Below are 72089 nucleotides of genomic sequence, written 5' to 3' on the forward strand. Positions count from 1 at the left end.
GGAAAAGTGAATGCATTGCCTAGTGGCTGCTCACTAAGTCAAAGAGTCTTGTGTCATGGCAAAGGGCGTCTTGTGTCATGGCAAAGGGCGCATTGTGTGTTGTGCGATATTACAAATGATAATCACAAGTATTGTGTGTTGTGGTTGTTATGGTTAATGTGTTAGTGGAGCGGTAAAAAGGCATTTTCATATGACGCATTGCCCTTTCCCATAGTATGCTGTGTGGGCCATGAAAGCCACTTTAAACATAGGACTGTGCAAAGCTGCGGGATGCCACATTCGTACGACTGAAGTTCATGCACAACTTTGCAATCTTCACAAAGTTGCTACGTTTTTCACAGGAGTCAATAACTACCTGAAAAATATGTGTTGCAGTTATGTAGTGCACATTTGCTTAATTAGCACAATAAGAGCCCGATTCATGGAACTATTTGCGCAAAAATTAGGGAACTTGCACGCCAAACTGCGTGCGTAATCCCATTTGTCGATTCATGGAATCGACTGCACAGGACTTTGCCAGGACTTGTGTGGAGTTTGAGCATATCGGTATGGCTCTGCAAGCAGCCGAGTGCCTTGCGCAAGACTCCAAGCATGCGGTGGGCATTGCCAGAGTAGGGGGCGGAGCATGGTTAATGAGGAAGAAAAAGCCAGAAAGTGGGCGTTACGAGGGATGAACCACAGGCAGTCCATAACACATCCACAAATGGGCACGACAAAGCGTATTAATGGATTTGACCACGCAAATTCTCACCTGCGAATTGCCCAAACTGTGTCTTTGAAATATCTGCCACCCAAAAGCAGGCGTACGGACGGACTTGCACCGAGGAATGTGGAGGTGAGTTTGCATGTCAGATTTAGGGGTGCATGCACACAGATGGGGTTCTGATCGTACTCAGGGGTGCGTGAATGCAGTGTAGCAGGATGCAGGGATGGTTTACGGGGTTTGCATGCAGTTTGACATGAAAAATGTATTTGTTACTAAAAATGTACACATGTTCTCGGGGTGCTGGTTACAGTTATGGGGTCCCCTTGCAGTGTTGCTGAGGTGCAGGCTTAGTTAGGGGGGACCGCATGCACTGTTCACGGGATGCGCGTGTTTGCACTCTGGGATTCTACAAGTGTAAGTGAATGTGGCAGATTTGGCTTTGGGTGGGGGGCGTGTTGGGGCGTTCCGGCTGTGACTTGCGTATAGGCTTACTTTGCAGGGAAAATTCCATGAATACGCTGGACACGCATTTCTTATGCACGCAGGCTCACACAGAGTCATTCTCGGCAAGTGGGCTTTGAGGGATCTATACATGGATTTCAATGTATCGGGCCCTAAGTTCTCCTCTAGAGGTGCTGCATTTTCCCCCTCAGAAAAGAGATGTAGCTGAGGATTGAATTCTGCTATCATAAATACATTATTTCTCACAAACCAATACTTCCAGGTAAAATGAATGTTAAGAGAACAGCATGTCATGTTCTGAAGGCAACGACCAGGCTAGACTGCATACTATGATATGATTTGATATGATATTTTATTTATATCGCACTCATACACAGGTGTTTCAGAGCGCGACCAGGCAAAGGGAGGGGAACAGTGGAGAGAGCAAACACAACAATCTTACTAGGCCCAGTGACATTGAGAATCTACTACTTAGACTTCCTTCCTTTTTTTTCTCTTCCAAATGCCCTGTAACTGATGCTTCACTACATTCTCTTTACTGGAATAATCTTCTTAATTATTTGGTCTGCTGTATGATCCTTCTGTAGAGGAGCAGCCAAATGTCTTTACAGGACGTCTCGGAACTATTCTGCTTATATGTGGGAAACCGAAAATTGCGACATGTGCAATGCCAGTAATGATACCTACACCGCAAAGAGTCTTTGAGATGAGGTATCCATTAAGAAAATCCTATGTGAAGTATCTCCGAAAGACTGATGATCTCTTGCGAAAAGCACCTGAAGAAGTGTGAAGATGTGAAAAGGAGAAGCTGCTGACGTCATGAAGAACGAGAATGACGAACTGAAATGGATGAACAGAAAGAGAATACATAGGTGATGTAGAATCTGATGGCGAAGTAAAGAATTGAGAAGATTTTGTGTGGAATGAAGAATGCATGAATGTGAAGAACACTGAAGAAAATGCAAGCCGTTCAATAACTGTACAGACGTTGTAACGCAAGTAGTCTAAGTATTCATAAGGCTGGCTACACATAGTATATAGACTGCAGGCGGTGCCGCCAACATATATGTGTATAGAGTTCTGGACATTCAATGACATTTAGTAAGCAAGTTTCCATGAGGAAAGATGGATTTGAAGCAACGATCAGAGAGGCTGTCTGGCTTGATGTCAAAGACTGGAAGCAGCCAAGAAGTGGTTATCAGCGTGTGAAGAACAGTACACATGAGAAGCCAAGGCATCCCTCGTTAAAGTTGCAAAGAAGAACACCATGGGTGCCAGGTTTCTTCACGGTTTTAACGCCATTTTTCAGACGGTGTTTCCATGTCCGCGCTAGTTGTGATGCTCGCGGTGTTTAGTATAGCTGGTAATAGAGGGGTTTCCGTGCAGGCGGAGTTTACGGGAGCCTAAACTCTGCAGTGGCGGTTGGAGGTGGTGCTATTTACAGGTCCGCAGGTCATGATTGGGCGGACGGGGAAACGGTCCTGGTATGGTTATACCGGCGGCGTTAAGTCTGGACCGATGTACTTGTAATGAGGCCCTCTGTTATTATGTAACAGAGATAGCATTCACTGCCTACAGTGTAAGTCAATAGCTAATGCTACATATTGGATATGTCAAAAGCATGTGCATGGGCATGGGCAGTGCAGTTGTCTACACCAAAGGTCAATTAAATAGCTTAATGTCTTCTTTTACACAAAACGTAAAAGGCAAGTTGTTAGACCATATATGGAATAAAGGCACAATAACTAAATGACACGCCAGTCGTGAGGTTTGAATTCCAAACAAGCCTGGTTTATTCATAAAGTATCTCAGTCGGCCGACTGGGTCTCAACGCCTCACGACGTGTGTTCCCAGACACCCTGAGATGAGAGAGAACGAGCAGCGCCAAAGCAGTCATATAGATACATAATACATCATCCTTTACAATAGCATTCATCCCACCCTTATACATGAGCTAAGGGTCAGACAGTTCTGAGACAGAGTAAATAGTATCCTTTGTGAAGGAGCACCGTTAGTTGCATATAATTCACATTTAACTGCCTTTTAGAACAGCGCTTGCAAGACAAACCGGCACCTGGGCTACTGATTAGGCGCGGCTCTTGCACAGCTTCAAGGCCTCAGTAAGAGGAAAACAATGTATTTCTGCACGACTCTACATTCCTGTATACGTTAGCATTCGGAGTTCAAGCTGTGGCCTCAAACCGTGTGTGGATCTGAAGCATAGAATATATTTGCAAAGCGTTACAAAAAGAAAATGGCCAGCATCTACAAAATGGACTCCCAATGGTCACATTCAGATTTCACGGTTTGCAATGTTTGTCACATGATGCGATTTGCTTCTGGCCAACATACTATTCATCTCATTTGGGCTATGCGATTTCATTTACGGTATAACAAAGTCTCCAAAAACACATATAGCATTAAATGAGAAGAAACCTCCAAGTGCATCAATGATTACAATCTTATCATTGCACTCTTGTGGAATGCTAACATAGACCTTCAATACACCGCAGACAATTTAAATGCAGTTGCAAGATATGTCACATCCTATCTCACAAAAGCTGAGAAAACTGCGCTAAAAGTACTCTTGGTTGTAATATCGTCTGAAAAAAAATCTTTCCCAAAAAGTGTGCAACTCCGGTATCAAAATAATGTTACATAGAGAATGCGGATCATACAAAGCTGGAGATCATTTTACAGATAGAGCCTTGTACAGGAAATCTGAAAATATTCTATGGTTAAACCTTGGGACAGTTTCATCATGAAAGAAAATACTAACATCGTATCAATAAAGTGAACCTATAGCTACAAAAAATCTGAACAGCCAAGACATCTAAAATGAAATCTCATTGACACAGACAATCCAAATATAAATCCTGCTTTTAAAAGCATGTGCTCATAAGAAGAAGCACAAAGCTACACACACACAAATAATGCCATTCCAAATGATGCAGCTGCGAAATATTTAATATTAAGTTGTGAGGGGGCAAACCTAGTAATATTTTCTAAACCCATTCTAGTTAAGCATGTAAACCTGTCTTTTTATCTCCTAACCACAGTTAATGTTATTACATGGTTTACTACAACTATTCAAACCTTGGAGAAAAGAAGAATTGTTGGGTGACCATGACATATTTGAAGCCACATTTGAAAAAATTGAAAGCAGCATTACAAATGACTAATTTAAACAATACAAAGACATGTTAGATGAGAAATTCATTAAGAAAACTCCCAAAGGGAGTTAATCATCTTTTGCAAGTAGCCAAAAACCACTTATTCAATAGTAAGCAGAAATAGCAAAACCGAAGTAGAAAACACCATAAATCAAGCAAGCAATCTGAACAAGATTTGTCAGTGCTCACATCACAGTTAAATGATGAACAATTCAGCATTTACCTAGAAGTGCATGAAGAAATTGAACATGGATTAAACCATGAAATAACATGCATTTATAATAGTCACAAAACACTGCTCTTGTATAGAAGTGGTGAAGCTAGTTCTGGCAAAACGTTTCTAAATAAAACAATTTGAGCATTTTTCCGAAGAAAAAACAAACAACAACTTTCAGCTTTCCACAGCTTTCCACAAGTCCAGCTGCTTACAACATATGGGGTGTTACTTTACAACCACTATTACTCCTCCCAGTTGAGCACCAAAACAAATTAGAATATCACACATTGTCAGCAGAAGCTGCATTTGAAGTATGCGGAATTCTACAACAAATGAAAGTCCTTCAAATAGATGAAGTAAGCGTGGTTCCCTACCTCATGCTTGCTTTAACTCACCTAAGAATGCAAATAGTCCTTATGACCAAGTATGAAGAACTGTTTGGAGGAAAACATGTCATTGCCGTTGGCGGTCTCCTACAGTTAACACCAGTCAAATGCCAACCTATATTCAAAACATTAGGTTATAAAGAATGCTGTAACACCTTCAGATATCAGCAAAACAGAAGGGACATTCTTAGATGTATGCATTTATGATAATTATGTTTTAAAAAATGTTACTTTGCCTAGCAAAACAATGATAAGAATTCTAAACTTCCAGTGAACAAATGGTCATCTCTTGCTTTTAAGGAAAACATACCATTTGGTCGCTACCTGAGTGCAAGGCGAAAGAATTTTACATTCAAGCCGAAATTATTACAAAAAGGTTGAAAAAAGAGGATACTGAATAACCTATTAATGAAAACATAGAAGCTAGCCCACTTATCCGATAGTCAATATTAAGCAGACATAGAGATACAATTATCACTAATAGTGTGCGCAACTACCATTTATGTCAGTTGTGACAGGGCCTGCTTTCATGCCCTGTCAGAGGGGGGGCCCTAACCCAACACCCTGACCAGTGCCAGAGTGAAGGCAGAGCCACTCCCATGCCTGCTTACCTGAAGGATTTTGGCGGTGGGGCCTGGGGGACCCCACCATAACCGTAGCAGCACTGCCACAGAGGGATGTACAGATGAGGGAGTGGTAGATGGGAGAAGAGATAGTGGTAGGGGACGAAGCGGAGTAGCGAGCGAGAGAGATGTAGTAAGTAGTAGTGGTTGTAAAGGCTGTGAAGAATAAGACTAGATGCAAGACAGCTACTAGAGTGATAATGTAAATAACGGATTAGGAATAGTAGCAGATGAAGAGCAGTAGCAGTGACAGGGAGTGGGAGAATAGGAATCCTGGTAGGAGCAGAGATAGACAGAAATAATAACATAATAGCAGCAAAAGGAAAGGAAGTAGAGTGGGAGGAAGGAGACAAGAGAATATAAAGGCAGGGGCAAACGGAGAGGTAGTTAGAAATAAGATTCACAGTAAAACCAGGAGTAAGAATAAACATAACATCAATGGGCAGCGGTAGAAAGGAAGAGTGAGAAATCGAAGCAATAGTGACATGGTGGGAGGAGAACATCTTGGGGCATAGTTTAGTGTAGGGTCAGGTGAGAAAGGGTGTGAACAACGAGTCAGTGGAACAGCATGGAAGGAGGCCTCATCCCTAACATCCCTAGAACATTTTTTTTTTTTTTTTTTTTTTTTTTTGTTTTTAATTGTATCACAATTTTTACAAAATATAGGATGAGTAGTCTTCATATATCCAGTGTCCGGATTCTTTTTAGAAGTGTCTTTATTTAATAGGCTTAGGCTTAAGGGAAATCCTCCTACTCGAGCGTCAAGGATTTAAGGAAGAGTGTTACTCCTATGACGCATCTAGTGTTGTTCCCGTTCGTCAGGAGTATCCAGAGGTTTTCTTCGTCGAGGGTGAGGTAATTTTTCAATGGGACTGCAAGGTATTTATCTCTGTTCGTTTTGAGCCCAGTACATTCCATTAGCAGATGTTTTGTGCTTTCGATGGCATTTATCGATTGGCAGAAGCGGCAGGAACTCGATGGTACTTGCTTGCGTAGTGCCAAAATTTCGTTAGTTTTTATTTGGTTCAGCTTGAATCTTAGGAACAGACGACTTAAGTTCTTATCTGGGAACCTCAGTAGGTAGCCACGCATGTCGTTTAGCTTCATTGGAGCAGTTGGTAATTTTGCTGTGATGGAATACGACCAGGCCACTTCTTGAGTATGGATCCAATCTGCTTCTAAAAGTTTTTGCGACACTCGATTTGGATTGTGTATGAGTGTCTCAACAGAAAGATCCAGTTCTTCCAACATTTTCCGGTTGGATTGATCCCAGCTTACAAGCGCCCGATTATTTCCCTCGTTAAGTTCTTTCCGTATGAGGTCCAATACTTTGACTTCTGGATTGTTTATTACCTTGCGGTATAACATCAAGGTGGCTCTCAGTTTTATTGCCAACAGTGAGGAAATGCATAGCTCTCGTCTTATTAGTGCAATTGGAGTGGATTGGGCTAGACCGAGGACCTTTCGCCAGAAAAAAGCTTCCAGTTTCTCCCAGATGGTGTTCGGAGCTAGCAGCATTGCGTCCATCCCATAAACTAGGGTAGGAACAACCTTGGCTTTGTAAAATCTCACGATGGGTACAATCGAAAAACGGCCGTGTTTCTTGTCCACGGCCTTAGCTTGGGCTGTGAGATTTTTTAACTTTGTCCAGAGTGTTTCAAGCGTGGGTTTTTCCTCTTTATCGTTACTGATTACAATCCCAAGGTATTTAAAGGCTTCCACTCTTTCCAGCTTCCTTCCATCACAATGCCAGGTAAACTTAGAGTTCCACTTTGAGGATCTCCCCAGGGTAAGCACTTTGGTCTTTGCGGTGTTAAGGCGTAAGTTGTTTTTCGACATATATGCTACCATGTTGTCCAATTGTCGTTGAAGACCTATAGGGGTTAAATCCATCAGGATGATATCGTCCGCGTACAGTAGACGGTCTATCTTCTCCCCTCCAATTGTCGGGGGAAAATGTCTGATCGTAAGGATGGAATCTTCATAATCGGCGATGTAAGAGTTGTACAGCGATGGAGCCAGAGGGCAACCCTGCTTGACTCCGCGTGCTGTTACAATTTCTTCCGAGAGTCGACCATCTGCACTTAAACGAACTCGAATTGATGTCTCTTGATGTAAAGCTTTGATTGGATTTAAAATTGACTCCGGACAGCCTTTGGATTCCAGTTTCGCCCATAAGCGTTCCCTATCTACCTGGTCGAACGCTTGTACCAGATCGATAAAAACGATATAGATTGGGTTGCCACTTTGAAGAGCCTTTCCCTTTAGCACACTCGTGAGTAAGATGTTTGTTGAAGTTCCAGAGTTTCTGATAAAACCGTTCTGGAATGGGTCCGTTGCTTTTGACGAACGCGTCCATTCTTGGAACGCATCTAGGGCCAAGGACGCAAAAACTTTCCCCATTACGTCCAAGAGGGCGATGGGCCTGTATTGGTTCGGATCGTCTGTCGCACCTCTCTTGTAGATGGGCACAATATTGGCTTTTCGCCATGTTGGTGGTATTGCTCTTTTACTGTTACAGTTGGAGAAGAGTTCGCTCATGATGTTGGCCCAGCATTCAGGATTTTTTTTTAATTCCATGTTGCTAATCCCGTTGGGTCCCGGAGCCCTCGAGTTGTTTAGTTTTTTTAGTTTGTCTAGGATAGACTCTTTATCGTCAGGGATAGACCATGGGCTTGTCTTTTTGTAGCGGTCGCTCATCGGAGTTTCCGTTACATTCACTTCACTAATGGGTGCAAATAATTTTGAAAAGTGATCGATCCAGCGCGCCTCGCCCACGTTGTTCTGGATGCTCTCGTTGGTATTCTTTTGTGTTCCTTTGATCAAGTTCCAGAACTCTTTAGGCTTCTTGCCACAGATGGTTGACAGCATTTGCTGAGAATCGTTCAGGTATAGCTGGTAGCGATGGTTTTGAAGCCAGCTTCTGTAGTGCCGGGCCGATTTTAGCCACTTTTCGTTGTTCTCTGAGGATGGAGTTTTTTGTGCTAATCTTTTGAGTCTTCTGAGTTCCTTCCTTTTCATTACCAGATCTTTGTTGTAAGCATGGGGATAAGATTGGTCTTTCTTCTCCACCGATGCTTTTGCTGGATCCATTAAAAATCTGGTTAGCAGAGGTGTGTAGTCCAGGTCCAACTCTTTTCTTTTAGACGCTGTTGATCCTGTAATTTGAGAGCCAGCGAATTGGGCTTCCAGTTCCCGTATGCCCTTTGCAGATATTTTGACTCGCTTACCTTTTTCTGTTATCTCCAGTGGCAGATTGTTCAGAAACGTTTGGGGTTTGATGGCCCAAACTTCTGTCACCAAGAGATTGTGGTCACTGAAAGTTGTTGGCCTGATTGTAAAGGAGCAAATCTCTGGCAAGATGTCTCTCGAGACGAATATATGGTCTATTGTTCCTTTTTGATTGTCTCGTTGCCATGAAGGAATTGCCAGATTAGCTTTGTTTCGCTGCCAGTGAAGATTGTGCATGTCTCGTTCGGCCATGATCTTGTCCAGAAAAATACCTCTCTCCCGCACGGGAGACTTTAGGTTTAGCGATGTAGAGCGGTTGCCAATTCCTTCGCATATGGCATTGAAATCCCCGCCTATAATGGTACTGTGATCATCCCATGTCTTCTGTGCTTCCTCAAAAGCGTTTTGGAGTTCGTTGAGGAGGTCTTCGTTGGATGTTACCTGAGGGTTCCAGTAGACGTTGACCAAAAGAATCGAGCTTTCCTTTTGATTCAGTGTGAAGGATTTTCTTGTAAGAAGCACGGCTTGTATCCAATAAGGAGTTTGTAGTATTTTGAAAATTTCCAGGCCTGATCCTGCTTTAATGGCGATAATGAGGCCAGCTGATGGTCTTCCCGATTCACCTTTTCTAGCACGCGTGAAAGCTATGTCGTAACCATCTAGTTGGGGTTTAGTGGTTAGCCAAGTCTCCTGGAGACAAAGTGCATCGAAATTTCCCAGATTAACATCGGTTTCTCTTGTTAAGTGTACAAAACCTCTCGTGTTCCAACTGCCAAATCTTAATGGATGTGGCAATGGAGATTGTGTTTTTCGTTCTTTTGGCTTTCCCGAGCACATAGAGGTCTTCATTCCTCTCGATCGTTGCTAGTAATTTTTGTGGCTTGAAACTTCGGTTCTGTGCCATGTCCAAGATTCCACTTCATTTGAACTTAGTCTGTCATCGTTGTTGGGAGACCAGTTATTGCGATTGGAATGTTGGAGTCGTTTGATTCGTAGAGTGTTTTGTTCCCGGTGCGTGTCTTTTTGAGGAGTTATCTCAGATCTTTTTCTCTCTTTCTGGTTATCCGCTCCGTTTCTTAGATTCGGTGGACTTCGGTTCGTTCGGCCAGGTTGTGCGTGAGGCATTTTGCTGATGTATCTAGTGCTCTTTTGCGGGGTGGCCTCTGTGTTTCTCTTGACTCTTTCGGTTCGCGTAGATAGGTCCTTTTTTATGTTGGCCTGTTTGGGATCCGTTAGTTCAAATCCCATGGAAAGTAGGTTTTCGGATTCTCTCAGTATGTATCGTTTAGTATTTTCCGAATGGAGATGTATATAAGAATAGTCAGTTCTCCCGATGGTACTTGGTTCTACTATCCACAGGTCTTTGTTTCCAATCTGCTTCAGGCTTGTAATTCGAGTCAGAATTTTTAGAATATTTGATCTGTTCATAGTTATATCCTCTTGCTTTGAGTTGATATTTTTCAGTCTTAGCATATGGGCGGTTAGGATTTGCTTTGCTGCTTTTTTCCGTTCTTGGTCTTGTTCTAATATGCTTTCTCCTTTTTTTTTCTGATTCACCTCGGTGATATATTGGAGGTAAGGATCTGAGGTCTTTTTTTTGTTTTCGAGGCTAGATTTACGAGCCTTTTTCCGCTCTCCTATGTCCACCTGTCCTCGAGTGTAAGCCGGAATAGACCGGGTTTTGTTTTCCTTCCATATGTTTGTGTCATGTCTACGTCTCTCGATTGGTCTTTGTTCTTTCTGGATGCTAGGCCTTGAGCTCCGGGAGGATATATAGTCTACTTTTTGCGGTCTATGAGTTTTCACTGTTGCTTCTATTGGAGAATCGGGAATTTCGTACATAAAGACCTTGTGCGGCGGTTCATTTTTGGGAGAGTCCATGATCGCTCTATGGATCTTTCTCTTTGACGATTTTGGTGGATGAATTTCGGATCCTGTCTCATCCCCAGTAGCAATACTCCCGTCTAATTGCTCCAGAACCATGAGGACTGGTTCTTTTTCCTTTGCACGATTGGGTCGCTTTTCACTCTCCTCAGTAGTTCGAGTAACTGTTTTCTTCACTGCTCTCTTTGTAAGACCGTTTTTCCTAACGGCAACCTTTGACTGCTTCGGAGGTATTTGAGGGACCAAAGAAGTGGTTGGTCTGTTCACATCCTTCTTCGAAGTTTGGTTGACAATTGATTTTTGTTGCGAGAATATTCCAAATGTAAAGTTCTTTGGCTTTACAATGGTGTTTTTACTGGGGTTCCCCAATTTTCCCCCGGTCTGGATGTAGGAAAAGGGATTAGCTGTTTCTTGATTTGCCCCCGACGTGCCTGCTTCATTTTCCGTCACCATATAGTTCTCTCCTTCGTCAAGGATAGCAATAATATCGTCCAGTGGCTCTTCGCCTTGTTCGATGTTGGGGATGTAGGTGGTTCTGTCGTCGTGAGCCAGTGGCTCAACCGTTTCGTCCTGTCTGATAACGGGGGCTATCTGATCCGTAATGGGATTTTGTGATTGTTTGTTCTCTGGTTCCTCAGCTGGAGGATGGAATCCATAGGCAATAACGCAGCTGCAGGATGGAGCCTGTCCTTTTTTTTGCGTGGTTTTTTCCCTTTCGGGGTTTTGGGTTTCCATTATGTAACCTTCCAAATATTGCAATTTAGATTGCATTGCTGAGAGCATATACATCTGGTCCCGAAGCGTGTCGTTAATGGTCTCGTACATCTTTGTGAATGGTGCCATTGCTATCGTCACTGACGACATTAATGTTGATTGGTCCATATTTTGCTGCACGAGATTTAGTGAAGGAGACCGCTGAGTTTCTTCAGAACACCGCGTCACAGATCGTGCTCGAGGCAGTAGGTTTGTTTTTTCCCTGTTGATCTCATGTTCCTTTGGGGAAACGATTGGGCCTTGTTCGACTGGAAGCAACACTGCTCCGACGTCTATCACTAGCTTCTCGTCGGCTTGTGGACTCTTGTTCTTAACACTTTTCATATCCATATCTCGTGGTTCTTTGGTAGAGCTACCTTCTATGATTGTAGTTTCGTGTAAGTATGTGTTCGACTCTGGGGTCAAGATCTCTTCTTCAGTTCTCTCCTTTTCTGTCCTTAGTTCAGCCTCTAGTAGAGCTTGGGAACATATTTCAGTGGGCTTTCCCATTGACTCACTAAGTTCAGACCTCTTCTTGTGATTGTTAGAATAATGCCATCTTAGGGGGGTAGAGGACCCTCCTTGTGCTTTATCTGATAGACTGATCATTGAGTCTGGATTCGCAGTGGCCTCTGTAATAAGGCACTCAGATCTTGATATATTTGTTTCTGCTTCGCCCAGACTCTCAAGAATTTCATTGTCGGACAGCTCGTGACCTTGATTTAGATTTGCCTCCAATTTCAATCTAAAAAAGTCGTTCATGGCTGCCACTATGCCGCCTTTGATGGGACCGGTTTTTGGCCCTAGTTTCTTTTTTGATGGAGCTTTCGGTCTTGGGGCCATTCTGCTTCTCGCTTTGTTATGATTGTAGCGGTGCGGTTTGCAGATCGTCGTTAAGGATGAAATGTCCAGCCTCTCGTTGTCCGTTCCCGTTTTTTCTTGTTGCTTTTTCGATTGGGTTTTCATTTGAAAGTATGCGACGGTCGGTTTTACCAGGGTCTTAGTTACAGTGCCCGGTTCCGCAGCGGTTTCGATATCCTCAGTAGTTCCATCCTCTGAGTGATCAAAAACCGCCGGATTTCGATGGGCAATTTTGCAGTTGTGTGCTTCTCCAGATTTATCATTAGCCCCGGACATCATCAGCCCGGGTTCCTTTGCATGACGCTGTTGATTATCTAGTGCTGATGCAGTATGAATTTGCGCAGCACATAGGATTCTCGTTGCAGGCCCCAACAGCTTGGGCGTAGCGTCTTGGTCACTGTCCTTGATATTTAGTTGTTTTGAAGACTCGTCGTCGGTGGTCGCTATCGTCCTTGGGCGTTGTCCCACAAGTGCCTCAGGTTGATCTTTTTCTCTCTTGGGGCTGTTGCAATTCGTTTCCGCAGTAGACAATGGATCACAAGCTGTGCGATTTCTGGTAATCTGGCTCACCTCCCCCTCTTGGCACACACGTTCATCTCCGGGGGGCAGCATCGGCGGTACGATAGTTCTTCCCCGCTGAGTCTCTGCTAGCGAGTTGTCTCTCAGGTCCATCAAGAGCGAAGGCCTGCCTTGGTCGATTTCCAGTATGCGGCAGGACACTTCGTTGCAGGAAGTGTCCAGCAGGAGTCTCGCGGTCTTGAGTTTAGGTGTCTCAGAAGGCTCTGCTTGACCAGACGAGATAGTGCGCTTCGGCACCCGCTTGAGAGCAGTGCTCTTCTCTCCGCGCTTCCGAAGGGGTCCTCTTCCCGGACAAGACTCCTTCAAAGGCCTGAGTACCCGCTGGTTTGTTACAGTCTCCGCCTCCGCCTCCAAAATCGAACAGGTAAGGAGAGGGAAAGGCGGGGAAGGGATAAGGGAAGTAGGTAGGGTAACGGGAAAACGGGTTTTGTGGAGGGGGAACTTTTCCGGCATGAGAGGCGGAGACAGCGGACGAGCAGCTGGAAGAGCTGAAAAATCAGCGGGATCCACCGCTCCCCACATATGATGGGTAAGGGGTGCCGTACCTGGTTGGGGTAACTCCGCCCTTGTAGTTGACTGTTCGTTCACACAGAGCATTGCAGCAGTAGTCCTCACAGGCTCATCAGTACACGAGTATTTATCCATGTCGGTGGCTTTTCCCTTAGTCCACGCTCAAACCGCGGTCTGCCGCTGTCTGCGACCTCACTCTGCTGCTCACTCCGCGGCCGCTCCGCGGGTGGGAGGCCTCTTTGTAGCTGGGCACGCTGGGAAAAAAAAGTGGAGAAACAGCAGAAAGACTCCGGTCTGCCGCTGTCTGCGACCTCACTCTGCTGCTCACTCCGCGGCCGCTCCGCGGGTGGGAGGCCTCTTTGTAGCTGGGCACGCTGGGAAAAAAAAAGTGGAGAAACAGCAGAAAGACTCCGGTCTGCCGCTGTCTGCGACCTCACTCTGCTGCTCACTCCGCGGCCGCTCCGCGGGTGGGAGGCCTCTTTGTAGCTGGGCACGCTGGGAAAAAAAAAGTGGAGAAACAGCAGAAAGACTCCGGTCTGCCGCTGTCTGCGACCTCACTCTGCTGCTCACTCCGCGGCCGCTCCGCGGGTGGGAGGCCTCTTTGTAGCTGGGCACGCTGGGAAAAAAAAAGTGGAGAAACAGCAGAAAGACTCCGGTCTGCCGCTGTCTGCGACCTCACTCTGCTGCTCACTCCGCGGCCGCTCCGCGGGTGGGAGGCCTCTTTGTAGCTGGGCACGCTGGGAAAAAAAAAGTGGAGAAACAGCAGAAAGACTCCGGTCTGCCGCTGTCTGCGACCTCACTCTGCTGCTCACTCCGCGGCCGCTCCGCGGGTGGGAGGCCTCTTTGTAGCTGGGCACGCTGGGAAAAAAAAAGTGGAGAAACAGCAGAAAGACTCCGGTCTGCCGCTGTCTGCGACCTCACTCTGCTGCTCACTCCGCGGCCGCTCCGCGGGTGGGAGGCCTCTTTGTAGCTGGGCACGCTGGGAAAAAAAAAGTGGAGAAACAGCAGAAAGACTCCGGTCTGCCGCTGTCTGCGACCTCACTCTGCTGCTCACTCCGCGGCCGCTCCGCGGGTGGGAGGCCTCTTTGTAGCTGGGCACGCTGGGAAAAAAAAAGTGGAGAAACAGCAGAAAGACTCCGGCCTGCCGCTGTCTGCGACCTCACTCTGCTGCTCACTCCGCGGCCGCTCCGCGGGTGGGAGGCCTCTTTGTAGCTGGGCACGCTGGGAAAAAAAAAGTGGAGAAACAGCAGAAAGACTCCGGTCTGCCGCTGTCTGCGACCTCACTCTGCTGCTCACTCCGCGCAGAACATTAAGCAGGGCTAGGTTAGGGATAGTTAGGGATAGTTAGAAGATCTGAAGTGAGAGAGTCAGCCAGTGCCTTAGGGAAACCACCAACAGACCAAGGTAGAAGATCATACAGATAAGGAGTCACCAGGCAACAGTACACTAAATTACCTATTAGGCTGCATGGATGGGGTAAACTGAGGGAACTTGAGAGAAAAGGATGCCCATAATGCCAACTTTCCTAAATACCCGGTAGGCCTTGCAATCCACGAGCATCTACAGCCATCCTATCTGTTGCAAAGTTCCAATATAAACCCTTGGAACAACTTTAAGTCTGCAGAGGGTTTAGTTGTGGCAGACGCCGCGTCATACAGTACACTGAGAAAATATGTCTAATTTTGAAAACTTGCCACATTTTGAACATAAATGGAATGAAGATTTCAAAACATTTGTACCCATTTAAAAATGAACTGGTATTAAACAATCTGTAGTCAGGCATTATGTAAATCAGACATTTCCAAAAAAACTACTCTGAGACAAATTTGGGAGATGGCACCTATCATGGGCCATCAACCCTGTGGTAAGTGTACTTTTTGTGAACTAACTTACCCTCTTACAGACTTTGCCCACAAAGAATATAAGTCTTACTCAAAAAACATACTAATTGCAAGTGTGCCAACGTAATATACATCATCACATATCCATGTCAAAAGTTATGTGTGGGGAAAACATCAAGAACCATCAATGTACACAAGATGGAACACAGATCCAGGATTGGAACCCAAATTGCAGGAGCACCTTTTGTAGAACATTTCCTAAGAGAAGGACATAACCATAATGAATGTAAGTGGTTTGTAGTTGAACAGGTGATTAGAGATCCACAGAGTGGAGACATCGAACTCAAAATAGCCAGAAGAGAACAATTGTGGGTACACAATGTAATTACTGCCATTGACGGTTTAAATGATCAAGAAGAATCATGGTTTGTGACGTGTATACAAAACAATTTTTCATTCATTAACTGGTCCCCAAAAGTTCACAATAGATTAGATCCCAACTCAATGGTTTTCACATATTAAAATGTCGAATCTATGTGATCTCTGTGCAACCCAAAATACTGCTGTCAGGACCTAGATCCCACGACGTATCCCCTGATGTCCGAAAACGTCAGGGGGCTCCTTCAGGGAGAGACTTTCCCCCCGAGAGCGCGGTCAGCAGGATAGAAACAACCTGTCTAACCAGGGGCTCAGGTGAAACGGCCAGGCAGCAACAGAGCTAAAAAAGGAGAAAACACATAGTTACACAGGTCATGTTATGAAATAACAAACAATAACACTCCACCGTCAAGACACTCCCAAACGCTTACCTGGTCAATGAAAGGCTGATCAGAAACCTACGTATGCTGTATAGGCCTTTGGATGGCATAAAAGACATGCCAGGAGTAGTGCAGAATCCAACTGGAGAGAGGAGAGCTGCTGATGATGACAGACCCAGGCGGAACGAGGGCACAAACTAGTAAGAACCAAAGTCAATGTCAATTTACAGCAATCCCAGGTGAAGCATAGAAAGTTCCCAACCCATTCCATAAGAATAGTAAACAGTCACACAATCCAATTAGTCCAAGGTGAAGAATCCACAAAGAATTCCTAAATAAGCAGTCTGTGCAGAATTATTCAGTACGCTGATGAAGAAGATGTGCCTTTGTTGAAAGCAGGGGTGAACTGGTGAAGCAAAAAAAAGGAAAAAAATGTGAAGAGTGACCTGCGTGAAATGAATGAAATGTCAACAGATTTGGCGTGGTGAAAAAGTTCAGAGGCAAGAGACACGGAGAACCCCAGGTATGCTAATGGTGGGGAAGCCCTGAGTCCCGCGAGATTCCACCAATGCAGGTGATTCCGTACAATCCGAGTACGGTAGCAAGAAACTAAATACAACACGTTTTGAGCAAACGGTAGTAATGCAGAGCAGAATGTCAGGAACCGGGAGGTCAAACAGAATGGGAGGAGGGAATCCTGGCGTCGAGGCAAACAGGGAAGTAAGCAGTTCGCAAGTCCAAGGAACGAAAAACAGGGTCGAGGATTCCAGGATCCAGGAAATCAATGGGCGCAAATGAACACAGCAACCTGCTGGCGTCGCCTGGCAACATCAGGGAAGCTATAAACTACTGCCTCTGTCTCGCAAGCAAGACGTGATGAAGTTGCCTGCTGATAAGCTTACTGGGAGATGTAGTGCATGGAAATAAGTGTCTCTGAGACAAGCACCATGGCACCTGCCATCGTCTCCGTGCTTCTGGAAGGCGTCTCTTTACAATTAAGCACTGTGTTTCCTGACAACTGCATACAGATATTCCAAATGAAAAAATGGAGCCAGGCAGTGATCACATAGATCGCACATCTATGTGTCACTGCCCCAATCCCTGTCTTGTGACTGCGGGAGGCAATCCCAAAACAACCAAACCCATTATACAGTTTAAGGGGAGCGTGGGACATCGCCGCAACCCCTGCTCCCCTTATACGGTATAATGGGAATTTTCATTACTGCTGGATGTGCAGTAAACATGCTTTATTTCTTTGTGTTCATTTTCTACGGATACCAAAATGTCCTGTCAATTTCAATAGTAAACATTGGTATTACATCATACACATATCCATCTCTGTGAAGTTCACTAAAAAGTACTCCAGTGGTCTAGCTATCATCATCGACATGAGCGACGAATCACTTACATTGAACGTAGTGGTCTAGTTGTCATCTAAAGTCTTTCTCAACACAACATAACATAACAGCCTTGTGAGAGTGTTTCTTCGTGTATACCAAAACGGACTAGATGCCACATGACTTAATGTAATAACGTAATGGCGTCATCCTGCATAAATGCATTTCAAATAACAAACACAGAAACCGCAATAGTTTCTAATCAAATCTGGCCCTGTAAGACGGAGATGTATGATCAGTCTTTAACCCCTCTCTGAGTAATCTTTATCTCTCTTATATTACATAATTAAGTCTATGGCAGATTGTTTCAGTTTGGTGTCATAATTCATGGCACTTTACATGGGGTTAATATCAATTTTTGGAGCAGAACTCAGTAATTAAGGTTCCTGAATTTCAAGAATGGGCCATCTGAAGTAACGTGGTACCATCGGCTTTACACTATTGCTAAACAACCATAATTTAACAAACTGCTTTATACATCGCACACACAGTTTATTAATGATTTCTAGATATGTGAGCTTTTCACAATAAGTGCTCTGGATTCCAAAATCTCTGTTAATGCACACAACTCACACGTGTTAAAGGTATGAGTTATTGGCTTTACGTGATACTATCGCGTGCTTAATTAAATAACAATTTGGGGGCGAACTATGAATGACTTGGGTGTAATTCAAAATGTCATATTAATTATATGCCCAGATGAAGAGGAGACCCTGAGCCATTCAATTTAAAGGGTTATTCGTCAAAACTAGTTGTGGCTAGTAGGCGTCCTGTGAAGATATGATTAGGTGTCTTGCAGAAATAGTACTAAAATTAACGATCAAGTCTCAGTGTTGTAAAGAACTGTCCAGGCGTTCTAGAATATTGTCTGTTTGAATATGAAATACAGAAATATAATTGCAAATATTGTTTGAACATGAAATTAATTTGCTGTTTTGTGGATATTTATTGATTTATGCGCATTGCATGCACAAGCACTTTTAGAATGCAATTAGAAAAAACAAAAAAGAGGCACTTTCTATATATGTATTTTGTATAATAAATTATGTATAAAATGTCAGTATAGTTTTCCCCTTTTGACTTTTCTCTGTTCTATTGAGACCATTTTTTTACTTTTTGCCTTATATTAGAGTATTTCTGTACACTAACAATGTTTTTGTTGCTAGATGTAAAAACATCCCTGTTCTAAGTGTTCTATGGGAAATCACTATTGTTTCTTAACTTACCATCCTCAGTTTCATAGGGAATGTGACTCTAGTGTGTCACATCTACTACAAACAACTTGAAGAAAATATGCGTCATTCTGCAGCCCCACCACATGTTCAGATTGTAATATGAATAACAATTGGTATACTTAGTGAACATGCAAAATCTACTTTGAAAAGTAGACATTTAAATCAACTTTTTGGACAAAACATATCTGACCCTCATGTAATGGAACAATTATTACAACACAACAATGTGTGTTTAAAGCTAAGACTTGCAAAATGTACCCAATTAAATGACAATTCTCAGAAAAGAAAGGCATATGTCGCGTTTCAGAAGAAGGACACAGACTCTGATCTTCCATTTTTAGGTATATTTTTTACTCAAAAATAAAATTCAACTCCTACCTTTTCCTAAACTATGGGTTTCCCCACCTAACAAAAACTCACTAGGGTGCTCGTCATTTGTCCATATGTCCAAAAGGGAGATCTGTGTACCGTCTAAACTTATTGAACCTGACTTATTAATAGAAACACCAACCAAGGCGCTGGAGAATGACTCTCTTCTCCTCTGTGCTGCTTTCTCAGCAAGTTTAGTCTCATAATCTATTTGTAGATAGCCCTCAGCAACCAATTTTATTAAGTCGTATAGTTCAGATATTGGATACGTCAGATTCTCATTGGTGTCTTTTACACCCTGTTTCTTCCTCTCACTCTCTCTTGTGACTTTAGGAATGTTTATCCTCTTTCCTTTTGATGATATTCGTCTTCTTCCTCGGTAAATCAAACTTGAGACTTTCTCTGGTATAAATGTCCAATCCTTTTCTTGACTAGGATTAAGGAGATTGTTCCAATTCTGCTTTTCCCTCTTCTTATTGATTTGTCTCTCTTTTTCTTCTCTGAGACAAATGATACTGTTCCAGCTATGATTCTTACTATTCCCATATGCTTCCACCACTTAAATTTCCCTGGGACTAATATAAGGATTCAAATAGTAATTCTCACTCTTCTTATGTAATTCCACCACTTGGTCTTTACAGGGATGAGTATAAGTGTTCCAGTAATTATTCTCACTCTTCTTCCAAATTTGCTCTTTACTCAGACGAAGATTAATCTTCCGGTAATGATTCCCACTCTTCTGCAATTTTTGTTCTTTACTGAGATAAGGATGTGCATTCCAGTAATGATTCTTACTCTTCAGCAGTACTTGTTCCTTATTGGGTTGAGGGTGGGAGTTCCAGTAACAATTCTCACTCTTTAGCAATACTTGTTCTTTACTGGGACGAGGATGTGCATTCCAGTAATGATTCTCTTTAGCAAGACATGTTCTTTACTGGGATGAGTAGGAATGCTCCATTTGATATTACGGGTCCTCCACCCGGGCCTTCCACTTTCCTCATTACCTTGGGGTGTTAGGGGTTGTATCATTGGGTCTAAAATGTATTCAGCACCATCTTCAGTGATTTTCAGGTTGGCTTCTCTGTTCCTTGCTTCCTCCCAATCGGCACTCTCTGTGATGCCTTCTGAAAAGGTGTCTCAGTGTCGTTTATAGACTTCACTGCCCACCTGCTCTTGGTCACACCACCACTCTTTGCTCCGTAGCTCTTTGGATTCTGCACTCATCCTTTGGTTTTTTCTCATTTTAGCTTCTCTCTCATAGAGCACACTGGCCTTCAGAGCGATCCTTTTTCATAATTGAGAGGCAGTGTGTCTCTGTTCCTCCCAGCTTCACTTCCACAGCTGGTTTGAAGCTCCCAGGCTTCTCTCTCATCCAAGTCTCCTCCACTTGGATTAATGATGCTGCTGTGGGCCTTCCCCGGCACAACATCAAATTCCTTTTTCTTTGTTACCTGTATAACTCCATGGGCTTTCTTGGTCCCAGTTTCATGATCCTAAGTATTTCCTTTCAGGATGGTACAAATGTTGTACTTGACAAAATCACACCTCACCTTGTTCTTCTTGTCTTCTTCTGGCAGATGTTATTATTGTTGTGCCGTAGGAAGTTTGACTAGGGAGTTCCTCATCGGAGCCGGAGTCCTTGTCCCCGATGGGAAGTCTCTCCCTGTGAGGTCCCACTTGCCTCCACCCATATGGATGGTATTGTGTAACATGGTCTCCTCCCTAGTCTCTCAATGAAAGGCTCCCCCCTGGGGAGAAGTGACTGAATTCCACGATTTGTCACACAACCCATAGTCTACATCAGCTTCACAGATAAATTAAAAGTGCATGGTATGACAGTCCCTATGTGTCAACAAGCAACACCAGGCCTACATAATCTAGAAAAATCAGTATGAAACACAGCTGGATTGGAAAAGTATTAGTTATCTAACTAAACTGTAGAGTAATACTAAGACACAAACTTGTCGTAGAGCAAGGTTTAGTTACTGGAGCAATGGGAACACATGAAAATAATATCAAATTTGTCCTTATCAAGTTTGACACTCTTGAAGAAACTAAACAAATTGCCCACACTACAGCACGTTTCCTTCTTTTTAAAAGATATGTATGTACTCAGATAAAAATGATTTCTCTCCCTTGCATATTCTGTAACAATTCACAAGTCACAAAGTCCAACCCCTCACTGTGCACTGGTAGACACTGGCAGCACAGTCTGCAAATAAGGTGCAGGTTATGAAGCACTCTCAAATCTTTGTACACTCACATGTGTATTTTTACTAAATGTTGATGCAAACAAAGCTGAAGCTGATATTCATTGCAACCTTTAATTCAGAAGACTACGTGAACTGAAACTCCACACTTGAATATGTACCATGTACCTGAAAAAGAAAACCGTCAAAAAGACAACTATTAGAAAATAAAACTACATCAGACCTCCATATAATCCTCATTAAAAAAGATAGCATCTACAAGAACTTTAAATCCAGCACATAACACATTATCTTGTCCTTTTACATTTCAGTACATAACCAGAGTGAATTGCTATAGCAATCAATCTACTATTCCAATTGTGGAACATATATAGGGCATGGCTCAGAATAGCTATGTTTACAATGCCTCATCCTACACAGAAATACTAACAATCCTGACACTATCTACAATGCATCAGGTGTAAAACAGGAATTTGACCACTGTGCAAACATTGTTAAGTTCCTCGTAAATACACAGGATAATACCCAAAAATTCCTCATGTACTTACTAGAAGTACTAGAAAGAGTAGAATATCCATGTAAATGAAAACCTACAGATTACATCCACTTGGAAACATAAATGCAGTCTCTGCAACCATGTTTCACAAGAGCATTTTCCCAATTAATGATTTGTGTATATATCTACACCAATTTGCACTTGATGGGGTACTTAGGGGCAAGATATGGAAAGCACTGAGTGATGTAGCTATTCGTCCTCAATTGCTGCAAGGCATTTGGGCCTGTATAATCGCAACACAGCAAGAGTATGGTGGAACATAGCAGGATATGTAACAGCCCCAATAAGCATCAATAAGGGGGTGAGACAAGGTGCCCATGTGCCATAGATATTCAAGACCCATTGTAATCAGTTGGGACCTGACATTTCTGCACCATCTTAAATCTGTCCCACCACTTTGTGATAAAAGATCTAACATTGCATTTATATATTTAGTTAAATGTGGTGAAGTCCATAGCTGAAGCCAATAACTAACTGGTCACACCGCAATCACGTAATGTACAATATCATTTGTTGGTCATGTCAATGCACTGAAATTAGATGTCATTGTGTCATTGTGCCTTGTGATACTGGAGATACTGGTATCAATGCATCCCTCATAACAACTAATAAACTCTTGAATTTCTACCCATTCGTTTTCTTCACCGTCTATTGGTGCTGACTCCATTTTATGTTTATGTATAACCATGATAGTAATTCCAGCATCCAATGCGCAAATCCCCCCTGCACTTTTCCCCTTCCCCTTCCCCTGCATCCCCTTTGCAGTTTTCCCCTTGCCCTGCGCAATCTCAATGTCACCTGGCCTAGTAAGATCGTTGTCTGTCTTCTCCCTGTTCCCCCTCCCTTGCCTCGTCGCGACTTGAAACACTTGTGTATAGGAGCGTTACAAATGCTATATCATATCAAGTCACTGTGTATAGCATAAATAGGCCACCTAAGTGTTTCTTTGTTGTTGTATTTATTGTCTCCAGGCTAGTGTCCACCATTACCTGTGGTGGATTATTCAGCATCTGTGGATAATCTGGGCTCCAGACCCACGTTGCATGCATGATTCATAAGGAGGGTTTGGGCAAATATACAAACTCTGGTTATACATTTGACCCAAAGCACAGAAAAACTGTGAATATTAAAATAGTTGCTGTGAAAAGAAATGATATTATATATATAAATAAAACACTTCAGTTGCAGGGACGTTAAGGTGGGAACTTAATGCAACAAACCACCTGAAATTCAACTAAAGCTACCTTTACTTTGCACCCCCTGTTGCGCAGCCTATGACCACAAGGATGACATAACAGATGACATCACTGATGACATCACTAATTACATTACAACAGTAACTGGCATTAGGCATGGCCTTCAGCCATGGTCAGTGTGCATGGCCAAATATATTTGAAAACATGAATAGGTACTAGTCATGGCCTTCAGTTATGGACAGTGGTCACAACCTTCAACTACGTGCACTGAACATTTTAAAACACTAACAGACTACCAACCATAGATTTTGGCCTTTACCAGGGGAAACCACACCAAACGTTGCCAAATCATTCAGAGTCGGGACTATATTTTGTTTGCAACGTTTTGTGTCTAATTCCATTATTGATGTAATCAGTTATATACAATGTAATTAGTGTTGTCACCAGTGATTGCATCAGTGATGTGATTTGTAACGTCATCAGTGTTTTCATACAACATGTAATTAGTGATGTCATCAGTGATGTGATCTGTGATGTCATCATTGTGGTCATAGGATGTAGCTGATTTTCAGGGGTTTTGTTGTGTTAAGTTCTCACCTTAAAGTCCATGCACAAAAGTTTTTTTCAAGGATTTTGTTATTTCATAGATTTTTAGAACACTTTCAGATCAGTAGCATGGTCTTCGGTCATGGTCAGTAAACAATACCAGACCACTAGCCATGGCCTTTGGCCAAGGGTGGTGGGTACATCCACTCTATATTTTAAAACACTTGCAACCCATCGCTCAAAGACGTTCAAAGACGTTCATCAATCATAAACGGATTTTGTCCTCTTTGACAGTGGTATTGTTATGTATAAAAGATTGCAGGTTTTGAGAACTCACAATGTTTTTAGGCAATGCGCAGTTAGAATAAATTATTTGCATGGACCACACACTTTGGTTAAGCAGTGTGCTCCAAGCCCATTTTTTTATGGCCGGTCTCTTGGTGACTGTTGTGATACATTGCACAACCCCAACTAACCACATTCAAGCAGCATGGAAACAGGAAAACAATAACCGGCTGCAAGAATAACATATTCCCAGGTACTTTCTGCACCCATAACAAAAATCAAAAGCTGGCAGCCATGAATATACGCACAGTCAGTAAACATATATTTTAAAGTGAAATATACAACAGTAATTCCTTTGACCTTCCCCTCGGATGAAAGTGCGCAAGACAAAATATCATTGGACTTAAAATAACCTGAGAGAGAAAGTCTTCCAATAAATATGTTGGCAAAGTAAAAAAGGTGCTCACCTTTTAAACCCAAAATCCCAATACGCAACAAGTGCTGGTTGTCATGTGGGTACCCATCTGGACTGGGAACATGACAACCTGAGTAAAAACCCTGGTAGCTAACTGCTTCAGCAAGCTTGCCAACCTCAAAAAATCCCATGTGTTGCATCTGCCCTCTGAAATGTGTCCATTACTTGTGCCCTGAAACGCAGCCACAATCAGGGGACAATAACTGCACCAGTGTCCAGGATTTCAAACTCTCTTGCCACATTGTGAGAAAATACTCATGTCTTTCTTGCACTCTCATAATTTCCCCTCCTCACCCCTATCTATGGCTTTCAACAATACTATGATTTATAAAGCTAACTTGAAAAGTACACATACCATAGTGTCACTCAAATATATAAATCCTTATAGAACTATGTTAGGCAAAAAGTATACAACTATGGCATTATTCCCAACATCTTGACTGCAAATACCAGAATGCAATTCAGCAAAAGGCACAAAAATGTTCCCTGCAAAACTTTCAAGGACTGACCGAAGCACGAGTAAAAAAAAAAAGATGCGGATGCCATGTGTTATTGATGTTTAAAACTAAGAAAACACACGGCATTCGAGACTGTGGACTGTCACTCATCCATGCATTAACTGAGATCGACCCTTCTTACTTTCAAAGCTAGGAAGGATCCAGCCCCCTTAGGCCATGTGGTCTTATAAGGTGGGCTCATTTCTTAGGCAACATGGCCTTAGGGGACTGAACCCTTCCTCACTTTGAAGCCAAGCAAGTTTTGTTCCAGTTCCTGCGGTGATGGGAAACTCACTGTTGCTGTAAAAATATATATATATTTTTATTATTATTGACTGAGAGACTACAAATAGCGGAATGTAATTCAGCAAAAGGCATTAAATGGTCTCTGAGTGCAAAACTTTCAAGGACTGACAGTAGCATAGTTTAAAAAAAAATGTTGATGCCCATTAGGTCACCCCTCCATGCAGTACTCAGGACTAACACTGCTTAACTTCAAAGCAAGGAATGGGACGTCCCGTTTCCCTAATTGTTCTTGTAACTTTAGCTTATTCATCAGGCAACAGGCTAGCCCCTTCATCACTTTGAAGTTAAGCAGAACGTGTTCTGGACCTGAATGACAATCATGTCACTGGGGCAATGCTTTTTCACCCCAACATCAGTATAGCTGTACAAAAATCTTTTCAAAAAAAGAAAAAACTGTAACCTTGTGTATTGAACTACACATACCCTCGGCTATCCGTAGTCCTTTGTAGCCGAGAATATTGGAAAAACAGCTGGAAAGAAAATGCTTTCCAGGCCTTCACCAAGTACCCCCCTCATCTATGCCAACTCCCCAGATGGCCTCCTCATCTCCCCTGCCCTTTCACTTTCTCCTCACAACACACACAGTTTGCTTTGAGATGGCAGCTATAGCAGAGGCTAAAGAAATATTTGTTTTGCAAACACAGTCCCTAGACCCCCTCCAACTCCTAATTTTCACTTGTGCCCTCTAGCCACCCCCACCCCCACCTCTAGCCTGATGGCATTTGCTAGTTTGTTGACCTGCAAATAGCTTTTTTCCTGTATTTCATTTTCCCATATTCAAATAACTGGTGCATAGAATAACCCCAAACCAGGCATAGATCGCGAGTCAACGCTTCGAACACAAGTTGTTTCAGACCTGGTTGAAATATGTCCAGCGGTTTGAGCTGTGCGCGTTGCCAAAAATGTACTTTGTCTATGGGAAACCGAATGGGAAGAAGGCCATGACTTTGGAAAAAAAATGTTTTTTGTCTTAATAACCCCAAACCACAAACAGTTGCTTTTTTCATTGAATTTCATAGGTTTTTCTTAGTGCAACCTAACCATAACATCCCTTTAACAAGGTTTTTCTGTGAATTTCATAGGTTTTTATTAGTGCAACTTAACCATAATGTCTTTTTAACTAAATGTTTTCACTGAATGTCATGGGTTTTACCAGTGCACCCTAATTTGCTACAACTTTCTAATTTCATACTAACCCCCAATATAGTAGGATCTGTGTCCAATATAGAAATTTTCACCTTAAAACTCTGCCCTTTCTTTCAACATTTTCAACACTTCTATACACTTTTTCCAATTTTCTCCACTCTTTTTGTGTTCGCCGACATTCATGAATGTCTCACGTCACTGCAATCTTTGCGGACAGTGCCACGTGATCCCGCACGCAAAGCATGAGACGTGTTCGCAAACGTGTTGGTGCTTCACGAACGGGCATGTGCTTCGTTGCTTCGTGAACAGTTTGAAACTGCATTTTCAGCTGATCTAGGAAGTTGGAAGCTCAAAATGGACCCTTCCACAGCTCCTACACCTACTCAATATCCATAAAGTATAGCACACAGCACACACTTAAAAAATATTAGCAAACTGCTATTTATTTTCAAAAATAGCATCAGCTATTGCCATTCCTCCTCCCCAAGGGCCACCACCACCACCTGGAGAACCTACACAACAAAAGAATCATAATAATTCAAAAAACAATGAAGATGACCAGGAAGATGAGCTAGTGGAAGTGCCTACCTCTAGCACCCAGAGAGAGTCATGGGTGTGGCACTTCTTTACCACTGTTGGGAATGCACCAAAGGTTAAGGCTACCAATGTGAAATGCACTGAGTGCACTCAGTCGCGGACAACCTGGGCACTACTCCCACACGACCACCTCCATGTGCCTTCACATTAAACCCAACCACCGGGCTGCTCTCAGAAAGGCTGTTCCTTTCTTATGAAGTGGTACGCTGTTTTCCTCTACCTCAGCTTCCTCAACAAATACTACAACCACACACTCTCGTGGGGCACAAAATCATGCTACCTTGCAAGCCATAAAAGAGGCTGTTGAACCATATGTTTTGAAGACAACAGTACTCTGTATATACTGCAACACACTACTGCAGGGGGGAGCAGTTTTGAAGTGCTTTTGAAGCTGTAATCTCAGAGCATGTAAACACTGCCCCTACCTTAGATTTAAAGCATGCACAACATCTTCCCCTGTCCACCTAACCCTCCATATCTTTGGTTAGTGCCCATTCCTTCATTTCCCTCCCCACCTTACTTCTTGGACTCTCCTACAAAAAATAAAAAATAAACAAAAAACAAAACAAAAAAAGGTTCTTAGAAAGCACCTTTCACAGTTAAAAAATATAAGTAAAATAAATACATTTATAGACTCCATCTACTTTACATTTTTAAGTAATGTAGTTAGACTCAATAAGAATCTCCAACATTCCCATTAGCATTTTCAACTATGCGAATGGAAATAATGGACAATTGTATGCTACAGAAAAAGAAAAAAACATTTTTTTGACAGAAATTCTTCTCTCAAGTATGCAATAAATACCATAATCCATTGCCCTTCATCACTATTCACAGTGTCCGCATTCCCCTGTCTAGCCCATGCCTTATTAATGAACCCGATTTTGCACATGCACACCATCACACAACACATCCATTCTACTCTTTTTACTGTTATGTTTATAACGCTCCCTCATTGCCAGCTTTAAACCATTCACACATATATCCACTGATCAGTAAAACAAAACTGTACATATACCCTATCAACATATTAAACTTTCACACACCAACTGCTGCTAAAAATGTTCTACCAATCTTTTGCATATGCATTTCACTTGCTTATCCCAAAAAATTGTACACACTTCTGCTTTAAATAAACATATGTATTGTGCAATAAAACAAGTGCATAAATAGAAAGAGTAGTAGACATTACCAAGTGCTCATCGAAGCCCAGAAGAAAGTGCCAAGACATACCAAACTAGAAGTGTGGTACACATCCACCAAACAGTAGACCAGCAAAGGTAGTACTGAAGAGGGGTGGGGTGTTTACTAGTGGCGACTACATATACAGCCTGGAACCTGTAATGTTCTTAAGGCACCAGGCCACCAGTCCGTAAATCCGAGATGGCTTAATCATTAAAAAACGTAAGCTTACAAATTGAAAGGGAGACTTTTGTCCAGCCCTTGCCATTAAGACATGTTCACCTACGCTTATTACAACACTATCCAGGTTTGTGAATGCCTCATTCAGGTACTGTTATGTCCCGTGAAGCAAACAAAAATAATGGGTCACACCACTATTGAAGAAACCTGGCCTATGTCCGAGACACCCTTTGAATTATCTCTAACTCTCCGTATCTCCTAAAAATACTAGATTGCGTGGCATACACGCAAGCCCTCAGTCAACTTAAGACACATAACATCTTGAATCAATGGCAATCCAGCTTTAGACAAAGTCATGGAACTGAGACGGCGTTATGATATGATATGATATGGTATTTGTAACGCGCCTATACACAAGTGTTTCAAGGCGCGACGAGGCAGGGAGGGAGGGAAACAAGGGGAAGACAGACAAACGATCCTACTAGGCCAGGTGTCATTCAGATCGCGCAAGTGCAGAGGTAAGGGGAAAAGGAGAAAGTGCAAGGAGAGGAGGTGGGGGGGAAGTGCAGTACAAGGTAAGTAGCGTAATAAAATAATAAATAATAAATAATAAATAAAAAGGGCCCGCTGGTGGCAAGTGCGAGGTAAGTGCAGAGCAAGTGCTGGGAAGGGGGGCTGTAGGGATACAGTGACAGTCCCACAGTGCAGGGGGAGCCAGGGAGGCAGTGCAAGTGGAGAGTGGCTGGGCCCTGGACCGAGGTCGCTGAGAGTGGCCCAGATGCAGGTTTAGTGCAGAATTCAGTGGGGAGTTAGGCAGGTTTATCAGGGGAGAGGGAGAGAGAAGGCAGAAGCAAAGAGGAAGGTTTTGAGGTGCTTCCGGAACCGGAGATGGTTCTCCTCAAGTTTCAGGGAGGCAGGAAGGCTGTTCCAGAGGGAGGCCCCTGCTGCGGAGAGAGATCTACCCCCAGCTCGTTGCTTCGAGAAGCGGCTGACCATGAGGGAGTTGGAGACGGATGAGCGAAGGGCTCGTGAAGGAAGATATTTAGGAAGAGAGAGTTGAAGGTATTTAGGCCCCAGGCCCCAGAAGGCCTTGTGGACAATGCAGAGGGTTTTGAACTTAATCCTCGCAGCCACTGGGAGCCAGTGAAGAGATTTCAGTCCTGGAGAGATACGGTCCCTGGGCTTGAGGCCAAGGACAAGTCTCGCAGTTCTGTTCTGGATATGTTCTGCTCGATCTTATGTCCAGGCTACTTCATCATATGGACCAGGGAAAAACTTCAATGCTTATCCTTCTTGACCTGTCCGTCACATTTGACATGGTCGACCATGCATTGTTGGCCACCAGGTTAGAGAAGGTGGCAGTTTTTGCAACACCAGCAGCCCAATGGGTCAAATCATTTCTCAGTGAGCGCCAATTGCAGATGCTGAAACCAATGAGTTGTCTCAATGAGTCCCACAAGGGGCATGTCTGTCACCTATGTTTTATAACATATTTACAGCCCCTTTCCTGGACTTCCTAGAAGAGAATAACATCGAATTTACCAACTACGCCGACGACACACAATGTGCCATCCCTTTGACAGGCATTTTTGAAGATGATGAGCGGAACATTAATAGTTTTTATGGCCTAATCCAAAGATGGATGTGTCTCAACGGCCTTGCTGTCAATACAGGAAAAACAGAGTTGATGCTCATTGGGACGGAGGCAAAAACTCACAAGATGATGTCAGAATATACTCAGTGTCAGATTGAAGGATGTACGATAAAAATCAAGAACAAGGTCAAGACCCTTGGGGTTTATCTGGATTGCAATCTAAATATGAATGCCCAAGTGAGTAGCTTGCTTTGGTCGGCCCCTTACTATATTAAGTTGTTAACTCACGCACATCCTTTTATTTCAAAAGATATTTGGGAAATATTGGGAAGAGCCTTGATTGGTGCAAGAATCGACTATTGTAGCAGTTTCCTTGTTGGGATGCTTAAGACTGAAGTCAAAACACTTCAGGTAGTGCAAAATAATGCAGTTAGATTATGGACCTGAACAAAAGGAACCACATATTGGAGGTGAGAAGGAGCCTACACTGACTCCCGGTCAAAGAGAGAATCTGCTTTTGGCTGATGCTAATCTCATTTAAGTGTTTGAGAAGCACATCGCCGGTGTATCTGAAGGAAATCTGATCATCAAGTCAAATAGACATGACTTGAGGTCCAACAGTGCCACACAACTGAAAATTCCCACATGTAAACTCACTCAAGTTAGGAAAGGAGCTTTCTATGTAGCAGTGCCGGTGGTTTGGAATTAGGGGTGTACCAAAATTTGGCTTCGAGTAAGTATTCGGCTGAATTTTGGCTGAAAACCAGCTATTCGGCTACGGCCAAAGGTTCCTGGAATACTTACTCGAAGCGGAAGTTAAAAAAAAATGCTAAAGTCCTCTTTCTATGATTAGCAATCTTCTCTCAGTGTGAGAGATGATAGCCAATCCTAGAAAGTAGAACAGTGGGAAAGCAGCAGTAGCCAGTAAGCTAATAGCTTACTGGCTGGTGCAAGCAGCACAAGGGAAAATACCCTGTACCGAGGCCGAGACTGGAAGAAGACGACCATAAGATACTGCCCGAGGAAAGACGGACATCGAGGCGGCATCAGGTAAGTGTTTTGTTCTGTCTGTATGTATAAGTGTGATGTGAGTCCAGCTCTACTCTGATAAAGCGTACTCGCTATGTCTGTGACATTCTATGTGCTGTGACGCCCTATGGTGTGTGTGTGGGGGGTGTTCGGGGTATGGCATAAATGCTCCAGCCGCCCCTTCCCTTGGGGAGACTGGCTGCCCGCTGCTGCTCACAGTGCTCTGTGCCAGGCATCGCCCTTTTGAGAGTCTGGTGTGACCCTATTAATCCCATTATAACTCTCGAGCTGAGGCATTACTGTTTGGCAGAGGACTTCAAACAAAGCCTGCATCCTGATCCACTCATTCCACCCATAAGCAGCTTTTTACCCAATGGAACTTATTTTAAACATGCGCACGGCCACAGAATGATGCACACGACATCAAACATATGCCCCCAGCAATCCAACCAACATCCCCAACCTCCGACCCCACCATTTCCCACAGATATGAATTGCTCAATACGTACCTCCAGTAGAACAAACTCCTTCGTCGGACAGGGAAGCTGCACTGTGCGTATGTGTGCACATGCTCGCCGCACCAGTAGCATTTCATGCCCCACAGTCATCATTCAGGGGACAGCAGTAAGACATCTCTGCTGCCAGGGCCACCCACAGACGTCACATACCCATGTAGACCCATGTCCCAAATGTGTGTCATGCAGCATGTGAAAGGAGCTTGGGCATGGTCAAAGTGTGCATTTTACAAAACTGAGAGGAGAAGCAGATTGCATTCTAAGACACCAATTGTAGTCAGTAGCTTTGTTTTACTTTATTCATCTTTCGTAATGGCGATGGCATGGGGTTGGCCATCAATCTTTACAATCTGGCCACATCCAAAACATTATACCAGTGAGTTAGTTGATCTGGATGTCACATTTTGATATTCTTGGTCACTATCAGAACTTGGGTTTTCTTGGTTGTCCTGCCCTGGTAAGCCTAATTTGGAAGAACCCCCTCCTATGTAATTGTTTCTAAAGCAACTTTTGACCCCCTCTTGAGCAAATTGTCCCTTTGTTCTGGGAGGTGTAAAAGGAAGCGTTGGTAAGTTTTATATGCCCACTGGTCAGAGTGAACTGGGGAGTCCTTGGGCTGTGAAGGGACATCAGGCGCGAAATTCCACCTTTGCGCCTGGGAGCACGAGGAGTTAGTCAGGGGAGGCACAGATAAGTAGGCATAACGTCTGCCTTTTAAACGTGGTTATTATATTTCCATATACTTTCATGGCAGCAGCAACACATACATAAGACCCCTGGTAACTTCTGCCGTAACATGGGAGCCTTAAGCCTCAGTACAGTAAAATGTTAATGTCATTCAAAGTCTGAAAGTTTTAGCCTATTGTGAAGGTCGCCCACAGAATAGGAAAAGGGATAGGCTTGCTGAAAATGTGTAATATGGGGCCAATTTTAAAATTATTTCCAGGGCCTCTTTTGGTTGTGCAAATGCTAAAATGGGGTTGAAAAGGGCAGCTGAATATGTGCATCCATGATCTGTGCATTCACATGCTCTTTACTGTCTTGAGAAGCAGTATTTCTAATGTGCTGGAAAATGTATTTAAAAAAAGACTATTCAGCTCACTATTCGGCTTCGGCCAAATAGTTTTGCTAACTATTCGGTATTCCGCCGAATAGTAATTTCACTATTCGGTATACCCCTACTTGGAATAGCCTGCCACTGACCTTGTGGGAGGAATCCTCAATCACCTTATTCAGGAAAAGACTCAAGACCTTCCTTTTTAATTAGTTGCTCTGTTCAAGTTTTGGTTCTCTTAAGATGTGGTGTTCACTCTCTCCCAGCTGGTTGTTCCCTCTTCCTATGTGTTTGTACTGTTTGACCGATAGTGCCCTTAAGCCTCCGGTCAGTGGCAGTGATTTACAAATGTAGTAAAGTAAAGTGGTGATGGGGTTTCTGAGGAGTGGATGCAGACCAGCAAAAAACATTGTCCCACTACTTCTTTTCATACACTTCGACCACTAACTACAATCATAAATACCATGTACACTTTAATTCTATTATTCCATCATATTACAAATAATGTATACTCCCACTCCATTACCTATAATTACTATACGCATTACTAAAGTTTGTTGCCAGTGGCCACATTCTTGGGGGCATTACCATGCCCCCAAGAATGTGGCCACTGGCCACAACCAGCACAATAAAATGAAACCATACAACAAATATGTACAATACACCTTCAAATAACAAAACTCACCCTCAACCACGCCATCCATGTAATAACCGCAGACACTAAGAGATGAACGCGGACTCAGCAGCATCTGCAAACCCTTTCCACCTATAAAAACAGCTCCATATAATCTTTACTTCACTCGCCTACCCTTTCTAGACCATCTTTCAGCCATCAAATAACCCCAAATGTGTTTTCCAAGCTGCTCATTCACGGCGTTGTCCGCGGACTACCGAGCTATCCGTGGATCGTACGGCACCTGCACCTATTTTTTTCACATACAAAAACAGCTCCAAATCATCTTTATTCTGTCCCCACACTTCCTAGCCCCTCTTTCAGCCACCAAATAACCCCAAATATTTTTTCCAGACTTTTTCCCCACTGCACTGTCCGCAGACACCTGCGGCTGTCCACGGATGCAACATGGCGGCCGTTTACAAAAATATTACTCACCTCATGCTTTTCAGCTTCCAATCAGTGGGTACGTCCGATGTGTGCGGACATCCCGCCATTCCCTGATAGGTCCAGGGGGGTGTCCATGGACCAAATCAGAAAATCAGAAAATGGGTCAGCGGACCAAACTCTGATATCACTAATTTCTTTTACCTACTTTATGGCTGTTTTAAAAAATACTACTGGACAGATTTACACCAAATTTGCAAAAACACACTTTTGGGACCAACTCGCCGCTCCTGCTGCAAATTTGGTGAAAATCCATCCAGTGGTTTGGGCTGTAGGTGTGAGCAATTGTTTCTGGTTGTATGTGATTTTACTGACCACAAAAACAGAGTGGTACATAACAGAGTGGACAAAACCTTGAAAAACACATATTTTGGGTGGATTATTTTATTTGAGGGGGGCCCTTTTTTCCCACCCCAACCCGATCCTGACCCATTTTAACCCCTTACACCACTATCCTTTATATATTTATTTAATATGTTCTGTGTTTTTCTCTGTTATTGTCCGCTCTGTTATGTACCCCTCCATTTTGTTTGCAATAAAATGACTGGATACCTTTTTTTCTATTGTGTCTGTGAGGATTTCCATGAAAATGTAGGACCCCCCTATAACTTTACCCCCCTGGACAAAACACTGAAAAGATTTGTGAGGATTTGTCAAGGAGGGTGAACTTATAAGGCACTCAAAAAGTGCTCTTTCTATGAGTTCAGCAACTTAGCCATAACTACAGGGCCACTACCAAAGGCCCTGTAATGTATATATATATTACACGGCCTGCGGTAATGGCCGTGTAGTTATGGTTAAGTTGCTCAACTCATAGGATGAACAATTTTTGTCTGTCTTATAACTTTGTTGCCGTGTAACGAATCCTCTCCAAACTTTGCACTTTTGAAAATTTGTTATAAATCCATCCAATACTATTTTTAAAAATGGCCAAAAAGTAGGTACAAAAAATGTGCGATATCTGCGTCCAGTCCACAGACTTATTACCTGGTTGGGTGTCCGCGGACAACTCTGCGCCACTCAGGGGGCGACTTGGTGTTCGCAGATATCAAGCACACAAGCTGATTTGTTACTGGAAAATGTGAGCTACGTCATATCTTTTGAAATGGGTCGCCATGTTGGCTCTGAGGAACAAGGTCTTTGCCATGGACAGCACAGTGAGAAAAAACTCTGGAAAATACATTTGGGGTTACTTTGTGGTTGAAAGAGTGTCTGGGAAGTTTACAGGAGTAGAAATAAGTTAAGATGGAGCTATTTCTATACGTGAAAAAGGCTGTGAAGGAGCTGACAAGTCTGCAGGAAATCTTACTGTCCAAGGCCATAATCGGAGCAGCAGACACAGGCGAATATATGTCCACGGATGCGGACGTGTCCGGAGAAACTATCGGGATTGAGATGGGTTCTGGGTGAGTCATGTTATTTGAAGGTGTATTGTGCATATTTATGATATGGAATATTCTATTCAGCAACAATAAGATCAGTAGCTACAACCAGGACTTAGTCACAGTCCAACGAGGAACAAAATTAAGGATTAGACCAGATAAAATCAAAGAATTAAATTACAAATGAAAAGACATGATCCTGCTGCTCGAAATTGAACAAGAATCACAAAGGATCAACTACACACCACTCTTTAGAGCCTTTGTCATAGAAGAGAAAATTGGAAGTAACCACCTAACTACGAATCACCAACACTTGTACGACAGCCGGATAGATACGAGTAAGGAAAAAAGAACTAAGGAGAAACATTAGGCGACTAAAAAAGATCAAATTCAGTAACCCTAGTAAGGAGATAAACAAGTTAAAACAGAGGTACCGCAACTGGCTTCATTTACACAAGAAGACCATGCTAAACTAGGATGCAGAAAGAATGCTACAAAAAATAAGAACTAAAAACACTGCAGAAATATGGACGATTATCAACGACGTAGAGAATCCCCAGGAGATAAGCCAAATTAACCCAATAAGTGCAACCACATGGTGTGAACACTACACACAGCTACAAGGGGAAAGTTATGCATTACCCAAGAGAAAACCATTGGCAAATAAAGAAGAGGCAACAATAGATATTAGTACTGAGGCAATTGAAAACATCCTAAGGAAACTAAAAGACTCAAGAGCCCCGGGCCCTGATGGGCTGACAAATGTAACACTAAAAAGCAACATAAGTGAGTGGGCAAAGTTTTTACATTACCTGTTCAAATATATACTACACACGGAAAACATTCCAGACTCCTGGAGGAAAGCTGTAGTGGTGCCGATTTTTAAAAAGGGTCTTAGAACATCAGCAGACAACTATAGACCGATCGCACTCCTGGACGTCGTGGGTAAGGTCTTTGCATCTACACTTCTGAAAGCTTTGGCTACCTGTTTACATCAATGTGGACAACGTGATCCCTGGCAGTCTGGCTTTGTGAGGGGGAGAGGCACTGCACTCAACATCTTCTTGATTAACTTGATGAAAGCAAGAACAATAAGGAACAAAAATCAAGAAACCTACATAGCCTTCGTCGACTTGTCAAAAGCTTTTGACACAATAAAAAGAGCTAAGTTGTGGGAGAAACTGGAGAACTGGAAATGTCCGCAGATACTGGTGGAGAACATTAAAGATCTGTACATTGATACAAGTATTAGAGTCAGGCTGGATAAAGCAGGAACGTTGACAGACCAAATCTCGATAAGAATGGGCCTAAAACAAGGGTGCCCATTGGCGCCAGAACTCTACAACTTGTACACATCAGACATCGAGGAATCCTTTGAGCTCACTCGTTGCTTTCCACCTACTATTGCAGGGATTCCAATAGGGAGACTGCTATACGCAGACGACATCGTCCTGATGGACCAGACCCAAATTGGCCTGCAATGACAGCTGACAGCACTGCAACTCTACGTGGACGCAAACAACCTGGTAATAAACCCAGAAAAATCTAGGATCCTATAGCTACGTCCAGGAGGTAGAAAAAATAGATCTAAAAAACCCGGCTGGTCATTGAAAAAAAAAAAATCTTGGAAGTGGAGGCCTTCACATATTTCGGAACTTGCATTAACAACATGAAAAGCGATGCGCCAAGAATCGAGGGGCTAAAACGGAAAGTAAACAACTTAGCTTCTCAAGGGAAAATCCTGCTTAAAAGATACTGCACCACTGGTAACCTTAACACCACTGGTAACCTTCTACAGGATAAAAGTCGTGCCCATATTGATATATGGTGCCGAATAACCAACGCCCTTACCGACCCAAACATAGTCAATTTTGGAGGGCCACTTCTGGCGGAAAGTATTACAACTTCCCAAATCGGTACCAATACAGCAGATAAGGAGAGAGTTGGCATTAACCTCACTTAAAACTATAGTGGTATGGAAAATGTTAAGCTTCTATCGAAAATGCTTAGAGGAAAACACAACAGGAGGTTTCAGCGCGCTGAACAAAGCCTTAAAAGAACAATCTGACGCAATTTTAACAGAGTGGCAAAAGGCGTGTCGAGCGATCCTAGTGAATATAAACGAATCAGAGGACCACCTATGGATCAACCCAGATAAAACTAAGAAAAAACTATACATGGCAGATTGGATAAAAACTCAGGAAAACAACTGCAAATACAAAGGCTACGAAGACGTCTGGGCACAACCACGAAAACTGAACCAGATACCGAGTTACCTGACCTTATTCCCAAACTGGTATTTTCGAGACCTTTTTCTGAGATTCAGATTGAATATTTTACCAACGGGAGAAATAATGCAATGGAAAAAAATGATGGATAGAGACGTAAGATATAGAATGTGCAATACTAAAGAAGAGAAAGAAACTTTGAAACATCTTACACTATACTGTGTTGGATTAAGGGAAGCCCTTGAACAGTGCTTGGGGGAAGCTCTGAAAAGCTTTGTGACAAGGAGCGCGGAAGAGTGGTGGAGGATTCTCGTTGAAGGAGAAACAATGAAGACCAACATAGCGCTCATTAGACTGGTGATTTTAATACTTAAGAAACTGGAGGTCCTTAAAAGTGTGATGAGGTTTGGAAAACAGTAACAGGCCCAGGGACAATAAACCAAGACTTATGAGCCATACAATGCATATCAGACAGTAGATAAACCACGGAAAATTGGTAATGATAATAAGTTAAAGGTTTTAAATATGAAAACCATATAATCTGTGTAAATAAAAAAAAAAAAAAAAATAAAAAAAAATATTCTATTGTATGTGTTTGTGGCCAGAGGCCAGATTCTTGGGGGCATGGCTTCAGGCCATGCCCCCAAGAATCTGGCCACTGGCCACAGTTATAGCAACATGTGTATAGAAATTATAGTTACTCCAGGTTGAATATACAGTATTTGTAATATGGTCAAACAATATAATTGAAGTGTATGTGGTATTTAGAATCCTACCACAATTGTGTATACTGCTTATGGAATCTGTGGTTGTTTACCGGCATGGCTACCCCCAAACCGGGTACCGGGTCCTGGTCCCAAAAATAGGGAATTACCGGGCCATGGCGACTTTTGCGGCCTGGTAATTCCCATTCTCGGGACCCGGTCCCGGTACAACACCGTACCCATTTGAGCCCACATAGGGCTACTTGGGAATGGGGAGGATGCTAACAACAGACCCGTTAATGACGGGTCCGTTGTTAGCAACCTGGTCTGCTCGCGCGTGGCGATACGCACATCTGGTCTGGATCAGACGTGCTTATGGCCACCCGCGAGCAGACCCGTAATGTGGTGGCCCGTAATGAACGGTGCCGGTACCTTACCAGCACCATTCATTCCGTGGCCGTCTACTGTGTAATGAGGCCCATTGTATGTACTATGACCGGTACAACATTTGTGCGTTATACACTTTTGTTTTATTAATTTAACATAATCATTGGGAGAAAATAAAAATCTTTTGTATTTAATACAGTTTGTGGCATTTACATGGTTTTAAAGTATATACATGTTACGGAATACATTTGTGTGGTAGTATGGATATATTATGCAAGTGCAGGTGTGATATCATGTTTGAAGTGTATCATAATGAAGGGTATGGTTAAAGTAGTTAGATACCCATTTGTGTATTCTATCTCTATTAGATTATAAAAGTAATATTGTAGTACTATGGATGTATTTTGGAAGTATAAGTGTGATAGCATGTTTGAAGTGTATTGTGATGAAGGATATGTTTAAAGTAGTTGCATTCCTGTTGGCATAGTCTAACTCTATTGGATTTTACTATAGATGTACTGTGCAAGTACAAGTGTGATAGCATATTTGAAGTGTGTTATAATGAAGTGTATGTTTAAAGTAGTTAGATACCCATTGGCTTATTCTAACTGTGTATTGTACTATTATTTACTGAGTACCTACTGGTTCCAAAAATATTAGGTAGGCATTTGTTAAATGTGCTGTTAACCTATGTGTTGGAGTAATGGAAGCATTGTTACAGTCAAACCAACCACTTCTTTTTTTGACATATGCAGTATAGTGGCCTGAAGTGGTTGTGGCACCAGTGTGGCTGATTCTGCCTACTGTTGTGAAGGTGTTCTTGCCAAGAGATAGTTGGCCAAATGTAAAGCTAGCGAGCTTACACTTATTTTTGGTACCATCTGCATTTTACCTTAGAAGCATTAGTATGACATATTGGCCATGTGAGTTTATTTATATGCTGGAGCGACTGCCTGAATTGCAAAAAGAGCATAATATGCTATACTTTGCATTCTGCAGAAGCTGGTGAAATGGAATGGATTCACAATTTGTTATGGATACATACGCAAATCGTTCATTAGGGATGTGCACTTGTGAAACATAGTTGCAGAGAGTGCATGTATGTTTTCACGTGTATGAAATCTGGAAGATTTCCTTCATAGGGATGTTTTTGGTTTCCAGAACCTGTAGTAATTAGATTTTTTTAAATATTAGATTAGGAATTTGTGTGGATCTTCCTGTGTGTTTAGGATGATTTTTACCATCCCTGCACAGTAGCCCAATGTGTGCCTTATACCTCAGACACTGTAAGTGCTGTCAGGATTATTTGTGGCATTTTCATGAAGGACGAGCATTTAGTAAATGTTGTGAACAATTGGTGGTAAATCCTATAGGCTAGGGATCGTTGAAGCCAAAAAAAACACTCTTTCAACTTCAGAGTGCAGAATGCTCAATCCGATGTTCAAGAGCTTTTTAAGCTCCAGAAAGGAGCAAGAAACAACTCAGTCTCCTCACTCCGCTCAGCTGTTGAAAGATGGGGCGTGGTGTTCTGCCATTCAGGTTGCCATGCAGGCCAAGCTTAATAACATCAGGGCTGATCTTGAAAAAAAGAAAGAGTGGCAAACTACAGTAGCAGAATTAAGCGCAAAGGTCCATCCATTATTGGCACTACAATCCCCCAATTTAGCTTTTCTGCTATAACGGTGACATAATTGTGTTCTATAGAGGAATGGTTAAAGGCCACTAAGTGTACAGGCGACCTTGCTAGGCTGTTATAATAAAAACCTGTCCTCCTAGGCTTTTAGAAGCAATCTGCAAATTTGTAAACTTATCCTTTACGGAAGGTTCAGTTCCCCAAGACTTGAAGAAGGCTTGGATTACCCCGATTCTAAAAAAACCTGGGCTTGCTGCTGACGTACCACTCAACTGTATGCCAATTACTAATACCCCATTCTTATAAAAAAAAATCCTAGACCGGGTGACTTATACCCAAATTGCAGAGCAAATTAATAACTTCCCTACCCAACTATGCAGACGATACACAGTGTGTCATCCCCATCTCTGGACTTCATGGTATCGATGAAGCACAACTCAATAAGAGATATGCCATAATTGACAACTGGATGGTAACAAACAACCTGGCTTTAAATAGTATTAAGACTGAGCTGCTAATAGTTGGGGCCCCTAATATGATTAAAAAACTTGGCCCTACATATGAACGTTTTCATATTGGTGACACTAAAATTATTCTATTGAAGAAGGTCAAGACCTTAGGTGTTATTCTCAATCAACACCTTAGCATGAAGGATCACATTGGAAGTGTAGTATCATCATCGGCCTACTATTTCAATCTCCTTTCTCATCCCAGAACTAGTTGTTCCCGCTACAGAGCAATATCAGGAGTAGCGTTGTGTTGGGCTGGAGAGTCAGTTAAGATTGGGGTGCATGGGTTACTCAGGCATAACGATGGACTATTCAACAAAGAGGTCTTATTTTGGTTTGGGCAAGCGGGGAGCAGATAAGTATTAGGCATGATGTCATGAGGATCCATTGAGGTCTTTAGTGCTGGTGCTCCCTTCAAATCCGGGCAAAGGTCAAACAGGCTTGCGCTTATGTCTTTATCCTTGGGGATCTGTGAAATGTTCAGGTGGCTCAATAGGAGTTTCTACGACTGTACCTCTCCCCAAAGAACATTCCCGGATGGGGGCTGGTTATACAGTTCAAATCCTTTTGCACCAGCTGCGGGACAGATATGGACACTGGCCTACTTAGGTCTATATCTGTGTTAATAAAAGAAGTGGAAGAAATGTCAATGAGAGTGGTGGTGGTACTGATTGTGTGTGACTCATTTGGCACCAACATCTAGGGAGCCGAAATAGCTTCTGCTCCTTCATTGTTGCTTCCCTCCCTGGCATTATGCTTTGTGGATTGGAGAATGTCCAGCGACTCTGTGCCCGTTATGAGGATCTCATGGGTGCATAGCTCCTCACAAAGTCGAGGGGTAGAGATGGATTTGGAACCTTTTCCGCCCTTAAACCCCCTGACCCACAGTTATAGCTTCTCGAGTTGCATATGGGAACATGGATTCACCCTTCAAGCTTTGCATTGGCCTCAAAATCACACGTGTTATCATTATGTTTCTGCTGCTGCTCCTTAGAGTCACAGACCACCACACTGTTATGGACCATTTAAGAGCCACGCCACCCCCCTTATCTTAATGTCCTTAATATTATCATTATTGGCCTTGTGGTTAAAACCCAGGAACTGATTGATCTCCTGGATCAAGAAATAGGCCTCCCCGTAATTTTTGTTGGACCAGGGGGGTTGGCTCTTTTGCAAGCAAATGCTAGGTTTGAGATCTGCCCAAGTGGGGACCACCACCAGCTGTCGATTGACTGACAGGATTTTCCATTTTGTTCTTACTTCCTCTTTATCAGTATGTGACACCAAATCACATGGGCCAAGGATCATTTCACTGGGATCATTCATTCTCACCCGATCTCTCATTGATACAACTGTGTTAACAAACGCCAGCAGACTCGTTATCTACTCGATAGGGACCCCTCTCCTCCTGTGCCCGCTGAACTCCCTTGGGACCCCAAACACCCACGCCCTTTCCCTCGCAGGCTTCACCATGCGGGGGGAGGCCGGGATATAAATAAGCAGGGGGTTGTGGCCATGAAGACAGCTTCCCGCTCTTCACAGGATCTAAGGGATGGTGCCGCAAAATCCTGCGCCCTTTCCCCCGCAGGCTTAACCCTGCAGGAGAGGCCGGGATACAAATAAGCAGGGGGCGTGGTCACGAAGAGAGCTTCCTGCTGTGCACAGGATCCAAGCTATTTCAGCTAAGTCACACATGTCACAGTGTCACCTCGTAGCCAGATAAGAGCCACTGATTAAAGCTGAAAATTGTATTTGTCTAGTAGGGCAGCTCCATGTTATAAATAGCTTTATCGACCCTAGACAGGCAAATTGTATGGAGAGAAAAGCTTGCATTTCAGCTGAACATATCCCAATGCTGCAACAACAAGCATGGCAGATTATCCTGCTCTGATGATTTCTAATCAGGGTGAAGGACTATACAGTTGTCTGCATCTTTGAGAGCTGTCTTTTTTGGGTTGATATAGATATGTATAAAATAATCATGCACTACAAGATAAAGACAATCCTTTGGAACGAAGAGAATGCATTGTTTGCAGGTTTTGAACTTAAAGTGCATCTCCAATCATGGTTACCGGGTGGTGCAGTGGCACATATGACTTAGAGAAAATGGCTTAGTCTACGTTCAGGTTTCGAGTGGAAGGCATTGTTTCATGCTTTTCGCAACCCATTATGATGTTTATGGCGTTTGCTATATATATACATATGTATCACATTCTTCCAGAAACACAAGAATCTGCTATATTGCTCATGAAAGTCTCTGCCCCTAGTGCCCCTAGTGCAGCTTCTGCAGTATTGCCACATCGCCTCATGCCTGCAGATATGGCCTATTCAGGGGTGAATCTTTTGTTCCTCTAATGCCAATATGTTCTCTATTCGGATGGGGGCGATCTTTGCCATCTGCACAAAGGACTTGGCTGATGGCTGCTCTTTGCCTCAGGCAAGCGCTTCCCTTCACTATCTACTAAGCTGACTCACTGGCCTCGCTCCAATCTGCCAGATGCTGTAGGTGGTAGAATTGCGGGGTTGGCTTAGTGAGCTAGCTGTGCACAATTTTGTACAGATCGCTGTTTGTGCATATCATTACTTTGCATCGATATATGGGGACCTAATCGCAACCTAATGCTAACACCTGCACACCTAAAACGGGCCTGCGGTTGGAGAAGTCACCGGACCCAGCTCCTGATGCCTCTCATCAGATGTGCTCACACTTGCAAGGTTAGTCTTCCCAGGGATTTCTGAATTCTACACTGGTCTCCCTCTGAGCTGCAATGCTCTCATCAGTCCTCCTGGGTTGCTGTCACTCCTGCTGCTACAGTGTTGGACCCTCCGCTGCTCCTGCAGGCCTCTCGGCCTCCTGTATGCTTCAGGGGCCCGCTACAGGCAGTCCTGCTCCCATGCCTACCCCGCTCTGAGGTTGGTCTCTCTCTTAATAGGAATATCCCTGAGCGTTTGGGAGTCGGAGCTATCCGACTTATTGAGATTCCTTTTTAACTTGCGATGAAAGAGGTGACTCTTATTATATGTCCCCAAATAGCAGAAATAATAAGTCATACTATTCATGTGGAGCCATGGTTACACCTACATTACTACACGGCTGCTTGTTGTGTTTTTTTGCCCATGAGAGAAAACAGAGGGGATTTTGCAGACCGCCACAGTGCGCCTCGCTGGACCTTCCTCACTTAGGGCCTCATCACGACTCGGGCGGTAACGGTAACGCTATTAGCGCGGGCGGTATTAGCCCTACCGCCGAACTCCCCGGCGCTAATAGCGCCGGATCACGAGTTCGGCAGTAATGTAAGTCCCCATTCCCCACTCAGCCCATTCGGGAATGCCCCATTCCCCATTGGGCTCAATGGGGAATCTTCGCGCTAATACTGCCGGCGGATTTCCCGCCGTCGGTAATAGCGCAAATTTTCGGCGGATCTCCCCCCAGCTCAGCGCTACCGCCGGATTTAAGGGTTACCGCCGAAGTCGTGATGAGGCCCTTAGACTGGTAACACAGCGGGAGGAGCAAACTGCATGACTTGCATTTATAAACGCTTGCATACCCATGATGGTGAAACATGAATCCTGTGAACCATCTAAAAGCTGCGATGGGGATATTATATTTCAAAATATCTGGATTTTGGGGCATTCAGCCCTAACATATGGGTATAGACACCTGCGAGAAAGCACATTAGAAATCACACAAAAACATTTTCCCGTCTATTTGCGAATATTTCTCATTGTTCATTATCCTTTGAAAATCTGCAAGCGCTGGCTTCAAATTCGCCATTCAACACGGTTTTACAGCTCTCGTTTATTTCCTTGGTGTAGCTATTTTGTCTGTTCATTTGGAGTCCATTTTGGGCGCATAAGCGATGCTGCAGTACGCCTTACCGCCACATAAAATATTTCATGACTGAAAGAGGAGCAAGCTCTGCGACTGTACTTTCAGAGTTATGTTTCATTTCAAGTCATTTCACATTATTCTGTTTCCACAAGCCATTTGTTCCGCTCAGAGACCAGCACATCATTATTATGTTTTCTGTGGATGATGAAACACTAAAATCCGTGCCAGTAGTGATCAAACCAGATGCTGTTTTATCACTTCACTTAATCTCATCATTTTTCACAACGCCATAATTAATATAGGTAGTTGACATTTAAGATTGCAGAGCACTGACACAAGAGGAATTGTCTCCGTCCTGGAAGCACAGTAAAACTGATAAGGCATGTGGTTTTGTTGCTTGAAGTGCTGGATCTCACTCCTCATGAGATTTATTTTTCCTATGTCGTCACTTCCTGTTTTGCGTTCCCTTCAAGCTACATGCTAAACTACCCAGAGAGGGTCGTTAAAACCCTCTGCTCTGTAAACCCATGACATATGTTTGCTTTCTATTACCGTTGTAAAGGTATCGTATTTCGAGAATAAAAATGAAAATAATTTGTCTAGCTGTAAAATACTTACACATACATTCCACATTAAGAGCACACACTGTTTTACGGATAGCCGAAAACCCTGATTAATTGATCCATTGGACAATCTTTAAAATGATCGTTTATACATTGGTATTAAACATTTCTACAACGCCATAGACTTTACCAAAGCAAGCTTACCATAACCTCTAAAAACAATGAGTGACACTCCACAAGAATATGGAGGGTGGGAAATGACACCCACATCCTGAGATGCAGGCCCTACCTTCCCAGAAGTGCGTCATAAATAGCTAAACAATCCCTGCCTCTGAGCCACATTGGTGCTGTATCCCAATTAACTGTGTGCCATAGCATTTTGTTTCATCCAATCATAAAGCCAGTTGCATTGCAGGCATTAAACTGCATGGGCCAGAACTGAACCTCTCCACAGTGAAGAGTGTTGGGGTAAGAGTGTGGATTGGTATCCTTGGGGATATAAATTATGCTTTGTTCAGTTCACTAGTCTGAAGAATGAGTGTCGTTTTACCATTCAAAATGGTCCTATGTTTTTGGGAGGTAGTGAGGACTACGTGGCTTTGGCAATGCTGTTTGAGAAATGAAGCCCTGGCACGTTAGAGCTACTGGAAGGAACCAAACTACAGTTTTTTGCTGTCAAATTATTCTAAATGTCATGGTAACCACTGTACATAAAGATCCCCCAAATTTACTTGGTATTGAAATCTTAAAATGACACTTGTGATTCTGCAAGTCATGGGAGGATGCAAATGGTCCATATTGCAGTGAACCTCGACATTCATGAGTGAAAGTTAGGCCTGGATGAACCTTACAGCTTGAACCTCAAGTCACCCGAATTTCAGGTGATTCCAGCAGGTCGAACTTCAGACAAACCTTTTAAAATCATCTGATGCTTGAAAACATGGCTTAAAGGTGGACACGTAGGAGGAGCAACTTTGCAGTCCAATGCAGCTTTCAGTGAAGCAGGAGGACATTGATGGAGGCATGCTTGGGGCATTTAGGGAAGGGAGTTAAACTGGAGTGAAGGTAAAGTGGGAAGAAGATTAGGGAGAGGGACTGGGTGACTAGGCACAAAGAAGATTATACTTGGGAAGGATTTTGCATACACATAGACTTGTGACACATTCGTTGATTTTAAGGGGGTGAACACACAAATGACATCAGGTGTGATTTCAGGGAGGGGCCATCCCTGCACGGAAATGCAGCTTGGGTGACTACCAGAGACAAATGCGCCTGAATCTTGCTTTTTCCCACTGCAGCTTGTGGGAGGGTCAACCTCGCCGTATTTCAGACAGAGGAGGAGCAGAGAAACAGGGAGGTAGATAACACACCAGTCAGTGTCTGTCACCTTAAGAGACTGGAAGAGACAAGTTCTATCAGGTGATACCTGGAAGGAGGGTGAACCAGGAATCCCTGAAGGAAGCTAGAAGGAAAGCGAGGCTTGTGTAATTTTGGACAGAGGAAGCAGTAAAGATTCGGGGAGGTGGGTGATAACCAATCCGTATACATCTTTTGAAGCAGGTGGGTGAGAGACATGCCACTGGGTGGCACCTAGCAGGAGGAGCAGGACGACTTTGGACACTTATGTGATTTATGCAGGAGGAAGTTACAGAGATTCATGGAGGTGGGTGATAAATCAGTCAGTGTCCATCTCTTGAAGTGAGTGCATGCTACATGTGCCTTTGGGAGACACCTAACAGGAGAAGCAAGAGGAGCCAGGAATCCCTGAGGGATGCTTGCGGGAGAGTCACACTGACATTCATTTGGTGGGTGGATGCAGCAGAGATTCGGAGAGGCAGGTGATATACCAATTAGTGAACATCTTTTGAAGTGAGTGGACAAGCCTTGTTTTCATTCAGTGAAACCTGGGAGGAGGAGCAGGAGCAGCCAGGAATCCCTTAGATTTGCTTGAGGGAGGATAACACTTGCTTTATTTTGGTGGGATGAAGCAGTAGAAATTGAGGGCGGGCAGTGATACATCTTTTGAAGTGAATGGACGAGCCTTGTTTTCATTCTGTGAAACCTAGGAGAAGGAGCAGGAACAGCCAGGAATCCCTTAGATTTGCTTTTGGAAGGATAACACGTGCTTTATTTTGATGGGATGAAGCAGTAGAAATTGAGGGAGGGAAGTGATACACCAGTCAGTGTCCGTGTCTTGAAATGAGTCAAAGAGACATGGGCCATTGGGTGAGAGCTATTGGGAGAAGCAGGAGGAAATGGGAATCCATAAGGGCTGCTTGTGGGAGAGTCACACTCAAATGATTTTATGGGTGCAAGTAGCAGAGATTCAGGGAAGCAGTGAATACACCATTCGGTGTCCCTCTCTGCAAGTGAGTAGAAGAGACATACCATGCAGGGACACCTAGGAGGAGGAGCACACATTCCCTGACGGCAGCTGTTTGTGGGGAAGTATCAGAGATTCAGGTAGATGGGTGAACACCAGTCTGTATCCATTTCTGGAAATAAGAAAGGAAGACACATCCCACCTAGTGACACCTGTAAGGAAGAGAAACAGGGACAAGGAATCCCTGAGGGAAGCTCATGGGAGAGTCACACACATATGATGTTTGTGGGAGGCGATATAAGAGAGTCAGGGTGGCAAGTGATACACTAGTCAGTGTCCTAATATGGATTTGAGTTGACAGTACTCTTACCATTGTGTGACACCTGGGGCGAGGATGAGAATGAGCTGAGGACTTCTGAGGGTTCCTTGTAAGTGAGTTCTGCTCACATGGTTTTTGTGGAATTAAGTGTCAGGGATTCAGGAAGGTGGGTTATACAAAGGTCAGTGTCCATCTCTGGAAGCAAGTGGTCGCGGCACATACCATCTGGTAACACTCACATTCCACATCCCCATCACAATTTGCTATGAACTAGTATATGCACCAGTATAAGTACTTGTGCAGGTATTGCAACATGATGATGAACATCCACTGGAACCATCAGAAGATGTTAAACGTTTAGTTCTCGCATCATTTCAGGAGCAGAACTGGGAGGGATACAGAATTTATCTAACGAAGATCAGTGAAGGAAACCAATTAGGTAGTTGAACAGTGGAAGGAGATTGAAAATACCAGCTCTCTATCTCCTTCGTCCTGATCTACTGATAAGGCAGATATTGATGACGATGATGACAATAACATAGATGATGGATGATTAAGGCAAAAGTTTACGATCCATCAGAGTCCATTCATGAAAGGGCATTGCTTCTAGAGAGCAGTCATACTGAGGAGGAGAATGAGAATGGCACCAAAGGTACAGAGGCTAAATTAGTAATCAAAGCTTGCTCCCCACCTGTGTACAGTCCCTTCGTAAAACAGCCTTCCTGTTACAGATCAGAAAGAACATAACTTATGAACGGTGGATACATAGCACCATAACCACTGACAACACCACCATAACCAGATGAGCCCTTCCTGTGCGTTGTTAGCCCACAATGAAATTCAAAAGCCTGGCAGTACTTCAAACCGAATAAACATGAATTTATATGGCCACTTTCACACTATGCTGGAAAACGGTGCACTGAGGGAAGGCAGGGACTAACTTTGGTGCCACATCTATGGGACAAAGTCACAAAATCAGAAGTGCATCCCTCCTATGGAACAGACAAGGAGTAAATCACCAACAGTCCATAAAATGACACCTGAAAATACTAAAGTTGTGCTTGGGATTGGAACTCATGGTCAAGCCCCATAACCTAGCAATATATAGCAACAATGATCCTGCATTTTCCTAGGCCAGTGGTATGGAAATGTATGTGTGTGCCTGTAAATAACACAAGTAATGTGAAAGACAGTGCCTGTTCAATGCCAACCTGGCAATTATTTTGACAATAGATCGTGTGTCCTACTCTTCTGTGGAAAACCCTGGATTCCAGTGGCTTATGGAAAAGTTCTTGGCCATTATTTTTTCTCTCACAAGGCAGCGCCAGAATAGTACGTCAAGGTTATAGATACTATTGGAACGGGAGCAACAGCTCAATGTTTTGTCCCATAGCAGTTATGGGGAAAAAAACAGCCAGTTCATCATGAGCATGTGTCTCAGTACACTGGGTGGCATTTTTTCTACCAGCCGAGATAGATACGGAATGAATGCAACAGGCTAGGAGGCAACAGTGTGCATTCAAGGTATTCAGTGGAAAAAGTCTCAAGCAAGTTGACAAATGGGAGAAGGTGGTGGACCAAGACCTCAGAATGTGCCTTTGGGCTTTGTTGCAGCAGATAATAATTAAAATGTTCTTGCTGCTTACAAATTGCAAAACAATGCATGTCCCTTGCTGTATGTATATTCTTAACTTTGTGGTCATACCGTTCGCCAGCAGCTGTCAGTTTATGAAAGAAATGGTCAATGTTGCCCACATGATAAGCACTCATTTCAATCAAGCTTACCATGCCAAAACTGGACTGTGCCAAATGCAGCTGTTCCACAAGTTGCCAATGCACATCCGGAAGACCTTGTGACCACCCACTGGAACTCTAATTTGCACATTTGGACGGTTGTGCAATGTCATCACAAGCGTCTGACTACAGATTACAACACGCACTGCAGAAGGAGCATTTTGAAGACTGTGTCAGAGACAGTTTACTGTCTGCTGTGCACTGTGACCCTTTGTGGATGCTCCCAAATGGGTTAGCCATTAGCATGCATTCCTCTGTGAGTTTCTTTTTGTGGTGTACATGGATGAGCTCAACCTGACCAACATGGCCAGGACCTGTGCCTTTGCAGGTGGTGCCGCTTCAGCAGAGTTGGTGAGGGATCTGCTTTCCACCTTTCATGGCAATCCATGTGTAGTTTGTTTTAACTGTAACATTGAGCACCTGCTGGCTCTCTCAATAGACCCATGTTTCAAATTAAAAGTTCATGTGTCAGGGGAGAAGGCAAACATCAAGAGAAGGAGACGTACAAATGTGTATGGATGCTCAGCCTTTGCAACATTCACTGGAGAAAGAATGTAGGAAGAATGAATAACATCAACCAGCTCAAATTACCCAACTATACTGACTGGAAATATCAAGCTTAAAATTGGGGAGAAGATGCTGTGGGACGCCCTCCCCAATCAGGGATGTCATTTCACCAAATGCCTGGGGAAGCGGGAGTGACATCACACGCCCCTAGATCTCTGATCAAATCACAGAAAGTGATGTCATTTGACCCCACCCCAAAGAACACAACCTTTCACCCCTTGACAAAACAGGAAGTGGCATCACATAGCATTGTAAATAAACCGCTCACAAGAGGAAAATGATGCATAATGACTGGATTAACACAATCAATGAGAAGTCAAGGTACCATGAGAATTTATCATGTGAACTAGACGTCAGAGCTCTAAACCAACTGCCCGACTACCTGAGGATTTTCCCGGATAAAAGTTGCAGGAACACTTATCTGAAACTGCGCTTAAACATCCTACCTACAAGATCAAGACTAACTAAAATAAAGCAATTACCACTTTTGCAACAATATTGCAGATTTTGTAAGAATATGGAAACCCCTGTAACCATTCATCATATTATCATGGAATGTCCCGCTTTCCAAACTGAGAGAGACCGATGTAGAAACTATTTTAAGATCACCGAGACAAGGATGGATGCAGAGTCAAGATGGGCACAGATCCTCTTAGGACATGACAAGAATTTGATAATCATTATCATCAATTTTTTGGAACACGATAATGAAAAAATGTCGAGACATTTGTAGAGAAAAACTGATAGGGTTTAATTGACATACATGAGAAAGATAAGTTTATGAATTATAAAATGAAAAGTTTCATCTGTAAACTATAACATTTTACAATAATAAAACAAATAGCATTGTACACTAAGATAAATATTGTTACGATATCGCTGTAATGTGATATACATTTCATACAAGAATGAATCACCATGTGAATTGTTAATATCAGTGTGTGTATAGGCCCATATTATCAAATTAATGTTAATGCAAGGAGACATCCAAGGCCAAATGATTATGATGTGTTATTATATAGCACTTATGCTTAAGCACTTTATAAAGAACAAATATACACACAATATCACCCAACCTGTGTTGGTACTCATTTTTCAACTTCAGAAGGATGAAAGGCTGAGTTGGCCTTGCTGGGATTTGAACCTGCAATTTACAGATATATCACACATCGCAGCAGCGAGCGCTCAACCCATTGAGATATCTTACCAGCTATAGTAAAATTAGCAATTACATATCTGAATGTTATCAAAGTCAGAAAGGAAATTACACTCTGTAGTGAATACCAATACACTGGTAACAGATTTAACAGCAGGCCAGTTCCTCTGCAGGTCTGGTGCTAACCTGGCCACATGTCAAGCCTTTGTGGATCTACTTTTCAGGCTTCAGAGTTTGGCAAAATACATTCCATTGAGAGGGTTCATAACTGTGTAGTAAAGAATTTGGAGTAACACAGGGAAAGCAGCGCACTCACACAGCATCCCGTACTCTTGGCACTCGTTACCACATACATGCAAACTAACATCCTGAACAGCATGCCAGGGAGATAGGAAAGATGGACACATTTGAACAAAGCATTAATAGTGGTGCAATGAAATCAAGGGCCACTTGATGTGCTATGGTACAACATATCTACTCTGTACACAAGCTTTTAGGCACAAGGATGTTGTCAAGTGACCAAGGACACCAAGTTGGAATGTCTACAGACATTGGCAGAATAAAACGTGGGATAACTGCAACTTACAAAAAGCTAAATACATATAGTTTTTGTCTGCATTGTTAATTTGAGGGGTTTAAGAACAGACTAAATCAGTGACTCAGCCCCTGAAGTGTGCCTAAATTAAAACTTTAATGAGTCTAGCAATTATTGTATAGAATTCCAGAAAGAATATTTGTTACTCCTATTCTTTCTTGTGGAACCCCCTTTTTTTTTAAAGCGGCCTGAACAAGAAAGCCCGCCACTCCAACACACAGAAACAAAGAGCAACATGGTGCTGGCCACAGCCCAGGAGCTTCCATAAAAGAAAATTAAAAAATCTTTTTTTAGGAGTAGTACGGGAGACCACAGGGGTAGCAAGGGAGACCTCATGGGTCACAGTTGTGACCCCTGGCGACTCCCAACTGACGTCTCTGTCCTCAGTGACTTGGACATCTTAAATACAGGCAGGTCATGAACAGGAACAGACAGAGGATCATCATCCACACAGATACTACATGCCCATATATTGAACATTTCACTCATTGGAAGGAATTATGAACCTGTAGAGTACTGGTAAGCAAGCAGTCAATCTGGCCATAAGCACTCCTGTAAGTTGCTGTTGAACCCCTAAGCTGCTGCCATCCCACTAGTGTGCAGATGAGAAGAGTTTTCAATGCAGCTGAGGCTGTTGTCCCTAACCACAGGAGAAGCTGTGTAGTCCCTCTTGTTCAACAAATGACTTTTTTGAAAATGAACATTCACTTTATTGCAGAAGACTATACAGCAATATACACTCATACACCACACACACCAGGTGAGCAGATAACTATAGTTTGTTATGCGGTACGTATCAGACACTGAAAGGTGGAGCAGAGTTGTTTCATGGTGCGTGTGTTTGGGAAATGGATAGCTGTAATAGTGGATGAGAGGTCCTAACTAGTTGGTGTCTTTCACATGTGGTTGCCTATTGTGTGAGTAATGTATTAGAATCCTAGTACTTTTTTTTTTAAATCACAAGCCTCACTTTTCAAATATTCTTGGGCTCTCCCACATTTGGGTAGCCAGCCAGTAAAGTTCTCAAGTTCTCTAACAGGTGCAGCAACCCACTAGATTTCCTGGTTACTCTCCCTGGTTTCAGCCACCCATTTAGGTTCTCAGCTATGCCACAGGGCATAACAACCCTGTAAAGTATTCAGGTGGTGCCACAAGGCACAGCCACTAATTAAAGTTATTGGTTTTTGCTACAGGGTGCAGCAACCCCTTTTGATTTTCAGGTTCTCTCACAGAGCACAGCCACCTACTGAAGCTTGTGCGTTCTCTCACACAGTGCAGTCCCCTATTAGGTTATCAGGTTCTCCCACAGAGCAGAGCCACTGCAGAAGGTCACAGGTTCCTCACGGGACACAGATGCCCTTTAAAGTTCTTGGATTCTCTCAGAGGGTACAATGACCCACTACATTTCATGAGCTCTCCTACAATGTATTTGCAAAGGTTCTCTAGCACTTCCACAGTCTACCACCACTCTGGCAAGTGGGAAGTCCTTCTCCCATGGTTGCCTTATTCCTTTCCCCGCAGAACGACCTATAGGAGGGAAGTATGGTGCAGATCCATATGTTCCTCTGTATTGGCTGCCACCACTGTGTAGTGCTGTTTCCCCTGGCTAAGAGACTGCCTGCAATGAATGCAATACATCACTGGATGCCTCATGCTGAAGAGCCTGGGTTCCTGTACCACTGGCAAAATTGGTTCCTCGTGGCCATCTTCCACAGGGCACTACCCTTTCCCTTGTCTTTCTGTCACTCCTTCACCCTCTTCCCACAGCCCTCCACCATGCAGAAGATCTCAGTCTCCTCCACTTAATAGTCTTCCCTGGTGGTAGGGCAAATAGACCATCACCCACAACCATATATACGCTCTTCAGTGGTGCAAAGGTTGCCACTCCCTTGTTTTCCTCCTGTTCCTGGCTTGCCCCCTCGTCAATGGCAGACAAAGGAAGAGGCTCATCCTTCACCACACCTTAATTCCCCTTATCCTCCTCTCTTGAGATAGATCTGCCACCTGCCTTGGCACCTCCACTGGGAATTGTACGATCGGACCAAAAAAAAGTCTGACCATGCAAAAAGTCTGAAATAAATGCTACCACCATAGGTTCGAACACCAAAAGTTTGAATCTTTGGTGGTAGCATTGTAGGTAAGCATAAAAGAAAAGACAGCAGGGGCTGTGGGGGCATCCCCCGCAACACCCTGCTCACTATACTGTGTGGTATAGTGAGTGTGGGATGCGGGGGACACCCCTGCATCTCCCGAAAAAAAAGAAAAAAATAAAAGGACCCTGCAGCGCCGGTTCCCGATCAGGGAAGTGAAAGGGAACAGGCGCTGCAGGGACTCAGCGTGTAAAAAAGGTAAGTAGGGTTTATGTTGGGGGTGTGGGTGGGGGTGTTTTGAGGGTGTGGGTGGGGGAGTGTTGTGGGTGTGGGTGGGGGAGTGTTGTGGGTGTGGGTGGGGGAGTGTTGTGGGTGTGTGTGGGGGAGTGTTGTGGGTATATTGTGGGTGTGGGTGGGGTGTTGGTTTGTAGGGGTTTTCAATGCGTGTTCACAGGGGAAATGTGCAAACGTTTGTGGTTCGCACATTTCTCATGTGAATTTTCCGTTGCTGACTTTTCCGTGACGGAAAAATCACACAGATCCCCTCCACTGCCTGGTCCTTACACTGAGCCTCCTCATCCTGGGCACCCTTGCCCTGCTGGCTGGAAACCACATCCTCCTAAATGTCCCCAACCCACAAAGGAGCCATTCACAGTGGTGTGTTCCTCCAGGATGCTTGCTGCAGCCACACCTCCCTTCTCTCACATGAGGGAAATGCCCTCCTAAACCATCACTGGCCCTCCCTGTAGGGTCATCCACTAGAGACCATGCCTCCTCTGCGTCGTGGTGGTGCCCCAAAAGGGCCTGCCTCCTTGTCTCCATTGCGATGTCCACAAGTGACCTTACCTCACGTGCCCCCTGCTACTAGATGGGGCCTTCTATAATTGGCCTGCTTCCTTGCCCACTCCTTCTCCAGAGGCTGTGCAATGCTTCAGGCTCCCGCACCAATTAGAAGACAGGAGTTTTGCATGGCCTGGACACGTGAACTGAAGCGATTAAACAACACAAGGTTGTCCCCCCATCCATCATGGCTGAATCCTCGCCCTCTCCTTCTCGCCCACCTTCTTCCACTTCAACAAATAACTATTTATACAAGTGGTGTTGCTGAACTTGAAAAGAGTTTAAAAAAAAGAAGCATCACATGTACCGAAAACTGTGAAAGCAAACCGTCCCGACAACCAATAAGTACAACCATGACATTAGAACAAGTGAACAAATCCTTCTAATTCAATACTATTACACTAACACAAACTATACTTCTACAAGCCACACTATACAACCAACCAACCCAAGCAACAGAAAAGCAGGTGGGAAGACAAGACTACAACAATAAACCCATGGGGGAAATAGGGAAAGGTTAAACCATTGCTTTTTGTTTTTGTTGCTTTTTGAGGCATAGGTTTACAGACAGGAAAGGTTTTTGAGATGTTGTTAAATCTTGCGAGGATCACAAAAGGAAAAAAGCCCAAAAGGAAAGGGAAAAGTTATTTTTCTTCTTTTATTAGGGAAACTAACCGCACACTAACAGTAACACAAACTGAACAAACAGTAAAACAAAGGGTCGGAAAAGACATGCAGCAACAATACACCAGAGACCAACAAAATAAAATAAAAGACAAACAAACTGGTAGGGCTCCACAAAGCACCTCAAAATCCTGCTCCAATGATTCAAAAAGTCTCCGAATGCCTGAGAATTGTGAGCCTGCCCTGTGTATCCTTCCCTCACAGCCTGGTAACATAAAGATATAAAAATGATGGGAGTTGTGATTTATATAGTGCAGGGGCATGCAACCTTTCACTCTCCAGATGTTTTGGACTACAACTCCCAACAGGCCTACCAAGCAAAGTCAATGGTGAGTGATGATGGGAGTAGTAGTTGAAAACATCTGTAGAGCCGCAGGTTGAAGACCCCTGATATAGTGGGACAAACTTCCTTGAGGAAATTCTAGGTCTCTGATTGGCTAGATGAACTTGACTAATCTACACAAGAGGAAAGTTATTGGCTGAACAAACCCAACAAATAAACCAGATATTTGACATGGGTATTTCCTGTGCCTGTACACTGAATGCCAGGTCCATGTCTATCTGAAGCACAAACACTACACTGGAAATCAGTCTAGGTGTTGCAGTACATTGAGACAGGCATCAATTGTGCCTCCTCTGTCTATAATATTACGGGAAAGGTCAGCAAGCCTATATAATTTCAAAGCTTTGCTGCAGACTGGTTTCTTCTGTTGCCCACTACGGTGGGTCGGAAGAAGGAGTCAGACACATATTGGACACTCTTATGTTCTTTTATTGAAATAATAAGGAAAAAAGGTCTAGCTCACCCGATCACTATAGGGGGATTCACTACCTATCTAAATTAAACTAAACGTGCTTATCTGTCATCATGGAGTCCAAACTCTAAAATGTCCCCAGTCCAAACCTAAATCTTCCTGACACTGCCACTAACAGTAACAACAAAAGTGTCCAAAAGAAGGTTTCTCTTCTGGCTGTCTCCCCTTGGCCAATTGTCCTTCTCTCAGGGTTTCTTACACTAATCTCAATATGTAAATGTCTCTCTTTTAGAACATCCATTCCTTATGGTAATTTCTTAAGATACTTTTCTCAGGTTTGATTCATGAGCTCTTGCAGCTCCTCCAAACTGTTCAAAGATCTTGTCTTCCTGACAAAGAACACTTCTCAATGGTTTCTTTGACATATTCTCTTCTACACTTCCCTTTTATTTGAGGTTGTTCCCTTGTTTTATTAGCCTTGTGAGTTCCCCACTCATGATTCACAATCATCCCTATTCCTCAGATTTTCGAATAGTTCCTCAGGTATCTAGTAAAACTGGTTTACTTTTTTGTTATTGCCCTTATCGCAATCACAGTCCCTTCTCTGTATTGCTTCTTGCCCCGTTGGACTCCCACTTCTGCAATTAGACCCTGTACCTTTGTTTGCCATGGGGCTTAGTGCTCGCTTGGGATGTTGGTTTGCTTTTTTAGAGGAGGTCCCAGACATGGCCTACACCCCAACCCCACAGAGTGAGGTGCCAGGAACATACTTGCCAAAGTATGTGACATATGAGGAACAAATGAGCCAACAGAGAGCAGCTCTAGGACTCTGCCGAGTGCAATCAGAAGAGCAATACCTGTTGAAGTGCCTATAAACAGACACCTTGTGCAGCCCGGTACCCACTGAGACAACCGTACCAGCAGTTAACACGCAAGGAAGACTACTTACAGACTATCCCTGAAGAGACTCAAAGAGCCTTAATGGAAGGCAAATGGTGACGACATGAGAACCTGGACAGTCGCACAGATGAACATAAACGACGACCGAAAGTTGACACACAAGGGTGAAGCGTTAGCAATAAAGTTGTAATGGACATGTAAGAGAAAAGACGTTAATATAAAGAAACGTAACCAATAAGTGAAATAAACACACGTAACTGACTAAAGTTCCTGTAAGTAGGCTCGGAACGCAAGAAGCTAAGAGAACGATACTGCTTGCAAATCTCAGTAGAAGAATAGAGCGGCATGTGCCAACTATATATCTACCTCAATAAAACACACTATAAAAGTGCAACTCCATTTTGTAAAAGCAGAATGAAGCCCAGGCTGCAAAGGGCTAGCAAGGCCAAGATTCATATTCCACCCAAAGCCAAAGGGAAGAGCGGAATCGAAACTTAGTGAGAAGTAGCTCATGCTTGGGAATTCGTGGTCAACCTAAGGAAGGGAGGAGAGTGGCAGCTCTGGAGAATCGAGAGTTCAGAACATAGCAGCCAGCCAGTGAAGGGCGAGATAAAGAGGCCCCAGGCAGGTGGCGAGGCTATGGGAGAACCAAGTACACGAATACAAGGAAAATTAAGCAGATTCACGGGTGAACAGACACGTGACCAGCCAAGGGCAAAGAAGTACCAACGTCTGATGTCACTCGGAACCCGAGGATGACATAACTTTCCCAGATAAGAAGCTACAGTTTCAAGGCCATCCTCAGCCAACTATTTGACACATAGCCCTAAAGTACTGATTGATGGAAGGGAGGCAGGGTGAATCTTGGGGCACAAGGCACCTGGGTGTCCATTCTGCATGCTGCTAATTAAAGTAGAGATTTATGCCTAGCTGTGTAACCCACCCAATCACAATGGACCGAATAATCTAGGGTCCTATAGCTGTAGAACCAATAAGACGTTGTGCTTGTAGTGACGTCTATCACAAGTGATGTAGAGGGAGGAGCATAGATGACCACCCAATAAGAGTTATCCAATCCCTACGCTTTGTTACCATATACAGATATAGCACCTATACTTAAGTTACCTTTTCCAACCAATAGAATTGCATGATAAACTTATGAGTGTTACACGTCAATGTTGATGATTTTTGGGTATAACTATTGCTGTCTGAATGAAGAATTTGGAAGTTGAAGCGAGACAGGTGACCGCATTACTGTTGATTACCATTTGTTTCCCCATTTTTGGTACTTGCCATTAAACAGACTTCCCTTTGCCAAACCGTTGATTTGTCCTCATTGATTGGTGGTGGAGTAAGTGAATCCCACACCCCATCCTCTTCATGGTGTGGCTATCTTGTTTAAAGGTGCTGCGGGATAGCTCTGAATCTCATGGGCCTGTTCAGAGATCGCTTTGTCCTCCAGTACATTTGGTAGCGACGAGGATGGTTTGACCATCAACTATTGATTAATTATTACTAAGACACCTATTGACCCATCGACACGAAGTAACTCTGGTTCTTCGGCAATATCACAAGTCCTTTGCCATTCGGCTGAGTAGACTGAGAAGCTTCCCTTGGACAATGATAGTATAAGTCCATAAAATCTGCAGTGGGTCTGAAGGAACCTGCCTTACAGAGCATAACCCTTCTCATTCCTACGGGCAGCTGATCGGATGAAAAGACCGGAGAGGCGGTAACGACGGAGGGGCTGGTGATCCCGAAGATCCAGAGAGGAACCATGCGAGTGGTGAGTGAACGAGAAGACTCAATACTTTGGCAAAAGTTTTGTAGACATTAGAACAAGTAAGGGAAAAGGTAACGGAGGGTGGCGTAAAATAAAATAATCAGAAGTAGAGAAGACTGCATATATTCATAAGGGGATAATGACTCTAGTATAATAGATGAAAACAGTGGTTACCGGGAGGACACCCAAGAGAAAAAGTAGGTTACCGGGATAGACACCCGAGAGAAAACAGTGGTTACTGGGAGGACACCCGAGAGAAAAAGTAAGTTACCGGGAGGGCACCCAAGAGAAAAAAGTAAGAGGATTCGCCTTGTTCCTGCACTTTAATATAGCGGTCAGAAGAAACGTGAACTCAGAGCCCATATAATCGGTACAATTTGGCTACTGTGACGATTAAAGATGTCACAAAAGGGGTTTGTTTAAACTCTGTGTCGGGGTATTGATTACAAGGCAGAGATATATGTGTCCAGCTGGTGTCTGTCTGGTCTGTCAAATGTCTATTGTACGAGTCCTGTTATATGTCACATGCAAGAATTGTGTATCAATGATTGTTTGATACAAAGTTTGGGTTTTACGCAATTCTGTAACTAAGAGGGAATCGCCAATGGATTGATGTTTTGAATAAATTGATGATATAGTATTTTGGCAGGAGAAGATTGGATTGGAGCTCGCGTATTTGGTGCTCGCTCATTTTGTTGGGAGTATGGAAAGTGCATGAAAATATTGTTGAAAACAGAATTCAAGCATGGAAGAGATAACCCCACTCGCCCACTTATGCAAGCAATTGCCTAAACATGCACCCAAGCTTATGAAGTATAGTGCGGAGTGGGTTAAGGGTACCGCCCACAAGATGTTTATGCCATGGCCACAGAACGGGTCTTTGTTTAAAGCCGTCTTACAGCACATGATGACTTATTTACATGCCACATATACAGGTAAAAAACTAGAGAAACGTCTTGCTGTTCTTGAAGTTTGGAAAATGTTCGAGCAGCTGAAGGAGGAAGAGCCAACCGTAGACTGGATATTAAACGTATGCATGGAGGGGGGTGAGACGCCAACTGTGCCACCAGCCCTGCCTGAGCCAGAGATCGAGGGAAGTAAGTCAGAGGGTCTCTACCCACTAAGAGAACTAAAGGCAGCTACGGGATATAGTAACCCTGCGTATGAGTCACCTACGTACAGTAGTGACAAAATCAAGGAGAAGGAGCAGAAAATGAATCTTACCTCTGCAGTCCCGAGGGACAGGGAGAGACGCGATGATGAAAGGAAGGACCAGGCACAGATTAGTGCACCTCTCGATAAAGAGAGAGAGAGGGAAAGAAACGGAAAGGGAGTTAAGACGGAACTGATGAGATAGCATTCGCGAAGGACGAATGGATGGGAGGACAGATATTATTGAAACTCGATGGTAAAGGAAGTGATGATGTGAGACAGAGAGAGAGGTCTGATGAGGTACAGTGAAGGGGTAAGGAGAAAGAAAAGAAAGTAAGGGACAAAAGAATAAAAGAAAAGAGAGGCTGAGGCAAGAACAGCTACATCGAGAAGAGCAAGAAAAACAGCTTGTTCACAAACAGAAGGCAGCCTATGCCCAGTACAGACAGAATCAGGGAAGTTTAGAAGAAGAGCAAAGAGTATGTGAAAAGAGAACAAGGAATCAGGAAGGTGAGGGAGTTAGAAGGGCAAGTGATCGTAGAAATGAAAGGAGAAGACAAGACTAGAGAAGAAGCAAGAAAGCGCAAAGAAGCTCACAATGATATAGAGCATAAGCGTAGACAGAGGGCACGCGATCTTGAATATTTGGAGCAGAAAGTTAAAAAACCCAATCCTGTTGTAGAATGGGAAGATATTGAAGAATTCTTTCCTGCGTACGACTCAGTACCAAGCTCAAGTAGGGGCAATTTTGAAGATGACTTCGACACCAGAAGCATTGGAGAAACGATCGATAAGATATATGCTGAGATGGGGTTAGAGCGAATTTCTCAAGGAGAGGGGGAAGATGAGCACTTGGAAAGCACTCAGCTGTATGACACCGAGGACATCACTCGAAGTAGCGGGAGCAGGAGAATGTCTTTGGACAGACCAGAAATCAGCAAAACTGATGATGATGCAAGAAGTTGCGTGAACTGGGAACAATCAGCGTCTGACTGCAGTGAGGAGACAGAGGATGAGGCACACAAAGAAGGGAGACGGCGCGAGAAGCGGCTCTCAAGGGACAAAGGAGTACGATGGTCAGACGCCAGTGAGTCCGCATCTAGGGCATCAGAGTCTGCAGCGCAGCCTGGCCGACATGAAGGAACACCCCACGGTCAGAGGGGGGTGTCAGCAGCTGCCTATGTAGACAGATTGAGGACATTGCCAGGTAGACAGCGATGCGGGAATGCTACTCCAGCAATAGAGAGGAGAGCCATGGGGAAAGAGAAGGAGGACTGCGCATTCCAATTCCCGCTACTAGAAAAGGGGGGACTAAGACCACAATATATTACATGGCCACACATGGACAGAGAAAACCTGAAAAACAAGCTTCCAATGCTGACATCGGGAGCCGGGAAGTGGATACACGAGTTAGGAAAAATGACAGGGGGTGTCACGTTAGCTATAGGGGACATTAAAGGCCTCCTGATTGCCATACTTGGTGAGAGAGCAGACGATGTATGGAAACGAGCTGGTTACCCTGGTGTAACCATAATTAACACTACCCATGACGGAGCGCCATTTAATAATTGTAGAGCAGCGGTGTGGAAAGCGCTACGAGTATTGTACCCAGACACTTCCGATATGGGAGCATAATGACTCGAAAAATGAAAGAGTCAGAGGATCCATTGATTTGTATCCAGAATTTTCAAGACGCATGGGTGCTCGAAACGCATGAATCTTGGACGAAATCTATCCCTGTATTCAACCATATATTGTGCCAAGGGTTGCCGGAACCGGTACAAAAACAGCTCAGGAAATTGATGGGACTAGAAGCTAAACCTTGGGGCGAAATACAGTTGACAGTTGCACATTACTGTAGATTGCTGCAAGAAAAGAATCAGGAAAAGGAGGCAACTCGTAAGGATGAGGAAGCAAAGCTGGTGCAAAAGAAACTCTCAAAGTATGCTCTTTAAGGCGCTATGCTGACCAGCCCAGCTGAATCGAACGTATAACAGGCGACTAACCCATCGCAGAATAACCAGGGTAACGTGGGATTTTACCCGAGGCGAAGGGGATTCATAGGAAGAGGATGGCAGAATAATCAAGGAGGCTTTCAAAACATACAGATGGGCAATCCAGATATGTCATATGGACAGATAGCCCGACCACCGCCAGTATGTTGGCTATGTGGTATGATAGGGCATGTGGCACGCGCGTGCAGGAGCCAGGCACGTGGCAAAATGGACAAGGAATGGGAACAGGCACGGTAAGTCCGCCTGCTATCCCACAACAGGGCAGTGCACAAAATCACACAGTGCAGCAGCAAGCGTCGGGCTTGCAGCAAGGTGCACAGCAACGGGTTCAACCCTCGAACATGGGGAACCTGCCACAAGGGCAATCCCAACAGGCACCACCTCAAATGTCTCAGGGCACTAACCCCGGAAGGGGAGGCAACCCTGGGAATGGAGAAAATACACAAGCATACAGTAGACTTAACTTATACATGAAATAGGACAGCTTGCTGGGAACCCTGGTGTGTCCTATCCTATCAGTGACACCAGACCCTAACAGGGAACCAAGGGTAAATGTCATCATAGGGGGGAAAGAATATTCCTTCTTAGTTGACATGGGTGCAACACACTCGTGCATACGAGAAGGCAAGTTTTCCTTGTCCGGCCAGGCCATAGATACTTAGAGTTTTACAGGAGCTCACAGCAGAGTTCCCTTTACGGAGAATCTCCCAGTCTCTGTCAGAGATCGTGAGATGAATGTGCCTTTACTATATTCACGTCAGACCCCAGTAAACATTTTGGGTCGAGACTTGATGACAAAGTTGAATATGACTATATCATTCACAGAGGAGTGCATAGTATGGTCCACTCCAGGAATGCATTATTCTAATGTGTGCAAAACGATCAGAGCATACTCGGGATGCATAGGCATGAGGGCTATACCATTAGAACCAGAAGTCTTCGTATATGGCGTGCGAGTGCTAATGGGGGATTGTCAGGCCTCGCAGATAGAGCTATGAGAACCCCTGATGAGATCCTGTTCAGGCCAAGAATACCTATGCATGAAGAAGAGGGACAAGTATTTCCCTTATTGATACATATTGCAGCAGTACGAGGGAAAGTGGTCGAAGGATTCGACGACGAAGGTAGACAATGGTGTGCAATTATCGCAATTGAAGAAGGGTACTGAGTGACTGACATCACAGATGACGCTCTGTTCGAAGAGCACCCTGACTTGGAAGAGACCAGGGTGGAAGTAAGTCTCATATTCTGGTTCAAAATGATCAAACGAAAAGTGCCTCAGAGAATGATATTGGCGCTGATCCACCCCGCATACTTTGACGACGATATGGCCCAGGTGCCTCTCTCAGTATGGACTACAGCACCCTATGACGTAGGCCTCCTGAAAGGGGTAGGAGAAGTGAAAATTAAACTGAAACCAGGAGCGATTCTACCAAGAGCTCGGCAATATCCCATGTCCAGAGAAGCAGATGAAGGGATCGCAAAGACAATTTCCGCTATGATGGATCAGGGCTTCCTAGTGACGTCAGAATCAACCTGTAATACGGTGATTTACCCCATCAAGAAATCAAAGAGAGGGTTGTGGCGTTTAAGATTTAAGAGCATTTAACGATATTGTTGAAGCCGAGTTCCCTATAGTCCCTAATCCATCTAAGATCTTGTGTAACATACCGATCGAGGCGAAATACTTTACGGTGATTGATTTGAAAAATGACTTTTTCTCAATCCCGATACACCGTGACTCGCAAGATCTGACGTCATTTACATTCAGACAAATGCGTCTGAAAAGCACGAGATTGCCACAGGGTTATTGAGAGTCCCCGTCCATTTTCAACAGAGTCCTGCAAATGGACCTAAGCAATATTGCAGTAGACAGTGTTGTCTTGCAATATGTGGATGACATTTTGATCTGCAGCACCAATGAAGAGCAATGCAGGCGCGATTCTATCCAGCTACTGACCATACCGGCTGAGAAAGTATACAAGGTTGACAAGGAAAAGTTACAATACTGTCAACAAGAGGTACTATACATATGCCAGTTACTCTCACACGTGGGGAAAAAGGTTACCCCGAAAGGGCCAAAGCTATCATGAGAACGGCTAAGCCACTCATGATAAAGTAAATGCAGAGCTTCCTAGGCCTGTGCAATTATGTTAGAGCATGGGTTTTCGACTACAGCTCGTATACCAAGCCCTTGCTCCAGGCCCTAAAGAAGGCCCAGGCGACAAAGGAAAGAATTGAATGGACTGAAGCAATGGAAAAGGGGTTTGCAGAACTCCAAAGAGCAATTTGCGCGGCTCTAGTTCTAGGGATTCCTAATTATGCAGAGGAATTCTACCTGTTCTCGCACACGAATGGCAATGTTATTTTGGCAGTACTTGCTCAAAAAACCTCGTTGGGGTACAAGCCCTTGGCGTATTACAGTGGGAATCTGTACCCAGGAACGAGAGGCCAGTTCCCATGAAAACAAAGTTTAACTGCCGCAGCATTTGCCATAGAGAAGGCGACAACCATTGTAATGGGCTGTTCCATGACGTTATACGTCGAGCACTCTTTGTTCGCCATCTTGGAGAAACCAAAAGGTACATTGACATCTCAAAGGGCCTCTGCCTATGAGGTGATCATATCAAATCCATCGATCAAAATAGTTGATGTAAAACAGTAAACCCAGCCACATTCATAACTGAACCAGTCACTGATGGTGAGCCGATACATGACTGTGCAAACTACGAAGAATTCTATGATGAAATCCCCAGCATGAGGGAGAATGCCCTGGCGGGTGGTGAGATCGTCTTCATTGACGGTTCTTCGAGAATCGACCAAGAAGACGGACAAAGATATACAGGCGTTGTCGTATTGAAACACATGCAAACAGAGAATTTCAAATGCTCGTCAGTGCATGAATACCATCTCATTCTTCAGCACAGGCTGCAGAGCTATTGGCATTGATACTCGCCATTGAGAATCACGCCGACCAGGAAGTAACAGTGTATAGTGACTCTGCCTATGTGACAACAGTGCACGCAGGTTTAGCGCGCTAGAAAAGGAGGGGCTACCTCCGAGCAGACGGCACACCAGAGCAGCATACAGCCTTATTAGACAGGCTGATCAAGGCACTACAGCTCCCAGTGGGCATAGCGGTCATGAAATGCACCACCCATACTCATGGGACAGATGTTGTGTCGCACAGAAATCACGCAGCAGACACGGAAGCCAAGCGTATGGCATCCAAAAATGAGACGATCATGGAAGTAGAAGTGGCACACAACCATGAACGGATGATGGTAGTGTCGGAATTGAAACAATATTATGCCTCCTATCGTAACAATTGTATGTGTATTGGCCTACGCCAAGTTGTCTAAACATCATATGCGAACAAACTCCACAGCAAGGTCTTGACCTTAGAGAAAGCAATGTAAGTCGCCATCTTGGATTGAGCCGCCATTTTCGGTTCTCTTGTTATATGGAAGTCACCCTTAATATCAAAATGGAGGCCGAATGACATTCTGAGTAAGATTCTGGCCGTTGTGACCTCCGTACACATGAATCATTAATATGCCTGCAGGCCACTTGTCGGGGTCGCGAACTGAGACCTTGTCCTACCATTGACCTATATGTAAATGTACAACTATATCAGTGAAATCAATCGAAATGCATATATTAAAGGATTGACCTGGCAAGGAACCCATAGGCCCGGCTCATAGAATGGTTAACCCGCGAGAGGGTTGGCCAAGGGCTGGACAAACTGTATAAAAGGCCCAGGTATTCCAATGTATGGTCTCTCACTAACACATCAAACCCTCGTTGAAGTTCTTTATGTTACTCTGAGAGCCGAATAGCTATTAATTTGTCAATTGACTTGGTAACTGTTGTAGCTTTTAAATAAAGCACTTGTATGTTCTTTGTAACCTGTGTTGGTGTGTTTCTTTCTGGGCTTCCCGGCCTCATATTATTTTTCTGTTTCCACAGTAGCTCGAGCCACACCAAAGGCCTATATAATATGGGGCAGACTCAACTGATGGAGCTTCAAGGGGAGGCACCGCAGGACTAAAAGAACCTGTGGAAGCATCGAGGGTGTTCTTTAAACCCCTCAGATGGGTTGTGGTGGCAAGTCAGCACTAGTAAACCAGTCATGCCGATAGCCCTATTGAAGATAGCATTGGAACAGCTGCACTACCCATGTCATATGACAAAAGGAAATCTTGCTGCAACGCTCGCAGAAGACTGGTTTATACCGAATTTAGCGGAGCATGTTGCATTCTTCATGGTGAACTGCATAGTCTTCCAGCAATTCACCCCTGGGCACACATTAAAAGTAGTGAGAGGAGTCATCCCTTGGCCAAATGGGCCTTTTCAGCACCTGCATGTCGATTATGTCGACATGATTCAAGAATGTAACGGGTACAGGTACTTAATTGTAGTGGTGTGTCCATTCTCTAGATGGATAGAAGCAGGTCCCTGTACATACCCAGACTCAACCTGTGCTGCCAAATTTCTGGTGAGGGAAGTGTTCCCTAGATGGGGTGTGTGAGGTGATGAGGTCAGATAATGGGGCTCATTTTGTTAACAAAGTCATCAAACAGGTCAGCTTGTTGCTTGGTATAAAGCACAAGTTCTCATCGGCATATCATCCGGAAGGTAACAGTATTTGTGAGAGGCTCAACGGCTTTTTAAAAGAGAGGATAGCCAAGTTGAAGCTTACTCTAAAAAAGGGATGGCTGCACTCTCCACCACTGGCATTGTATGCTCTTCGGAACCAACCAGGCTCCGACCATCATCTTACGTCGCATGAGATAGTCATAGGAAGGAGAATGCGGACTCACTTAGCCCCTCACTAGATGTGATGCCCAGCCAACCCGAGAGGTCCTGGGGACCAAATTATCGTAGTATCTGAACTGCATGACATCAAGCCTTCTTATCGTTACAGACCAAGTAAAGCGACAACGAAAAGGGTGCAGCACATCACAAGACCCAGCAGGAAGTGCTGAAACAGACACAGTTCAAGGTCTATGTGCGCCAATCATCTTCCCTGGTGATGCAGTGCTGGTAAGAAACCACACAAGAAAAAGGTGGGACGAGCCAAGATTCAACGGCCCGTTCATTGCAGAGGACTGCACTCCCTCCGCGTCAAACTGCAGGGCAGGAGAGCATGGATCTTCCTCAATGACATTAAACCCTATATTGGCAAGATCCCCCTAGCTGCACCCCACCGCAAAAAACCTACAGACAACGAGGAAGAACCTCAGCATGTGCAGATGAGAGCCATGACGAGGAAGAAGGACGCATGAGCAGCAAAGCCAAGACAAAATGAACTCTGTTTAAAAAACTGTGGCTCTAAACTGGACATTTCCTCTAAGCAAAAAAGGGGATAAGGACATAATGGACTCTCTGTGCATCGTAGTTGCAGGGTGAATAAGTGAATCATGAAATCTAAGCCACAACGCACAGACAATATGAACTTTTGAATCAAACCGTATTTGAGCATTATTGTAAAATAAGACTTTGATAGAATGAGAGCAAAGACTTTTCGTTTAAGAGCATAAAACAGTATCCTAAAGCAGCCAACACCAAGACTTTGGGTGCAGATCCCATGGTATCACCCAGCAGAAGTCGCACATGGAATGTACTCACCTACTTCCAGTTAGTGGTAATTTCATATCCGTCACTCGTAGGGAGAGTCACCAGTGTCACAGAGTTTATTCAAGATTCTGCCAACAAAAATATAATCTGGCAACCACTGACTGTCATCGCAGAAGCCTTGGCCGAATAACCCAAACACAGTGATAAGGACACAAATGCTTCCGCCACAGGTAATCATTGATGAACCCACTTATTTTTCTTTCGTATCATAGAGGAGTGCCCAGGACTAGTCGGAAGAACCAGGGACACACTAACCTACATTAGAGACCCAAGAAACACTGAACACTTGAACCAACTTTGGATCAAGCTCAACTAGGTAGTGGCAATCCACACAGCAGTGAAGTGTAAAGACTGTTCACGTCAAAAGAAAGGCCTATGATCTCGAAACCAGCAAAGCAGGACAATGTCCCTGTCACCCGAGGACAGCAGGCAGGCCCACCATGTCCTATTCCGTCTAGTCACTGACTATCCAGAAATGGTGGGGAGACCTGCCGAGGTTGATGTCATCACCTTCATCAGAGATCCAGCTAATGTTGCACACATGGGAACACTCCTCCATGGGATCATGCTCCAGGTGGAGATGTCCAACTTTCAGCGAGAATATTTACGGAGATTCCAGTGAAACCTTCTGCCGAGAGACAGATCCAAGAGACAGAGAAACAGTTTTTCACCTTCTGCCGAGGGACAGATCCAAGAGACAGAGACACAGTTCTTCATCTTACGCCAAGGGACAGATCGAGATGAGCAGAGAAGAGAACTTCACCGGTGTGTTTTATTTTTTATTCTTATTTTATTTTTATTTTTGTTTAATTTCAAGTGATACCAACTTTTCCATCTTTTCCTTATTGAACAGGTTCCAGCATGTCCTCAGGAGTGAAGCAGATTCAGGGAGTGCATTGGGAACTTACCTATTTTGAATATGCATAATGAATGTGACTCACCAAAGGGGATAGTCTAATCTTTTTCCAAGGGAACTGTATCCCGTAACCAGGGACAATCACTACCCTCGAGAGGGGGGACACTCACGAAGCACAAGACACTTTATGTTGCAAACTTTCCGAGAGACAATAATGGAGTAAAGTGAAAGGAAGTAAACACTAAAAAAAAGTGGGAAAAAAAGAAAAATAAGGAAGTAAACACTGACAGTGACATGATTGAGATGGGGGCCCAGAACAGTAACCTGGTCCTCCCACAAACAAAGGGGCGACCCCACTTTCCTGGAAGAAAGTGCTGCAAATTGTCGTATTGCACAGTTATCTGTATATACATAGTGATTGTTATTGTTTTTCTGTCTCTAACTATCAGAACTGCATTCTTTATTGGTGCACGAAGTGTTCCAATTTCAGTGCACCCACCAGATAATATACGCATAAATCCCACGAAATGACCCAGACCCTATATAGTCATTCCGGTTCCAAGAAAATCTGATGATAAGGTAAACAAACTAATATTGAATGTAATAAGCAGCGATTCATACACACTTGAGGTAACGAATGAAGAGAAAAGCTGTAGACAGGGTCAGCACGGAATGAATGAAAATGTAGCACTGACCACTACACGTACACATACACTGAATGCACACGAACAAGGGCAAGTGTCAATGGCTGCAGAACCTCGAACAATGGCAACAGAAATTACGAGACTGCCCACCAAACAACCAGTCCCTGAAAATAATAAGGGCGACCGAAAAGAAACAAATGAAAGACCAACTAAAGAAGATATAGCAAAAACCCTCAAGAAGACAGAAGCGGCTACGAGAGAATTCACTGCAGAGACACAAATGCTGATAGATCATGTATTCCCATTTATAGCTAAAGCAAAGAAACTAGACGAGGAGCTGGAAAATAAAACTACAGAGACTAGAGTGACAAGTATGCCAGTTCCAACACAGGAAACAAGTACCAGGCCCAAGACGCAGTCATACGTCGTACAGATGATACACAGATGGTTGAAGGAGCCCCACGAAAGGACAGAAGAGGAGAGGAAGAAAACAGCAAAACCGCCTCTTATCACAGCGATACAGCAATGAAACCTGCTTCACCGACAAGCATTCCCAAGAGTCCTCCAGCAAGGAAAACCCACACCGACGCTTTTAGAGATGTAGTTATTACAAACTACAGAAAGACACTAAGAATAAAGAGAAGCCGACATGAAGACAACAATGAATTGAACGATTACCTGGACAGCACAGCACATCTAGGAAATAACATTTGGTACCAACACATGAAAGAGGTCGGAAGGAGAATGCTATGTCTGCGCACTCCTACCGTACAGCATGGGAAAATCCAAGATCTTTGTAGCTGTAGAAATTGATGTCCCGACAGAATACTGCTTGTCACACGTAGCAATGTGTAACACCAGAGGACAGTTCATGGGAAAAGATGCCTCACTGATATGGGCAACATAAACAGCATATCCCGATGAAGATGACTATATCCAGGAAATTAAGACAAGAAACAGAGCTCATACCAGGAATCACTTGATCAGGTATGCAAAGCCAGAAGCGAAAGGACCAGGCACAAGATGGGAAATTAACCCGATACTGAACGTCCAAGGTAAAACTCCAGAAGAAGCCCAAAATTGGAAGAATAGAGGCCAGATGCAGATTTGGGGAACAGTGCTATCCCCAGATGGATGGGAAGCAGGAGTGGTGATATGCCGAGCGTGGATGGTCCTTGGAGCCTGCAAGGAAGCAATAGAGAACTCACATATATTAGGCAAACCTCTATGGCCGAAATTGGTAAAGTTTTTGACATGGGTCGAAGACAGAGGAGGACCCTTGCAAATAGTACTAGTGAAAGCCCGAAATTGTGTTTCAGAAGCAATTGCACAAGGAAGATGGGAGAGAATCAAAACTCCGGACAAATCTTTGAAGCTCCCGGTATGACTCAGGGGACCGCAGTTATTATGGACCATTACTGGGTGTGCGGATCCAAAGCATACATAAGACTGCCGAGAGACTGGGGAGGCATTTGCACACTAGTGAACGTCCATGTTCCTGCACTAGTGATCCCGAAAAGTGACCTGAGTATAGACAGATTCCCGAAAGCAGATGCGCAACTAAGGAAAAGGAAGTCTGTGGAACTGGTGTCCCGAATGAAGAGGGAAAATTACTTTTCTGCCAAATCAGCAGAAGCATTTTAGGCAATCCCATATGAACACAGGCTATTTAGCCTCACCTCAACAGTATTCACAACACTACTCTTGCCACACATCCAAGTAGTAGTAAATACAAAATGTTTGCAGATAACCAGATGGGAGTTATTGCAGACCATTAACACCACCATAAAAGGATTCAACGCAATCAAAGAAGAACTAAGAGCAATCCGATTGATGACCCTACAGAACAGATATGTACTTGACATGATCACAGCGATGGATGGAGGTGTTTGTGCAAAAATCGGAGAATCATGCTGCACATTTATACCTTCACATGATGAAGAAAATGGAACCTTAACAGAAGCCATAAGCATGCTAACAAACTTGCAGAACAAGATGACTGATGAAACTGATGTAGTAGATGACAACACCTGGTTCAGAGCATTATTCTCTTGGGTCCCACAATGGGTGGAGGACATACTGAAGCTTCTGGGAGCCCTGCTACTGGTGATACTATTGGGATTTTGTGTTTTCAAAATAATCATCACACAATTCCAGAGAACTGCGAAGGAAGCTATTGGGATGAAGGTCATAGTCGATGTTGAACCAGGATGGAAGCCTAGAGACCTAACTGACGAAGAACTAAGAAACTTGTGAAGGCCAGCAAATTTGCACCAGAAAGAACAAAGTTTGTGTATCCCGGAAAACGACAAAGGTGCAAAGGAAAATGGATCTATTGCAGCCCAAATGGACAATGTCAGCTTATGACCTGGAACAAAGACAAACATGTAAAAACAGCAGGAAGTCTAAAAGGAGTGATAAAGATATGGACTCCAAAGGTACAGATGTTCACACCATCATGTACACACCCAGAAGATGATGATCAAGATGCTGAAGAACCAAGTAAGATGAACCCAAAAGGGGTTGCAGAAGTGGTTGATAAACCGACCCGAGGGGGGAGTGCAGCGGAGATCCCAGACATGGCCAACCCCCACAGAGTGAGGTGCCAGGAACATACTCGCCAAAGTATGTGACGTATGAGGAACAAATGAGCCAACAAAGAGCAGCTCTAGGACTCTGCCCAGTGCACATCAGAAGAGCAATACCAGTTGAAGTACCTATAACCAGACAACCTTGGGCAGCCGGTACCCACTAAGACAACCGTACCAGCAGTTAACACGCAATAAAGACTACTTACAGACTGTCCCCGAAGAGACCCAAAGAGCCTTAATGGAAGGCAAATGGTGACGACATAAGAACCTGGACAGTCGTACAGATGAACATAAACGACGAAAGAAAGTTGACACACAAGGGTGAAACGTTAGAAATAAAGTTGTAATGGACGTGTAAGAGAAAAGACGTTAATATAAAGAAACGTAACCAATAAGTGAAATAAACACACGTAACTGACTAATGTGCCTGTAAGTAGGCTCGGAACGCAAGAAGTTAAGAGAACGATACTGCTTGCAATGCTTAGTAGAAGAATAGAGCGGCATGCACCAACTATATATCTACTTCAATAAAGTACACTATACAAGTGCGGCTCCATTTTGTAAAATCAGAATTAAGCCTAGGCTGCAAAGGGCTAGCAAGGCCAAGATTCATATTCCAGCCAAAGCCAAAGGGAAGAGCGGAATCAAAACTTACAGAGAAGTAGCTCATGCTT

The sequence above is a fragment of the Ambystoma mexicanum genome, chromosome 7q, assembly GCF_040938575.1.
Source record: "Ambystoma mexicanum isolate Mex_15411 chromosome 7q, UKY_AmexF1_1, whole genome shotgun sequence".
In the NCBI taxonomy this organism is placed as follows: Eukaryota; Metazoa; Chordata; class Amphibia; order Caudata; family Ambystomatidae; genus Ambystoma; species Ambystoma mexicanum.